General features: G+C 41.1%; 2 protein-coding genes across 4 annotated transcripts; both read left to right on the top strand.

The window, feature by feature from the left end:
- The first annotated feature begins 8,550 nt into the window (after positions 1–8,550).
- On the top strand, positions 8,551–21,454 carry SLC25A30 (solute carrier family 25 member 30). 2 transcript variants are annotated; one of them, XM_082045837.1, is made up of 10 exons: positions 8,551–8,606; positions 11,566–11,641; positions 13,719–13,866; positions 14,636–14,730; positions 15,007–15,092; positions 16,342–16,441; positions 17,317–17,437; positions 17,937–18,075; positions 19,066–19,146; positions 19,908–21,454. In XM_082045837.1, the coding sequence occupies exons 2-10, from the start codon at positions 11,578–11,580 to the stop codon at positions 19,947–19,949; spliced, it is 876 nt and encodes a 291-aa protein (XP_081901963.1). In that variant the 5' UTR covers positions 8,551–8,606; positions 11,566–11,577; the 3' UTR covers positions 19,950–21,454. The 2 variants fall into 2 exon arrangements, with proteins under 2 accessions (XP_081901963.1, XP_081901962.1); XM_082045836.1 differs by lacking the exon at positions 19,908–21,454 and adding an exon at positions 19,757–19,877 and having other exon boundaries at positions 19,066–19,161.
- A 1,155-nt stretch (positions 21,455–22,609) lies between these two features.
- Positions 22,610–54,650, top strand: COG3 (component of oligomeric golgi complex 3). 2 transcript variants are annotated; one of them, XM_082076316.1, is made up of 23 exons: positions 22,610–22,881; positions 25,048–25,194; positions 25,738–25,799; positions 27,603–27,768; positions 28,533–28,607; positions 28,726–28,818; positions 29,127–29,252; positions 31,113–31,193; positions 31,402–31,445; positions 31,650–31,776; positions 32,264–32,355; positions 34,699–34,838; positions 36,129–36,289; positions 38,672–38,777; positions 40,769–40,893; positions 42,497–42,586; positions 44,470–44,590; positions 46,868–46,956; positions 47,056–47,190; positions 48,402–48,477; positions 50,133–50,260; positions 51,185–51,283; positions 52,511–54,650. In XM_082076316.1, exons 1-23 carry the CDS (start codon positions 22,720–22,722, stop codon positions 52,538–52,540), a joined length of 2,475 nt encoding a protein of 824 aa, XP_081932442.1. In that variant the 5' UTR covers positions 22,610–22,719; the 3' UTR covers positions 52,541–54,650. The 2 variants fall into 2 exon arrangements, 1 of the variants encoding a protein (XP_081932442.1); XR_014186686.1 differs by lacking the exons at positions 50,133–50,260; positions 51,185–51,283; positions 52,511–54,650 and having other exon boundaries at positions 47,030–47,190.
- The last annotated feature ends 16,175 nt before the right edge of the window (positions 54,651–70,825 follow it).

Genomic DNA, 70,825 nt, shown 5'->3' on the forward strand with positions numbered 1-70,825 from the left:
CTATGAATAAAACCAGCCAGTCTCTGTCATCAACATTTCAAAGTGACTGCTATTGCATCTTGCCACCTTTGACTCCTCACCCCAGCGGCCACAATCAACTAGAATCAACAGAGCAAAGCCTGTATGAGCTCAGAGCAATGTTTGAATATACATCTCTGTATTTGCAGTGCAATACTTAACAACATGTCTTTAGGCTTAACGTACACTAAAGAGGATCATCTGCTCTATAAATTCAGCTGCACCTTTTGCAACAGCACCTTAAGCACTAGTGAAATATTTTAACATCAGCATTTCCAGACTAATATTTGAAGATGTGAGGTTAGACCTTTGGTTTAGGATGAGCAGTTGTCAGCATCCTGACAAAAATCCAGGGGGCATATTTTGGTCGATTTTCATTCAAGACTTTTTTTTCCCTGTTTTTGCCTCCAAAACATATGCCCTGAGAACTTTGCAAAATAATAATCAGTCTTCCTACCACTGCTCTCCGATATAATCAAAGCTCTGTCTTTCCAAGCATTTTCACAGGACACTCCTCACAAGGCTAAGAGCAATCAGCTAAAACCTGGAGGCAAACCTAGGTCCATTTAATGAGCCTATCATTCATTAACATTTACATTTCCAGTTGTTCCCGTGCATTTGAAGTAAATGGAATGGGGAAAGTAAAGGAGAAGGGAGCAAATGTCAATGAGAAGCTCTAGGGCCTGATCCCATCGCCACTGGTCAGCAAATAGCAAATACTCCAAACCTGGCAAATGTACTCTGGGGTTGCTGAAACTGTTGGGAGTGAGAGCACTGGATGAGAGGAAGAATGTTGTGGCCTGTCTGGACAATTGCTTTCCAGAGAACTGATGTATTTTGTATTGGATTTAGAAGAACTAAGAAGAAAAAAAAAAAAAAATCTGTTCAGCTGAGCTTTCTGGGTAAGCTGATTTTGACTAAGAGTGTTACTTATGAAAATGCAAAAAAGCTCTCATTGTTTCTTATGTGAAATAGAAAAATAAAAATTCTGTGGCACAGAGAGAATAGCTATGATTGTAAGAGTCCAAGTTCTGGTTTCTTCTACTATAAGAAGTGCTGCACTTGTGATAACATGCCAGGTATTCCATTCCTAATGCTGTCTTCCTGCAACATGTAAAGGAAGTTTTGAAGGTCTCACTGCTGCTGCAGCTCTGTCTCCTATTGCCATTGGTCGGGGACCACAGCACAGCGCAGAGCTGCTGCAGAGGCTGTGTGGGCTGAAGTAAATTCTTGGAACCATTTCTGGGCAGGTATCCATAAGCCAGTGTCAGGCTAAGCTTAGAGGGCTTTTCAGACACAACTAATCTGATACTTGACATCCTTCAGTTTAGGGGTGTAACATTAATATCGAAAAGACTCACACACAGCTATGTGTTAGCATGGTCAGGTGAGAGGGCAGCTCACTTTGGGAGCTGTATCATTCTGTAGTGGTGATGCAGGCAGTGGTTAAACTAAGATTTTTTTTTGGCTGATTAGTGACTTGTTGAGCTAATTGTATGAGCTCTGTTCAGATAAACTAGATGGAGCTGCAGGCGTCTGCAGACCACTGTGGTTTTTCTCCCCCTAGTCTTTAACCACCATTTAAATGCCTGGACGATATGCCAGACAGTATGGAGAGAATAAGATCATCTATACTGTACACTTCATTGCTCACTCTTTGCACCTCTCCCACTCCTTTCTATTAATCAAAAGCCATCTTCTGGGGTTCCCATACTTCTGGAACTGCTTCTGCTCTCCAAGGTTTTAGAAATACAAAGCATCTTGTTTATAATCTCCAAAATTCAGTCTTACAATGGACTCTGCAGTGACAATCAACATCAGAAAAAGTGCTGTCCTTTCCATGTTGCTGAGAAGCATTTGAAAAAACGTTGTGTAGCCTCTATAGTTACCGTGTTTTCATACACATACAATTGCATCCGTCGTAGAAGCCTTTCAGTAGGGACTGTAGTTTAATATATAAAAATAATAAAAGTAGTGGATGTATGACTTTCGGAACTGTATAAAATGCAGGATGTGTCAGAACCACAAGAGCTGGGCTAGTTTCCATAAAATTTACAAATACTACTACCCCCCAATGTTTAACACCATCCAGGTGGAAGTATATAATCTATTGCTATGTCCCGCTCTCCAAGCAGCCTGAAGAATGGCTATGCTGGGTCTCCTGAGGTGTGACTGCATGGTGCTGTGGCCTTCCAAGGTCCCTCAAGACCACCTCCAGGAAATTCAGCTCAACCTCCAGCCACTTTCTTTGGATCATTTTGGCTCTCAGCCTGCTGAAGGTGTCAAGAGAAGTAACTTTCACCAGTAGCACTTTCCTCCAGAACAAACTACCTAAATGCCTTAATCCTCACGTCAGCTGTTACAGAACTGGCAGCTTATCTGTTTTCAAAAGACCCATTATTGTTTTCCCTTAGAAACCCCTTCTTCTTGTTTCAAACAGTCTAGCACCAGTAGAAGCTTCTTCACAATTTATACATGCCTGTTCTCCTCATGTCTCTTGTCTCAGCCTTCAGTTGCACTATCTTCTCTTGTTCATCTATGTCACTCTTAATTGCTTTTTTGTCTCTCTTTTCCCTGTCTTCTTGGTGTCTTTACATTTGAAAGGAAAAGCAATTAAATATGTAAGCTCGTTCTTTAATTCTGCAGGACTGGATTCCCCATGGTCTTAGAGCTGAAACAAAGCCAGCCCATGTCCTGCATGAATTACCTAGACTGCATTTTTAGCTGTACTTAGGAACCCATCTGAAGTCCTTAGATGAACTTTTACCTACGGTCCAGCTGGCAGCCTGCAGGCTGCAATATGGCTGTTCCTTGTTTGCAGTCTCTGCTCTCTGACCTTGAAGAAGGTCAGAAAAAGTTGTTAGCATGCTGTGTGATGTCTGGTGGTTAATGCCACCTCCTGCTCACACTGCAAGTCAGACAGGAGGTCAAAGGCATTAGGAGGTGGTGTCAAAGGCATTAGGAGGTGGCTTTAAAGGCAGGATGCATACTGCAACCCCTCAAACATTTTTGCTGTGCCAGGTACTTGTGGCTGAGTCCTGTGAGATGCTGAGCCATTCTAATAGTTTGATGCTTCCAAAAAGCTGAACCCGCTGCAAATCATGCACTCCTGACACTTCTGTTACATTGGCACTGGTGCCAACGTGAAACCGATTCAGTTCCATCAGCTGGCAAAAGACTACTTTTGGATGGTACTTTCTGTAAACTTAGTGAGTTGAACCTGCTAGTGTGTCAGACAAGCACTGTCAACAGCATGAGTGAAGGGCCAGAACTGTGTCTGGGAAGGGGAGGGGGAATGCAGGAAAGTAAAGGAGCATCCTCTTTGTTGGCAGTGAGCTGCTACATCAGTGCTGCCATGTTGCCAGCATCCACAGAACCCTGTGTAGGGGAGGACAGTTATGGAAAATAGAGGAAGGTGTATGAACATCCAGAAGCCCAACATGTCTATCACTGCAGCCTGTGCCAGTTCAGCCCCTGGAAGACTACCACTTTCCCACTCTATCAGGCTTTGTTACTGGAAGAAAGTAGACATGTGAGTTCCTACCTGTGGCTGCTGCTTTGCAGCATCGGCAAGGAATCCCACTGCATATTGAAGAACCTGAGTGATTTGCCCAGGTTGTGTTTTTTGTGACAGATGACTACTGTAAGGACAAAATCCTACAGCTATTTTCCCCTTTCTGTGCAGAGTAACCTGTCTTGCTCAAGGTTAACAGCAATCAACTCATCTTGGCCAAACATGGTGTTAATTCTGGGACCCTGATGTTGTTGTGCTGTGAAATCAGCAGGCCTGTGAAGCAAGAAATTACTTCTTCAGAAAGCATCCTGTCTTTTTAAAACCTTTTAATTAAAAAAAAAAAAATCTGATGTTACTTAAATGCTTAATTTTACAAATTTTTTAAAGTACATTTTTAAATTTAAAAAGAAGGAAATGGTATTCAAACACTGATAGGAAAAGCTGGATTACCCAAAACTAGACTGTGGTATACAGAATAAAAGCAGCATTACTTGGGTAATGATTTAATGCAAAGGCACTGTGGAAAAATAATCAAAACTTGGGAACTGGGAAAGAGAATAGTGAGGCTCCTTTAAAAAGTAACAACAATGAAACTTTGAAATTTTCCTACACAGGTATTTCTGTGTTTTGATCAAACTAAATCCTGTGCTGTGAAGGACACAGCTCGGGGTCACTGCCACCACATCTCGCTGTCCTTTGTCTTGTGTGAGTCACATTTCTGTTTCTGTAGAACTACTTCAACTGCAACTCTGCTTTCACAGGATAGTCAAGTTCAAATATTTATTTTCCCCAGCAGATGCTTTCTACTCTCCCTGGATATTGTGTACTGCCAAAGTAAGGGGTGTACTGAAAGTGGTAGAAGATGTACTGTATGTACCATGTTCTTTGGTGTCACACTGACCTCTCTGTCCTTCATTCAACACATTAAATCATGTCCTCTTGTGGAAAAGGTTAGGCCATATCTTACACCATGTGCTACCTGGTTTTCAGATGGGCATAGAGACATGTTTGCTTTTCTTTCTGTTGCATCTACTAGCATTCAAATTGGCATCATTTCTTCCAGCTGTTACTTGTTTAGCTGCAGTGCCATGTTGGACAAATGCCTCTGTGAAGCAATTGTGACTTATCTCTATTTGGCAAGTGGTCAGAGGACAACAGCCTGCTTCGCAGATTGCCTGTTGAGGTTGGAAAGTATTGTATAGTAGTGAAAAGCCCTCTATAGTGCCTTTCTATTTGAGAATCTTTAACAGCTTTTCATTTGCTCATTCAAATAACATCAAATCCAACACCGTGACACACATAGGAATTATTATCTCTGTAGGGAGTCTCAGAAATGAAGAAAAATCAATTTCCAGGACCTGTTGGAAGATTGCAACACTTTCAGAAAATTTTGACTGGATTACAGGTTTACATTTACTAGAATTGCCTTGCTGGGAACTCATGCTGTATGACTCTCTTGTCCACTCAAAGCCCGGAACTGCCCTGTATTCCTTTACCCTTTATGCCTTGAAACCAAATAACACAGTCTTTTTATATGCACAAAACTAGGATATGATAAAGACCTTTGGCTCTTGCCAATGCCAGAGCCCAAATCAGGTTATAAAAAAATGTTTATTAACAAAAAGGCTACAAAATAACATTTACTGTTATTTCTGCTTTCACTTTCCTTTCTCCTTGTACTCTGCACAGCAGAGTCTGTTGCTAAGTTGAAAACTGTAAGATGTGTTGTCATTGTATGCCTAGATGACATCTACTAGATGCTGGAGCAGGAAATGTCATGGAATACTTACCAAAAAAGGGTCTGGAAAGATCCTTGGGAGTCCATCCTGGTGCTTGGGCTGGGTCATCCAGACTGAAACTACTCCTGAGAAGCAGCTGCTTAACAGTTTTTAAAAGCTGGTGATGCCAAAGGCACTGCAAGCTTCTCAGTCAGTTTCATCTAGCGCTGTCCGTATCACTAGAAAGTCTGTTCTAATGGCTAATACAAGTGGTGGAGGAAAGATAATTCCTTTCCTCTGTACAGCCACTCTTCAGTCTTGAAGATTATGTTATCCTCAGTCTCTTCTTGAATAAACAAGTCTACTTCCCTCAATCTTTCCCTGCAGACTGTGTTTTGTATCCCTAGCCTTATTGTCCCAACTCCTCTCTACAGCCCTCTTGAAGTGCATCACACATACCTGGACATGGTGCTTCACCTGAGGCTTTGTCCCTGGCAAACACAATGGGACAACAATTTAATATGTTTTCTATTTTACACATACCAATAGCATGTTGAGTGTTTATTTTTTCCTACGGTCATCTGCTGTATGACTGAGGGTCAGATTAACTCCTCAGACAGAATGTGCAAACACTGAGGATGAGAGGTGGCTGTCCCAGGGCAGCTGACTTCATGTGCCAGCCTTGCTTTCACCATGCAGCCAATAGGACTTGAACAAAGCTAATTATGTGTCTAATAATTACAAAAGTTTCCAAGGAACAAAGGAAACTCTCCAGTGGTTATAACTAGTGACAAAACAAGAAGGCAGTTTGAATAATGCCCATAACCATCTGAGTCATTTCACTAATCATTCATCCAAGCAGTAGGACACTAAGCAAAACTGTCTTCACCACTGCAGAGAACAGAAGAGAAACTATTTTCCACAGTAAGTAGCAGTAGAAACGTCAAAATAAGAATCAATGCACAAAAAGCAGAGTTCTCTGGTAGAATTGTTTGAGAGTGGCCCTCTTTTGTTTAAAAAAGAAACATAAAAAATGTGTGAGGAAACTCAGGAGCAGTAAGGTTCGGGGTCTGGGAACTAATTAATTAAACCTCAGCCCTACATAGGCCAGCAGGAAAGAACTGGCTTTTAGACAAAACTGTTATAAGACTGTAACCGGTAGCATACCAATAGCACATGGATCATTCAGAGACATGTGAAAAGATGCTGAGCACCAAAGTCTACTGCTGATATGGTACTGATGTCAGGCTCAAGGCAGCTCGCCAAAAATAGTGTGCTGGCTGTTGATAAAAGCATTACTTATCTCATCATATGAGTCAGGTTGAAAATGCAAGAAAAGAGGTTATTCAGAGGAGCCATCCAAAAGTCACTACAAGTAACAAAAGTTAGCCTAAATTCCTCTTTATTCAGAAGTCCACTGTTAAGTACTAACAGGCACTTAAGAAATTAGGTCAGGTGCAAGCTGTAATGTGTGAGCAGGAACTGGTTTGCATCAGATAATAAAAACCGGCTGCCTGCAGGAGGAGCTGGCCAAACTCCAGGAATAACTCAAGGTTAAACTGGAACTAAAGTCCTCCTTGAAAGGAGACAAATTTGGAAAGTCAGAAAACAGAAGTGGGTGTCCTGCAAAATGACTCAGCATTTGAATAGGTCCAAATGATCTCTGTGCAAAAAGAAAGGAATGAGCCATTCAAAGTTTACCTCAAATAAGATCCTCCTTCTCACTGTAGATATAAAACCTGGAAAGTATTAGACAGTTACTAGGAGTTTCAGGAGGGAGTCTGAACATGAGTGCTAATTCTAAGGTGCGAGTTTGTACCTACCTTCCAAGAGACCCAAAGACAACTTTGCAACACTGTGAGTGAACATGAACTCTGTGGGCTGCCCGAGCCATAACAACTGAAATGTAAAATTTGTGGGAGGTCTGCAGTGGACTTGGATGGTTGTAGAGAACTGTTTTCATTGTATGAAGCATTTATAGCACACTGGGACCCAAATTTTGAATTAGTTATATTTTATTGACAGATTCATGTAAGGCCATAGCCAGCTTCTTAATGGGAACTGAATGGGCATTACCCCCTTCCCCCACTACCTGGTAAGCTTAAATGAAGTTTCTCAGCTGCCAGCCTTGCCCTGAGATTAGTGAAGCAGGCAGTGCCGCCGGACATTTTGACCTTTCAGGGGTAAGGCATGCTGTCCATTTGCAAGGCACTGGAGTGACAGCGGCAGCAGGGCTGTACCACAGGGGCAGATCCTACAAGCACATGGGGGCAGGTCCTAAAGGCACGTCTGGGGGCTCTTCACACAGAAAGTGCTGAGTTGTCAGAACAGGCTGCCTTTGGGCTAATTTCAGCGATTTTACAGGGTGTCCTGGGCACTGAACCAAGAGAACGGACTAGTTGTCATTCTTGTCTGGTCTTCGAGGGCTGGTCAGTACCACCTGTACAGTGGATACATGGATACAGAGGAACATGGAGAGTCCCAGTGTTTCTCCTCTGGCCAGGCAGCCTTGTGGTGGCCACAGCTGATGTCCTGTGCAGCACCCTGTGATCCTTCTGGAGGGGCTTGGGATACACATTTACAAAGCAATGTAAAGCTTACATACTGAGTGTATCATTTCAGCATTGCTAATGCAAATAAACACAGAATTGTGCAAAACTGTGTAATAATAATAATAATAAAAATAAATCACTTGTGGAACTATTCAGTCAAAAATATTCAGCGGGGTATTTTAAAGTGCAACATAGCTTTTTAAACCCACCCTGCCACTTTCTGTTCCCCCACAGAGCAGATATCTAAGGTTCCTGTACCGATTTAAGGAAGCTTAACCCAGATACTGCTGTTGCGTCTCTGGCAGGACGGGCTGTGTTCAGCTGTAAACCGAGGGAGCAAATCAATGTCTTTATAGTTAATGATGAGAAGAAACCCCGAGGGGTGAGTGACCTGTTCATTAACCGAGGAGCACTGAAATACCTGACATACCGGTTCCAGTCTCCTGGGGCAGGACTGCTAATGGAAAATACCGCCCAAGTCTCCCAAGGCCAGTGGGGAAGGGAGGCTTCTGACTGGAAGGACACGGCGGTTAATTTTTTTCCTTGTTTATTACAGGCCGGCTCGGCGACCCTCTCAAATCAAACCTCCCCTCACGGCCACGACTCCCCGAGGCCCTTTCAATCCCCACCCTCGCCACACACCGGCCTCCTCAGACGAGCCCGCCCGGCCAACGGGCGAAGCGAGGCGGGGCCCAACAACCAGCCCGAGGGAGGGGAGCGGGGCAGGGCTTTATAAGCGGCGGGGCGGAGGCGGGCTGCCCGCGGTCGGCACGGGAGGACGCGGGAACCGAAGAGGCTTCGGGGGTGAGTGGGGAGGTGGCAGGTGTTGGGTTCTCAGATTGCGGGAGATGTCATCACACACCCGGCCGGCGAGGGGGCGGAGGGGCCGGCGAGGCCCTTTGGGCCTCGCCGGCCCCTCCGCCCCCTCGCCGGCCGGGTGTTTTCCTGCTTTAATACCAAGTCTGAGCTGTTTGTCTTCAGTGCAATCCATGCAGTTAGAAATTACTGCTTAGACAGCTATCTTATGCATGCTTCTATCACAGGTAATAAGTTTTGAGGACTAATAACTCAGTTAACACAAGCGTTCTGTAACATTTAAGAGTCAAGTCCATTTTAACTAGTTAAGACTGCTGTGGCTAGAGTATACTGTGCACTTAGTATTCTAACAATATTGTTAACTCTTAAATAATTTGATGTGTGACTACTCAAGTCTGTTCTCTAACAGGGAAATATCTAAATATTTAAGTGATGCATTCTTTTATAGAACCTTTTAGTGTTTTTAATTTAATCACACTGCCAAATAAGCAATCAAACCTGCTTCTGAGTATTTTTGCTGAGAGTGTGTGGATGAATCGCTGTATTAATGTAACTCAGTGTCCTTTAGGAGGGACAGTATCACTTCTGTCATCTTACTGATGTTCAGGGAACAAAATGTGTACTTGAGAATTATTTCTTTCTAGTAAAATTACAGACCTCAGTTTATTCTCCAATGAAGAATAAACTGTTTTAAAGTAGTTTGACTGTTGAATACTTCTAAGGGGATGCTTACTAATAAAAATAGTAAGTGTAGGGAGGAGTTTTGGAGTAAAAAGCAAAACAAGAATTCAGAAAATGAGACAGCTGAGGGGAAAGGGCAAAGTTGCTTGCTGGTGTGGTTTTGTTTGTGTTTCTTTTTTATGTTTTGTTTTTTTAAGATAAGCTCTGGCATTCTACTTTAATTTCGTACTGTAAGTGTGGAAAGCTAGAAGGAAGAGATGCAATGTAGAAACATGTGGAAAGACTCAGATGGTTAGTTTGGCCTAAATAGCAAGGAAGGAGACTAGTTAGCCTTTCAGAGGTACAAACTTTGATAGCGCTATGTAAGGCCTTCACCTTGGGCTATGACAAAGGAACAGTGTGCTATAAAATTTCTGCTTTAGGGTGTTCTATACATGTATCAAAACTTCAGCTAATATTACTAAATCTGTGTACAAAGTGAAAACTTCATTTGGCTGAGCTTGCATACTTCTACGTTGTGTCAGTGCCCCAGAATTACATAGAAAAACTGAGTAGCTTTCATTGCCTCAGCAGAGTGAAATACAAACCAAACAAAAGTACAGATGTATTTTAGTTTTATTGTTGTTATAGTATTTCTGATAGATTAAAATTTGTTTTAATGTGTTGAGGGGGAGAAAGTTAACTGTATTTTCAATTTTGACAAGTTTCTCAAAATGAAGATCATGTGTTTGGCTGATAGTGGGGAAACTGAGCTTGGCTTTTTCTCTATTAATTGAAAGATAGACCATTAATCATGGCAGGACAGGAATATGGGGAACTTGGAGATGGAAGTGACCTTCCTCTGGCACAGCGCCATAACCATGTGGCTCTGCTGCTTTTATATTGAAAAGCTGCCATAGTCTGCCTGTGGCTCCTGGTATCTTCATGGCACATTTTTTGCAATATACTGGGTGGCCTTGCTTGCCTCTTCTTTATGTGTGTAGTGTGTGGTTGGTTTGGTTTTTTTTTTGGTGTTGGTTTTTTTTTGTTTTTGTTTTTTTTTCCTTACATCCGTGATGTTCTGTGCAGTGGCCTAAAGAGTAACATGGATTTCTGTGCACTTGGTTGTTGAGTATTTGAAATTATATGCTTTTTATTGTATTGAGTGTCAGGTAACCTAGGTAACTCTTCATGAAGTAAAGATGATAAAATGAAAACTAGGGCTGTGGTAACTATTCAGGCAAGCTCAGTGCCTGCAACTTCTGTTAACTTCATTTGGACACAGGATTATTGGCACTTCTAGAGGAAGTGACCAAAGAAGGCTCATCTTTACAAAAGGTGATGCTAAGTAAATGGTGTATTTGCGATATTTTTCCAGTGGGGCAGTACAGGTGAATAAACAAGGTAATGAGGGATGGAAGTGTGAAAGGAAATAGTTTCAAGTACAATTATTCTGCAAAGTTAATTGGCAAAAGATGTTTAGGAAGATACTATAGAAAATGGGAAATGTATTATAGTATGAAAGTGCATAATAATAATATATGATATTATATTATGGGGAAAGTATTTATATTATGAGGAAGGGGGAAAAAGCTGTGGAGGCAGCTACTTGGTTTCGAGAAGGGCAATCTTGTATCAGCTGGACTAGTCTGGTTTTGCAGTTCTTACAACTTGTCTAAAATAGGCAGGCATATGCCAATTATGATTTGCAGTCACTTTGTCAAGTTCACTTAACTGACCTCTAAGTATGCCTTATGCACCTGATTACACTAGTTTCATAAAACCTTCACAGGAATATTGTGGCCACTGGTGGTGGAAATAGGCCTTAATGGAAGCAAAATGTTGTATGCATCCCTGTTTTCTTTTCAAGTGTACCAGCTCATGTTAATGTTGATAGCAGGAGAAATGGGACAGAAGTTTAGTAATGATTGTCTTAAAGTTCTATTTGATTGCAGACTGTAATCAAGCTAATTCAGCTTGGTAAGAATCATTGGAAGTTATTCATTGCAGTGTTCCTAAAGATCATGCCTGGGAGACAAACTACTTTAACCTTTTATGGTGAGGATAGTGGTGGCCCAAATATACAGCAGAGACATTGATTTGAACCCCAATGCCTTTGTGAAGTATTACTGACTTCTCATTATCAAAGGCATGAAATGTTTTTACCCTTAGCGTATTTGGAAGGTCCATCTTAAATGGAAAAGGCACAAAGTTTTATTAAATGTTAGCCTATATACTTACATAATGGATGTTTACCGAAGCATTACATCATTATCTTATTTCACAGAAAGAAGCAATAATGTCAGCACTAAACTGGAAGCCCTTTATCTATGGAGGCTTAGCATCCATCACTGCAGAATGTGGTAAGCTTCTCCTTCACCGGTTTACATTATTTCCTCTACTCAGATAGTTCCTTTTAAAACAAGCTTGGTTACATGTTATCAGTGACACAGTAATACATGGTAGGTCTACAGCACAGGTGTTTTTTTTTTCTTAAATGCTAACTGAAGAGTTGCTCAGAACACTGTTACAATGTCAGAACACTTCTGTCTGTAAAGTTGTGTTCCCTGTGAGTCTTGTTTTTGTACAAACTTTACCTTTGCATTCTATTATTTGGTGTTTGATCTGTTCCTGGACAGCAGTCGTAAGTATACACAGCTTTTGTTTTGCTAAAGTAGCTGCCAGCCTAGTGCTAAGTGTCTAAATAGCCGAACAGTTGTTTGCTCACCTTACCTTCTCTTAAGGGAAGCAGAGGAAAGAGAAGGAAAGACTCACAGGTTGAAACAGATTTAATAAAATAATAGTAGAAGGAAAATTATACAAAGCAAATACTTAGCCACTAGAACACATGCTCCCAGCAATAAACACCAGAAGGTGGATGCTTTGAGCACAGCAAGGTCAGTAAAGGTGTGGAGAGCAAGAGCAGGGCACAGGGAAGATGCTGGAACCAGGCCCCAGGACTCCCTCAGGGATGGCAGCCATTTGAAAGAGGGAAAAAAAGCCATTCCCAGCAACTTCTCACTTAAATATGGAACATGATGATCATGGTATAGAATAGTTCTGTTGTCCAACTTAAGTCAGTGGTCCTAGATCTGCTCCTCCCCACATATACCTGCTCACTTGCAAAACATGAGAAACTAAGGGATGACCTTGGCTTCCTTACCAATAATTATCAACATCAGTGCATTCTTTCATGCTAAGTCCCAGACACTGGAGGGTTACTGGAGGAAAACATTAATTCTGTCCCAAGGTGCTATCTTGATGTTCTCAAACTACATACAAAACAAAGGACTATGCTAACTATCAACAAGAAAGTTAACTAACCTCATGGAGAATTAGCTTGGCTCAGCCAAACCAGCACAAGTTAAGCTATTAACTTGGAAAATTTTTCTCATAGCTTTTCTGAGTACCCATGTTGCAGTTTACATTCCCTTTTCTTGAATGTGAGTGGCTGGTTAGATTTGAACACTTAAATTTGGTTAGTGTGCAACAGAATAACTGCTATAGTGAGGCAGTGCATCTTATATTTTAGTGTCAACTCTAAGGACAAACCTACAACATTAACATCCTTTTAAAGTCTTATCTGAAATGCATGTATGTGAAAATAAACAAAATGCAGCTTTTCATAGTAGCAGAATGAAGTCTGACATATGGTGGGCTTGCACGTGAAGTCTAATTAAGGAGCTGTAATATAAAATTATAGTTAAACTACTATTTTATTTTCCTTTTCTATCTTCTCTTATGAATCTTGTTCAAACTTGAGTTTGAAACCTCTCTTAGTTGACTTGACTGTGGCAAATAATGCCAAAAGCTTCATGAGTAAGACAAGCAGTTCATAAAAGCCTTGCTTGTCTGGTAAACTTTGTTAGAATAGATATAGTTAATTCCAACTCCTTTTAGTGTTTAGGTGCATATTGAATGCTGGGGGATCCTTTTCCTAAAGACAATCTCTGGAGGAATGTGTTTTCTAAATCCTTTCATAAAGGGAGTGTGGAGAATATGCACTTGACATAGCAGTAGGCCACAGGAAGGCAATAACAGAAATAGGTGCTGCTGCAATTGCTTTTTTGGATTCTAGGCTAGAATCTCTATAGCTTTTTGTGTGGAATTAATTTCTTTGCCTTTGGTGAAATGATCTTCCAAGATCTTGGTAGAATAAGAATGCAAACTCTGCTTGGTAGTGACAGCAAAGTGTGGCTGTTTACAACCAGGCAATACCATGTTGCCTGAAAACATAGTGAATGCAATACATAGACATAGGAAGTACGCAGGGCCTCTGACAAGCTTTTAAAAGCAACAAGGTGACATAAAATGAACTGCTTGTTTAAAATAAAGTCTTGGTAAAAGAGACTTTTTCTCGCTGCTTTGTCATACCTGTGCTTTGTTGTCTTTGGTTAGTAACTACTTGATTAATTTTCTCTCTCATTTTTTTTCTTTAAGGTACTTTCCCCATTGATCTTACCAAAACACGTCTGCAGGTTCAAGGTCAAGTTAATGATGCCAAATATAAAGAGATTCGTTACCGTGGAATGGTGCATGCACTAGTCAGAATATGCAGAGAAGAAGGATTGAAAGCCTTATACTCTGGGTAAAATTAACTGACTTATAGTAATGGTTTATGAACAGTATAGTATTGGTTTATGAAAGTGTAAGGCTGTAGTGTGCAAGTTCTTGGGTTTCAGACTTATTTGGTTAGCCTCAATTCATCTGGAATTTGAAAGCTTAACCTTAGATTGCTTCAGTCTTTGCTCTCTGCAATAGTACTTCAAACAAACCTACTTAAAAAAAAAAAGCAAAGCATGAAGTTATTCTATGCAATGCTGCTATGGTTGTTGCATCTCTCAGAAGAAAAATTTAATTAACCTCTGTATATAAATGGGCATGCTTTTCTTCAAAACATGCAAGATGGTGGGGAAAAGATGTAATCTGCAGCTTGAATTTCAGACAAACTTGCCAGCTATTTTATAGATCACAAGTTGAGGCATGCTCTGATAGTAGCCCTCCAACAGTTCATTCATGTTCTTTCAGGCTTTATTTGGGGGGTGGGGGAAGGAGAGACAAACAACACCTCCCCCGCAAAAAAACCCACAAACAAACACAACAAAAATACCCAACCAACAAACAAAATACCCCACAACATCACAAGCAACAAAAAAAAAACAACCCCAAAGCCCCAACAAACCCAAGCAAACAAAAAACCCAATAACTTTTCTATAGCAATTTTAACTTGTTGATTTGAATGAACAAACCTTTCTCTGGTAGATGTCTTGTGTTCAGTCTTTCCTGCTCTTAAAAGTATTTGCTATTCAGTCTTTTTCAATTTTGAGCATGAATATCATCACTGCATGTTTTTACAGGATTGCACCTGCAATGCTACGCCAAGCTTCATATGGAACTATAAAAATAGGCACTTACCAGAGCTTAAAAAGAATGTTTGTTGAGCATCCAGAAGGTGAGTGGTTTTTTTTTTTTCAATTTAATTGACGACTATTTTGCTTGAAGCTGGTTGTTTCCCTTTGGTATCTTACTGTAGTGGTTTGAACAAGTCTACTAAGACATTCCTTGTGCCAATTGCAATGAAGTGAGTCAGCAAGGAGAACTTGTCAGAGCAGTTTAAGCCTTCTGTAACTGGCATTCTCTCTGGTTAAAGGAGGGGTGGCATCACCCTGCCCTGATGCATCTTAAGATTTGTAAATCTGCAGCTAAACTCTTTTTGTTTATGGAATAGATGAAACCCTGATGATAAATGTTCTCTGTGGCATTCTGTCTGGAGTAATTTCATCATCTATTGCCAACCCTACAGATGTCTTAAAGGTAATTATGTGTTCTGTAGAGTTTGTCCTTAGTGTTTGTCCTCTCTTTGAGGAAATGCAGAATCTCCTGATGAATATGGTAATTTCTTGTTTTGTAATCCTATTTATTCTCATCTCTTAACCTTAAAAAAAAAAAATAAAAAATCAGTAACATCCTGAATTCTTGAAACCACCTTCTGGTCCATAACAATTATTTGGACATATGGAGTGGGGAACTGATGGCTGGGGAGGTAATTGGATCCATGTAACTTTTTCTCAGGGTAAGGAGAGAATAATTTAAGAAATATTTTTGCTACAGTGTTTGTGTGGAAGGCACACTGTATTTCATCTAGACCTCTTGGTAACAGCATTACACTAGGATGTTTCTAGAGCTCAGAATAGATGAAGATCAATTGAGAGGCAGGAGTTGAGCAAGTGCTACTTGTACTGATTCTTTAATCCTGTAGAAAGGCTTTGTAATCCAGTGTTCCATGGAAATAATATTCTAGGACCAGTCATTTAAAGTGAACTGGTGAAGCCATCACGTCTTTAAGAATCTGTTAGCTTAATTATAGCCAATGATCTCTCTTCCAGTTACTTAAAAGAGTTGATGTTATTTAACTTACAAAACTGTAGCATGTGACTTACATGGCTGCCTCTAATGAAAAAATAAAAAAATACTCTTTTTCTTCTTAAACTACTAAAAACTTAATCCTTTGTAGGGCTAGTGTGGTTGTATAGAGGCATTTCAAATAGCTTCTATTTCAAGTGTGGCTTCAGTTAGTTGTTTTCCAAAATTATGTTCATGTACCAACTTGCTTGTCAGCAGACTTAGATTTGGTAGTTATCAGGGCAGGTTCCCAAGGATAGTCTCGGAAATCCATGAAGACATTAAGGTTTCAGCTAGCGAGAACCAATCTTTTTAACCTTTCATTTTAACATGTTCCTGTGAGAACTCAAAGGACATCCTGCAGAACCCATCTGTCAGTCTAATCTAAATGGAGTAGTGTACAAGTACAGAAATAGAAGTGACTTAATGCAGTTAAAAACTATACCACATACTTGTTCAAAATTAGCAGCTGCATTTGGAGAGTTAAGGCACTTCCATCATGGTTATGATAATGTCAGCTGTTAATTTATATTCAAAGAGAAATTGACTTTACTATTTAAAATATTGTAATCTAAAATGTTATTAAAACAATATTAAAGTTTTATCTATTGTATGTTTGAAAAGTATGTATTTTCTAATTTTGTCTTCAACTGAACCTCAGATCAGAATGCAAGCCCAAGGTAGTGTGATTCAAGGAGGAATGATGGGCAACTTCATACAGATCTACCAAAAGGAAGGCACTAAAGGATTATGGAAGGCAAGTTTTTTGAACTATATCCTACACTTGAAGTATGCTTTCTTGATTAACTGAATTTAATGTACTTGTAGAGCATTCTCAGCCAAAATATGGAGAAATCAGTAGCTAATATGTATGTAGTTTGTCATGACTACTTCACTGCTGCTGTCTTGGGACATTTTGACAAAGGGTTACTGCTGGTATTGTTCAAGAATTAGCCACATATTTAAAAAGGGAAGACAGATGGAGGCTTAAATTAGGATGGCTGGCTCTAGGACTAACTCAACAACCCTTGGCAAGAGACCTCTGTCTGTATGCTCTGTTCTTTTTAGAACATATGCTAATGAACATTTGTAAGTAAATGTACTAATGAACATCTCCTCTAGCTCAGGAATTCTTGTACTCAGTCTTGCTGGTTGTCGTTTGTGCCAATTGGTGACTGGATGACAACCAAGAATGGACAGTTGCTTTAAAACAGTTGTAAAATATAATGTTTTTCTGTTAGTGTGCTTTTCTCTGCAAAGCTTATTCATTCTCTATTTTTCTGTTCATCTTCTTTACTTAGTCAGTTTTTCAGCTAGCAGCAAGGGGAGCCAGTATCACATTGTTGAGGGTTTAGCTGACTGTTGATGTAAGGATTCTTAGCTTAAGCAGAGGTGGAGTAGCATAAAGGAACTGGAATTGCTGTTTAATGTAGAAAAGTGGTTTATCTGTTAACTTGAATATGCATTTTTGGAGCACATACATTCAAAACTTGTATTGATTAGTAGCCTCATTTGAATTAACAATGTTCTTAACGCATTTATGGTGTATTCGTTTGTATTATAAAAGTGAGGATTTTCTAATGGTGCACAAAAGTTAATTTTAAACTTCAACTATATCCATTCTTTTTCCAGGGAGTATCACTGACAGCACAGAGAGCTGCTATTGTTGTTGGTGTGGAGCTGCCAGTGTATGATCTTACCAAGAAGCATCTAATTATGTCTGGGTTTATGGGAGACACAGTATATACTCACTTTCTGTAAGTTTGTATAACTGCTTGCATAGCTCATCATTGGTTAGTTCTTGTTATGGGGGATGAATATATTTTTTTTTCCTGTCATCAGTCTATATGTAAATATACTTCTGATGTGTTTATACGTTTTAATGCAATCGCATCCAAAATGGTAGCATGTAGCATGGGAGCTAATTTTATTTAGGATTTGGGTTCAGTTTTCTTTTGAATATGGAATTTTGGTTTGTGTATTATCTGAATCATTCAGCTTTGCAAACTGAGAGGAGAGCTCCAAACAAACATTTGCTCTTCTCAGAGGCACAAATATCTGTATGTAAGGGCTGTATATCAAATATTGAAAATAATGCTTTAAAGTAAATGAAAACTATTGTTTAACATCTATTAACTGATGTAATTTTAACTAAAAGAATTGAGTACTCATTACTGCATGTTTTCTGGGAAGGGGAAATTCTTGTGCATCTTGAAATGTGGTAGGTCAGTTTTCATTAAACCTTTATTTTATCAGCTCAAGTTTTACTTGTGGGTTAGTTGGAGCCCTTGCATCCAACCCAATTGATGTTGTGAGAACACGCATGATGAATCAAAGAGGCCAACATCGTGGGGGACACTCAAACTACAAGGGTACTTTGGATTGCTTGTTACAAGTAAGTAGTTAATGTGTCAACATTAGTAGAAACTGGTGCCATCCAGCAACAATTTTGGTGTAGAACTCAAAATTTTTCTATATTTCCCCAGAAATTAATTCGAGTAACTTCAATGTGCTTTTTGACCTCATGCTTAAGAGGACTATACTACCAATAATGCACCTGATGTTAAAAGTGTCTGCTATTTTGACAGAAAGGCAGGCAGGAAGTTAGTATGCACTGCAGGCACCTAGTTCCTTTTGGTGCTTGGATGAGGAGATGAAGTCTCTTGGCATCTGTGTCTTTCTTAACTTTATATGATGTTAGATATTGATAGGAAATGATCGTTTCATAGGCCAGTACTTGAAGAACAACATCTTCAGTGGCAGATGGTTTTCTCTGTTGCTTACTGTGTGATAGAAAGCCTAGTACAGCCAAAGGCAGTGTCAGTCTTTGATTTTGATTATTTTGACCTGGTTTCTTAAATCCTTAAATTGGGTTATGAGGTACGAGCATAATGGCATTTACAGAGTGGACAGGAAACTACCGATGTCCAAACTGTTGACTGAACAGTCCGGTTTGTGTAACAGTCAAAGTTACACTGTCCAGTGCAATTTTGAAGTCCATAAAGCAAACTGAAAAATTCCAAGGTGGTGCTTAATGTGAGCTGCAGGTTTACATGCAGCACTCTGCAAGGTTTTTTTGGGGAAAAAAAAAAGTCCAGGAATGCAATTTGGATGAAACTGAGATGGGTACTGAATGACTGCATCTTTACCTGCCAGGTAATGCTGCAGTCATTACTAATCTTGGCGTTGTCTAGTGAAATGTTTCCTTGTCCCATCATAAATCATGTTTAAGTCAAGGTTACAGCACTAAGCCATCCCCTTGTCTGGTACAGAGTCCTGTTAGATTAGATGCTGTCTAGATTTTTCCGTAATAAATGCCCCCTGCCACACACACCACACAGCAAGAACACAGATATTTAATTTTGTTTGTTTGTTTTTTCTACAGACATGGAAGAATGAAGGCTTTTTTGCTCTATATAAAGGGTTTTGGCCAAACTGGTTAAGACTTGGTCCTTGGAATATCATTGTATCCTTTTCAAAGGTGTGCAGATCTGCTAAGGTAGCCATACAATGGCAAGTATTTTCAGTTTCACAGAATGCTCAGTGTGGAAAGTGGCATGTCAGCACAAATATTCCCATTTTATGAATAGAAAATTATGCAGTTGACCATTTTCTTAGTCAATCACTGCTGGTCAGATTGAATTATTGATTCACACAGAGTGAATATTAGAATGTGATCTTGCAAAATATTTTTCAGTTCCTCCAACTTCATACCTATGCATTTCTGTAGTTTGGAGCCTTGTTTTAAATAAATTTGACCAGATGGGTTAGGATTGGGAGCTATTTCCAGAACTGGGGAAACTATAGGCAGTTAGCCATGAAATCTTTATCTTAGTCTCACATGATTTTGGTTTTGTTTCAAGAGATGGCTGATCAGAGCCCGGGGAAGTAGGTTGGTAGTGTTTTTTACCGTGAGCAAATGCTACTTTAGCCCATCAAAGCTAAGTGAGTAAAGGTGCTAAGGGATTTCACAGTATTCTCCTGTCTCCTCAGTCTTGTGTTTAAGATTCTGAGGAATAGCAATGGGAATGTAATTGGCATAACCAGCTTAAAGCAAGTTTAATTGTTCTGCCTAGTACTGCACAACAAAAATGGCCAACCAGCAGCATGACACAGGAGGGAACAAACAGTGGAACAAAGTTTCACACAGATACAGCTGTACTTCAGTTGTGAGGTGAGAATTTTGCATGTGAACAGGAAACAGTTTTCCTTAATCAGCTGCTCCAGTTCTTTCTGACATATGAACAGCTGAAGAAATTAGACTTATGACATGCTGAATTGTGTACTGAACTCTGTTAACATACTGTTTGAGTTTAGAGCAACTTGTAAGTTGTCTTGAGTATTTGCTCTTTATTGTCTGAGATGCTGGCCAAAGGAAGAGGTCACTACAAGACTGTGAATGAGAACAACCTGGAAGTGACTTCATGGCAAACTGGCTCCTGTAACAATGGCTCGCTTGTGTCATTCAGTGGATGATGTGCAACGTTTTCTAGACTGAACCAAACATAGTGGAATACCTCTGTTAACTCGTTAGGTGTTCTTAAGATCTGTAATGCAGCTTAATGCTGTTCATGCTCAGATGCACAGTGTTTGATAAGAGGCAAAGGACAGTCTTTCTGTAAAGGAAGACAGGTAGTACTGAGGAGATGGGCTTTCCCTGTTTTCAGAAGTGTATCCAATTCGACTGCAATAGTTTATAGCTTCTCATTAACTGGGAAGTGTCACAAGACATCTTTGCAGCAGCTGTTTTGCTGAACTGAAAGCCTGCAATACAAAATCTGCTGGTTTTAGAGCTTTCCTGTGTTCTAATTCCATGGATGTCTGTATAATCTGCTGGAAATAATCCAGCTTCATTTGAAAGTGTGGTTGCTACAGTTGTCAGTTTTGCATAGCCTTTTTTAAAATATTTTTTTCCCCTCAATGTATCATTCTTGATTTTTTTTTTCAGCATAAATGATTCAAACAAGTCCATGCTCCTCTGCCTGTTGTGCAGAGAAGCTTTTCATGCTTCCACTGTTGAAAAGAACTCCTGGTAATGGTTACTGGCTGTTTTGTATCATCTGAAAGATGCAAGTTTTACACTTTACAGTTCAAGGTGTGTCATGTAGGTGCCTTTGTGAAAAGAACCAAAGCCCTCCAAAGGTAACTGCGTGCCTTGTTTAAAAAGATACCCAAACCCAGAACTACTGAGCACTTTCATGTAGCGAACAGGCACAAGTCGCTCTTACATGCGAGTAAACATTTTATGTAGAAATGAACCACAATTTCCTTTAAAGCATTACCCTTGGACTTAAATGTGTATCAAAACTTCATGGCCATTAACTGTTATGTCAAGGTTCTTCTTACAAATGTTGCTGTTGAGTTCCCAGACAGGAAACATGTGAGATGCAGGTCACACAGTGGTCCTGCTGTGTCCACAGATGGGCAAAGCTGGATGCAGAGCTTTGGATTTTTGTGGCATTGTGTTAATCTCTCAAATGGTTTTCCTCAATCATACATTCCACTTGAAGAAATTTCATTGCGATTTCAAAATTACTATAATCACTTAAAATTACTAATTTTGAATTCACAAATGGATTTTTAAATGCACAAGGCACTTTCATTCCCTAAGGCACAATGTTTTCCTTTGTATATGGGTGTGCATATGTGCACTGTTTGTTTGTTTCTATGCTTTAACAGAAATATTTGTAAAGATTTTTGTACACTATGTAAAATATAAATGTGTTTTACACTTCTAAGCTTATTAAAAGTTTTTAAATCATGTCTGAAACAGATCAATCAGCTTAGTTTTGTGTAACAGCAAAAATGTGTTTATTACACTTGTAAGCAAAGTGGATTTCTGGAGTTCATGTGTAGTAACACAAGTCTGATGAACACAGCTCTGAGGGGATGAGGAACCTGCCCCTTTGGAGTAACACTGCACCAGCTACTCTGTGGGGAAGCTGGAGAGGGACAGATAGACAGGATGGCCTGAAATCACCTATTAAGCACCAGTCATCAAAACCAGCAGCATGGGAGTTCAGGACCTCAGCTGAGGTGACTGCAGCAGTGACTACCTCACACTATTTCCAAGCTCTTTAATTCAGACATGCCATAGTTAGGATTTAGTTTAATATGTAAGGATAAAAGATTTAAGATAACAAAAGCTATAAGAGTATTCTCAAAGTAAAGAGTGAATTCTGCAGCAGGTTCTGAGGCATGATGGAAAAAGCAGCTCTGCAGAAAAAATTAAAACCAGTTTGCAAATGAAGAAGCTGGGTGATGACATAGAAAAGGAACAGTCGCTCCCTGCCCTGCTTCAGGGTCAGCCAAGCGCCAGAGCTCACACAGCAGGGAGGAGCAGAGACAAGGGGGGACCAGGGTCCCCTCCAACGGGCTCACGGTGCTTTGTCACCAGGGTCATGGCAGATGTGATGGCAACAGGTGCTCCTGGACTTCACTTACCCGTGTCAGGAGGACGTCAGGTGTCACGTCGGGTTAAACTAGATCAAAAACACTGCTGCAAAAGTGCGGTTATTTTGTTACTGACACAAATGTTTTGCTGTGGTAGAGTTTGGGACAGAGCTGCAGCCCAGAAGGAGCAGGGCTGGCTGCGGGGCGGGAGGTGGCCCGGCGCCATCACCACGGTTGTCTTTGCAGTCCCTGCCTCCGCCGCCTCCAGAGGAGGCTTCGGGGAATGGAGGGGGCGAGCCCGCTGCCAGCCCCGCCTTTTCTCCAGGCTGCCCGGCGGCGTCCCCGGGCGCGGAGCGGGGAGGCGGCGGGGCCGGCTCTGTCCGGGGCATCCGCACAGTGGCCATGCCGCAGCCGCCTGCGCTCCTCCCCGCCGCATGGGGGCGCTATCCCAACCAGCCCCTGCTCTCCCCGCTTCCGCTCCTCGCTGACGCACTTCTCCTCCCCACCAATGACGCTGCTGCCACGCGACGCGGGGCGGCTCGCGCTGTGCCTCCCCCGGAAGCGCCGCCGTGCTCTCCAGCGTTCCGTTCCGCCCCGCTCCCCCCGGCCCGGCCCGGCCCGCCCGCCCGCCCGCCGCTGCCCCAGCATGGCGGAGCCGCCGCCCGCCGAGCCGGCGGGCAGGGAGCTGCGGGACCGCCTCAGCCTGTGGGACCGCCGCCCGCAGCCCGCCGCGCCGCTCAGCGACCGCCAGACCGACTCCGTGCTGGAGCTGAAAGCGGCGGCCGAGAACCTGCCGGTGCCGCCCGAGGTGAGGCGGCGGCGCTGCCCGGGCCGCAGGGAGGGCGGGCGGGCGAGAGAGAGGCGCCGCGGTGCCACGTCGCCGGGGGTGGCGGCCCGGCCCGGCCCGGCCGGCTGTGGCCTGCGGGGCCGCCGCCCTCCCGGTGCTCACAGGGTTTGCGCTCCAGAGGGGGCTCGGCCGGCTGCGCTCACAGCCGCCTGCCCAGCCCGGCGCCCCGTTTCGCCTCCTCCGGGAGGCCTCGCTTGTCCCCCAGCCTTCCCGAGGGGGCTCAGGCCGTGGTACCGCCCGTCCCGGCTGGCGGGGGTTTGTGGGCAGCCGAGGCTGCTGCACTCTTAAAATCTGCTGGGCTTTCACCGCCTGTCCCTGCTACTTCTCTCAGTTCGTCGGAGTTTGTTCTATTAAGATTGAGAGTTGTAGTCGTGGAGCTACACGGTTTAGGTCCTCTTAATTCGATCCTGGTCAGCTCATAGCTGCTGGCACCAATGTTATTTCCTGGTACAACTCATAGATCATTCAACGAGGTGTATGAAGCCAGAAATAGTGGTAAAAAGCTTAAGAAATTGTCATTACCATGGAAGATGTGGTCTCCCATCCAGTTATAAGATATCAAACTCTTGACAAGATGATTATTTATGAATGCTTCCTTGTCTGCAAAAGGAAGGGGAACAAAAAGTTTGCATTCCATAACTGTGCTTTTCATGAGAGGTTTTGTATTTGAACAGAATGGTAGCGTGAGATATAGTGTCCTTCCTCTCAGCAAACATCTGAAAGGTCAAAATAACAAAGGGGAGGGGATGAAGCAACTCCTTTCTGAAATGCACCTGTTGCATTTCATGCTTCCTGGTTTCTTTTTTTGTGTGTGTGTAAGCTGTATGCCACTGTATTAAAGTAAATACTGGCAGGCATCCAAAATTATTGTAGAAGGAAGTGCTGCTATCAGAGGATCTTCCCATGGATCTAAACCAGCTTTGCAACAAGGCAGGTACCGTATTTGCCAGTCAGGACAATGGGGTTGCCGAGACATTGAGGACTTCAGCTGGTCATGGCTCCTGCTGCCGTGGATTGGGACGATGACGTCTCAGCTCTTCTGAAAAAGGAGGCTCTGATCGACTCATCTTTTCCTCAGTAGTCATGAGAGGAAACCCTGATTCCCCAGCAAGGGCCCTGCCTGTTTTGGAAAGATATGTGGAAGTTGGAACAAAAAAGGTCAATCTGTGCTTTCTCAGATATCTGAGAGAACAGATACCAACAGTTCATTCTTTGCCAGACTAATATTACAAGGCAATGAATATTGTACTGAGTGAGTAATTTTCTAGAGGGACACCAGTTTATTTTTAAGTAGTATTTTCTGTTTTTATGGTACTGATATTCTTATCAATAGAAAATATACTGTGCTTATCAAGTGAATTTAAAAGGGTATTATGGTAATGAAGAGTATATAGTAATATTTGGTTTCTTGAATTAATTTTTGTATAAGCTAATTAATATTCTCCAGTCATACTTGAATACAACTTCTCTCAAGTTACTTTTTTCTGTATTTTTGTTGCTTAAAAAAAATGTGGCCAGTAATTCCCATCCTTTTCTTCTAAAAAAGCCTTCCTTTTTAGTTTGACTTCTTCATTGAAAAGCATTCGAGAGAGTATGAAACACTATTTCCTGAATAAATTCTGGCAGTGTTAAGGCTTGAGTTTTCTCTAAATATCTGGCAAAAAAATCTGACAATTTCTGTGCAGTGGTGCTGCCATGTAGTGTAGACAGTACTGGTATTTATTTCTGCTTCTGCATTTGTTCTGAATTCTTATGTTCTCAGATAACTTTTCTAGTGCATTTCTCTGAGTACAGAACCAATTAAATTGGAAATTAAATTATAGCTCATCAGTATGTCAGGTACATGTACATTCAGTTTCCATTCTTACACAAATGTGTACTTATATAAAAAGTTGTATAATATTTTCTGATTCTAATAAAAAATAGGTGTTCCTTAATATATAGATGCGGTAGTTGTTGGTGTGTTATCATATTGATGGATAAAATGTCCATTGTATTTGTGTCTTCAAAAGTAGACGCCTGTAATTTTCTCAGGTTGATGCTTTGGATTGTGTTATTGTAGTTCACTTGAATATACTAATTGTTACTAAGTTGTCTAACTAAAGTTTTGTGGGTTTTTTTGAGCAGCTGCCAATTGAAGATCTGTGCAGCCTAACATCCCAGTCACTAAGTGTTATGCTGACAGCTGCGGTGCCAGAATCCACAGAGGATGTCCTCCTGAAAGGATTTGCCACCCTGGGGATGGAGGATGAAAGAATTGAAACAGCCCAGCAGGTAAGTGGCGCTGAGTAAACTCCAAGTTGCAGTAATATTCTTCAGAGAATTCTGTGAGTTTCTGTGTCTTTTGCCTGGCTTTTGGTGAGTGCGTTAAAATTTTTGGGGCATTTTCCAGATGCGTGAAGAAACTTGGGGGAAAAAAAAATCATTGAAGTCTTAGCTCTTAAGTGACGGATCCTTTTCTCATTTCGGGTGGAGTCTTATGTGAGAGTAAGGCACCCCTTCAGTAAGGTGGCGTTGCTTATAATATAGAAGAATGTCATGCCTCCTCTCCTCCTTTTTAATGTGACAGCCTTGTTCTTGTGCAAATAAAAACAGATGAAATTCAGTCTTTCCCATTTTAATTTAGTGGAGGAATGGAATATTTCACTTGGAAGGCACCTACAATGAGCAGCTATAGTTTGTTTCCTCGATTAATAATTTAGTTCTGAAACATCTCTTTTTAATAAAAGCTCATCTTAATTTCATAACCTGATTTCTTTTTTTTTCTATTGATTGCATGTGATATCTGTGTTTTTCACACTATAAAATCTCTTGTAGTTCTTCTCCTGGTTTGCTCAGGTACAAACACAGATGGATCAAGATGAAGGTGCCAAGTACAGGTACGTGTTCTCCCTTGGTTCCTTTCACTGTAAGCATGCTAAACCTTGAAGGACTTCATCTTGTCCCTGTAATGTTATTGTGCATTTGGATTCAGCTGTTGGGGAATGGGAGGATGTGTCAGAACAGCTGCAGCTTTCTGGGGCAGTGTGCCCCTCTCCCATCCCAAAGGCTATTGCATGTGTCGCAGGGCAGTTAAAAGGGACACAGATTTCATTCTGAACTGCACAGTATAGTAAGAAAGATTGAATTAATTTTTGGCTTATAGACAGGGGTGTAGACAAAGGCAGTCTGAGAGTTTTTATATGCCTTTTCAACTGCTGCTGCTATTGAAATGGCATCCTCTGAGGGTGAGACTGTGCAAGCAGGTGTGGCTGCTGGTCATTTCTGCTGTCACCATTTGGCTCACCAGCGACTGCAGCTGTGACTTTGTATCCGCATTCCCTGCATTTGGGACACTTTGCTCAGCTCCAGTTTTGAGACTTGGCATTCTCATCTATTTTTGTCTGACTTCTCCATCATGTCCAGGAGAACCCCTTCCCACTGCCTTTCCCAGTTACCCCTCAAGAGTCTGAAGTACGGCTGAGTGGCTTAGCCAAATCTGCTGATGGCTTTTATGGAAACTGGCTGTGTCTTGAGGCTTTACAAACTTGCCCTTGGCCACAGAGAGATGCTGCTGTATTCCCCTCTACTGTTTTTCTCTGCTTTTCTTTGGTCTGCCTCTTCCCCTCTTGCTCTCACATTTGTGGATGTGACAATTCTTAAAAGGAGAGATTTAGGCATATACTAAGACCATGCTCCGATCATTAAGAACCTAAGGAGAGCAGCATCTTGGCACTTTGTCAGCTGACATGTTCATAATAGCGCACACAGGTACTTAAGTGTGCCATGGATGCAGGGTGGTTTGTAGGGTGGCCAATGTGGAATTGATTGCAGGAGGCCAGAGGAGAAGGAGGAAAACGAGTAAGTTCTTTGCCTGTTGTACACAACTGCAGAGAATTATGATTTTACTTGCTGCTTTTTATGTGGTAAAGCAGAGCTCAGAAGTTTTAGCTGACATCCAAGAGTAATTGATTTTAAGTGATGTTTTAGTCAAGCTGAATGCTTGACATATGTTTAGTGATCATTTTTGAGCCTTAGAGAAACTGAATCTGTTGCATTTAAGCCTCTTAAAATACTCACAGTAAGTTTTGAATCCTCTGGATAATTTCAACTATTTTAAGAGAGTAAAAGTAATTTCTAAATGAAAGCTGAAAATTGTATGGAAGTGACCCAAATTAGCACCTCTGTTGGAATAAAGGCAGGTAGAATTTGGCTGCTAGCAGTAGCCTGCAGTAGTTGCCATGTTTGTGTTGTGCATTTAGACAGTATTAGCGTGCTCTAGACCATGGGTGTCAAACTCGTTTTCACCGCTGGCCACGTCAGCCTCACAGTTGCCTTCAAAGGGCCGAATGTAATTTTAGGACTGTATAAATGTTGGAGTAGTTAGGAGTTAGTAGTTAGGAGTAGCCCCTGGTGAAAATGAGTTTGACACCCCAGCTCTGTGGTGCATGCTGCTGCTTTTTGGGTAGGCTTGCGATGAGGAATGTCAGGGAAGTGGAGTTACTGCAGTCACCATTCCAAACCCTTTAGCTGTTATTTCTGCGGGTCACGAAACATCTGTTTATCGTGCACTCCTACTTGGTGCGAGTGGTCTTTTATTCCTGGAGAGGGAAAGGTGGTGGCAGTGTCCATGCAGGTAGCCGAATTTGCAAATATGGAAAGTGAAATTTTACTTCTGTTATCTGTTGATTCTCTTTTTCTAGACAGATGAGGGATTACTTGTCTGGGTTTCAGGAGCAATGTGATGCTATCTTGAATGATGTGAATAGTGCCCTTCAACACCTGGAGTCACTGCAAAACCAGTATCTTTTTGTGTCCACGAAGACAGGAACGCTGCATGAGGCCTGTGAACAACTTTTGAAAGAGCAGGTAATCTTTAATAGGAGGATTACTGGAAATTCCTAAGGTACCATAAATGAAAGTTTATTTTTGTTAGGCTGGTAAAACCTGTGAGCTGTGGTGATGATCCCACCATTTACTTTGGGACCTCATTTTTGGTGTGTTCACTTGCAGTTAGGGTGTCAGGCTCTGCACAGTAAAATGTTTATTTTGTGTTGATGTGCACTTTCATCAGGATAGCTAGCTGAGCGGATCTTTTGAACGCTTGCCTGACAAGTGCAACCTGTATTGAAATTAATAAGTTATATCACTTATGGAAGTATTTTGAGCTGGTTATTGTAAAAAGAAAGATTTTTTGTTTTTTTTTAAGTTATGAGATTATTTCCCAGATACTTTCTTTCTCCTCATGAGCTGTTCCAACAGTGGTATAATGAACATGACTTTTTAGGATGACTGTATAAGGGAGAACTGTTAAAGGCTTCAACCCCCAAATACAGTATTTCTACAGTTCTCTGTAATACTGATGGCAGCACTGCTATTTGTGTGCAATAGTATCTGTGGAATGCTGACAAATCTGTAGAATATATGTTTCTAAGTAGACTGTTGAGAGTAATGTGTCTTTTGCACATTTGTTGTACTTAGTTGCAAGTTATCTAGAGCTAGTTAACACTGGTGTGTGCTGAGAGCTGAAAGGGAGGCTGAATGATTTTGTGTGTGTGTATGTGTGTATAAAAATATATATTTAAACTACTTGCTAGGTTGCTGATTTTCTTTTATTTATTGATTTTTAACAGTCAGAACTTGTTGACCTGGCTGAAAACATCCAGCAGAAACTTTCTTATTTTAACGAGCTGGAAAACATCAATACAGTAAGTATTATTTCAAGAATAGTCTTAGAAAATGGAAGTGTACTGATCTTTTGAACTCTGTTGCCAATGCTAAGTTACTCAGGTTCCTTACAATGATGCTTTGTCTTGTTTTCCAAAGAAATTGAATTCCCCAACACTATCTGTGAACAGTGAAGGATTCATTCCCATGCTGGCTAAGCTTGATGATTGTATTGCATATATTTCATCTCATGTAAGTAATTCTGTGTTGTTTTTAGTGAAATCTTTATAGTTTCAAAACTATGTATTCATACTGGTTTTGTGGTGTGTTTTTTTTTCTATGAAATGTTCTCTGCCAAATACAGTAAGAAAGCAAAGATGAGAGTTTATAAACTTAAGAAACTCTCACTGAATATACTTAATATTCTGCTTAATTTTTATAGAATGCTTTTAGTTTGTACTAACTAGCATTTCTAGCTAGTAAAAGAGTATTTTAAGTTTTGATAAATTTTCAACTCTCTTATTGTCCATATTTAAAATGGATTTTTTTATTTCTTTCAGCCAAATTTTAAAGACTATCCTGTATATTTGATTAAGTTTAAACAATGCCTTTCCAAAGCTATGCACCTTATCAAGACATACACTGTGAATACACTACAGAACCTCACAAGCCAGTTAATGAAAAGGGTAAGGTGAATCAGTGGTAACTTGAGCTGTACTGAAATGTCTGTTATAACAGTATGCAGTTTTCTTCTCTTTTTTGAAGGTGGGAGGTGTCAGGAGTTTTGTGTGAAAATAGGTCAGTCCTGTACTGTGGTGTTTGTGTAGATTGTCCAAGTTTCAATTGAATCTGACAGAGTAGGGAATACTTGAAGAATGAATACGGGAGCTTTGTGTCGTAGGGAGAAAACTGTTAAAGCACAACAACTCTGAGTTCATGATGTGACTCTTTCAGTATTATATTCTAGGGAGTAGTTTTGAGTGTTCTTGCTCATCTAAATATTTCTTTTTGATAAATCTGCACTGCTTGGTGTAGCTGCAGAGAATAACTGTGGCAGGTTCCTACTGGTTTTGGCAGTATCTATTGGTTAGTTTCAAAGTGTTGTCAGCGACGTTTGAGAGTCACAGGGAAGAGTTAGGTCTTCTACTCCTTCTCACTCTGGTGGGATTTAGGTATAAAGGTGAGTAGGGAGTTTTTCTGATCTCATTAAAATGTTAATAATCTTGTGCTGCAATATTTGGGCAGAGGAGAGGGGAATGTCTCTTTCTACCCATTTTCTTTCTCCAGTTAATTGTTGTATGCCTTGTGTTCAGTCTGCTTACAGTCACACTTGGTGTCATGAGAGATAACCAGTGAAATTGTCAGTTCTCAATTCTAGCATCTTTCAGATATAAAGAAATCTTGGTTAAGGATCATTGAACATTTTTTGTATTTGGTACAATAGTACTTTTTATTTTGAAAAAGTATTGTATCTTGGTTTGATGTCAATGGACTGCCATGACCGAGCTGAATTCAGACAGAATTGACCATCTCTGATGATAAACATGTCTACAGAAAGAAGTGAAACCTCATTTCTGGACTTGAATTGCAGCTTAGCAGTTTTAAGTCAGGTAGGGGACCTCTTTTCGGAGTCAGCTGGCGTCCTTCTTTCCAGCTACATGGGGGGGTTTATGGATGTTTTGCATATTTTTCTGAAACATAAAATGTCTGCTTCTGCTAGAAGTGCAGTACTGGGCCAGTGGTCTTGTGATCGAGTGTTGAGATGTCCTATTGGAAGACAACAAGAGGTCTTGTCAGGACTGGAAAGGGGCTCATGAGATCTGGATGTTCTTTGTTACTCCTCATGTGTGAGTGAGTGGGGATTTTGATCTGTGTTTGTAGGATGACCAGGTTGCTCACCGGGATGAAAGTAGAAGGTGTGGAAGGTGGAAGAGTTTTCCCATCCCCACCATGTTTCAAGGGAGGGCCATCTGCTTCTCTCTGTCATCACTAGGGATAAGGGGCAGGAAGCCTGATGGCTAAATTGTGTCTCCACTCTGCTTTGTTAGTGCTATAATTTGTCTAAATTCAAGCTGTCTGCCTGGCTAAGCTGGGGAGCTGTGGGGGGGACCACCTCAAAACTTGACATTCCACTTGAAGTTTGAATGAGAGCTGAAACTTGGCTTCTCCACCCTGGGACTGGCAGGTAAAAGAGAAATTTTGTTCCATATTAGTAATACAGATTAAGGAGCAGCAATCAGTACTACTCTGGTGGATCCAGAGAAAATTGTTGTCTCTGCTGGAGAATGCCGCGGTTATTGAAAATGTTACTGTAGAGAATGTTGGTTGAAACTTTTCTTTTGGGTTTCATTCTTCTGTCTGGCTTGTATCCAAGATCTGAAACAAGTGTGCCTTTCTGGATGGAAAGTGGCAAAGAGCTGTTCCACTGGCAGTGTAAACATACAGAATCAATGCCCAATTTTAGAGCCTAATTATCTCAGCCATTTAATACTAGAAGCCAAATATAGTATTTTCCTTTGTACCTAATTACTCTTCTCTTCTTTCAGGATCCTTCAGCTGTGCCAAATTCTGACAACGCCTTCACACTTTTTTATGTAAAATTCAGAGCAGCTGCTCCCAAAGTCAGAGTAAGTAGACTGATAACTAACTGTTAAAAAGGAAGCTATAAAATGGGGTTTGAATTTATTAGTAGTGTGAGTGCAAGGGTTGCATTTTGTGCGAGTGTGAATGTCCAAAGATTGCACATTGTGTCCATGGAAAAATACTGCAAACTGTTTTCCAGTTATCAGAAAAAAAATCACTTCTGATAATACTTTTTTTCTTTTTATTTGGTAGACTCTTATTGAACAAGTAGAGCAAAGATCTGAAAAAATGCCAGAGTGAGTACTTCTGCATAATTTATTTTCAACAATTTAAGGTTTTGATAAACTTTACTTTTGTTTAGATACTGTTTAACACATTAGTCATTTAAAATGTTTTAAAAATTGAAATTATGTATACTTGAAGAGGGTATTAGAATGAATTTTATGCTTACAAGAAAATGAGCTTCAGGGGGCATTTACTGTTTTTAATTTCTTGGCTAGGTATCAACAAGTTCTCAACGAAATCCATCAATGTTACCTCGACCAGAGGGAGCTTTTGCTTGGTCCAAGTATCGCTAGCACTGTTACAGAATTAACCAGTCAGAACAACAGGGATCATTGTGCTTTGGTATGTAACGGAGTCATGTGTTGTGGGGTTTTTGTTATATTTTGATCCTTCTTTCCCCAAGTAAAATGTGCTTATTTAATTCAGTTGTTTACATGCAGAGCTGTCACTTTTGTTTGTGGTTTTGAATCATTAAGATTTTACTAATATTTTTAAGTAATGCATATTTTGTGGAAAATTATTCTGTACAAACACTGGGTATTTGCAAAAGCATAAAACGTGGTTACTTAAATTTCACCAGAAACAAAAAGGGACGGAAGTTGCACAATGAGCTTTTATTTGCTAGTAATGTCTTTTCAGTCCTTAGTTTTATAGTTGATCTCAATAATAGTGAATTGCACAAAGCTTCAATTTAATTACAGCTATAGTAGTAATGATAACAGCAACAACAATAATAATAATACAGTATATGATATAATGATATCTGTAATACCTCCTGTGGTACTGATGCAAGGGAAATAATCTAGTGTTTGTATTTCTGTGAATACAGGTACGAAGTGGCTGTGCCTTCATGGTCCATGTATGCCAGGATGAACACCAGCTTTACAATGAGTTCTTCACAAAACCAACACCAAAACTGGAGTAGGTGGTACATGCTAGTTTTGCTTTACTGCACGTTGTATTTTCCATACTGTGATATAGCAGACATTGTTACATGGCAAATAATATTGAAGTGGTTGGTAAGAACCAGCAAGAAAAAAACCCTTAATCACTTTGTGCCTCAGAGTTGGTTGTTTTGTTTTCTTCAAGCAAAGCTGATAGCTTACAGTCTCCATGAATAATCTGAGTAATAAGTGCTCTGTACATGGTCTGAAAGAGATAAAGACACAGAGTTGCTTTGGCAGTAGCTGTAGAGGTTTACACTGCTACAGCTCTCGGCTGTTTTTGTACTGCCTCTACGCCAACAGTTTGCACAGTCAGTTGTAGAAGTGCTTTTCATTTACTTAAGTGTAAAATTAAGCTGATATACTCCAACCATTTTTCATCATGGATTTAGTGAGCTGCCCCATGTGCGAGTATGTGGGCTGAATGGAAGGCGGTGACAGTGACCATATCTAGAAGAGGGACAGGTTGTTGTCTTCACATGGTAATTGCATTTTAAAGTATTGTGAGTTTTTTACAACAGACCTGCAATATTAGAGCAGTTGAGTAGATTATTCTCCAAGTTGCTGGTATAATGATATTTAATTTTGAAATTTGGGCAGGTCATGTTACCTTGCTATGAAGTTCATAAATAAAGTGTATTCCAATAAATATAACTGAGATGCTAGTTTTCAGTGTTGTATTGTCTTAAAATCAAGTGCAGCTTGAGTTGAGTAAGTGTAACCTAGTAAAAATACTGCCCACTACCCTCCTGTCCTCTAAAGCTGAAGGGAAATAAGCACATAAAGCCTTGCTAGAAATAAGCCATAGTGCCAGAATAGTAGCAGTCTTCCACTTCTCTCAGAAATTGAGGTCTCATGTGGGACATGCTCAGGATTTGAGGTGACCTAGCTAAATTGGTTTAAGAACCAATTTAGCTATCTTAGTGCAAATCCTGAAGTAAACATCCTGATGGAAATCAATGTAAAATGTTGTTCAGACAGAAATATTGTCACTATTGCTCTTTACACCAAGAATGAGAATAGACTTCTGATTATTTTTGAATCTTGATGGAAACTAGTTACCTCCTTTTTTAAGAACTTGTTCCCATTTTTTGCCTACATCTAAATAAAATATTTTGAGGAAACCGTTTCAGATAGTAACTACTTTATTAGGTACATAATGAAATAGCCTCATTTTTTTCTGAAGTGCTGGGGTGCCCTGAGGATATGAGGTAGGTGTCTATGTACAGATAAGAGTTTACCACAAATCTAGCAACGAGTAGAAATCTGAGGCTGAGTGTTGTATTTAATAGTAAGGCTGTTGAAACTTTTTCCTTTGTTTCTGCTTCTGACATTGAGAGTTACTGTTTTATCAAGTTGTTGCACAGTTGTAGAGTACAACAGAAGAGAGACATTGAAAATGTTTTTGTGAGCTTTTTTTGTCCATACTCTTAAAGGAGCTGAAGTGCTCTTGTCAGCCATTCTTCTTGAATTAGAAAAAAAATACACAGTGCAAGAAACTCAACAATCCTACCACACTGTAAATACTTAAATATTTTTAGTGTTTATTTTTCCAAGTCTGACTGGGGAATTACTTTATTTTTCTGCTGCTGGCACAGCGTTAGTATCTAATCTGTGGTTAGTGAAGGGGGCATTAAGAATGGCAAAAATGTCTGGCATTAATGCTACTGGTGTCTTAACCAAGATATGCATCACTTTGAACAGGATGGAAAAAATAAATCAAAGGAGCATTTCTGATTTTGCGTATTGCATTGATATTTTAACTTCAGTTAGATGGGAAGGTGTGCCCTGCAACATTGGAAGTTGTTACAGAAAAGGTTGCCAAGCTTCTCCTCCTGTGTGCCTCTTTGTGTACTCCTGGTTCTAATTAACTATTGAGTATTTGGAATCAGATGAGTCTTTTCCCAAGGGGAAATTGAGGGTGTGATTCTGAGCTCAGCAGGAGCATTTCTTTACACAGAAGCCAGGTAAATGAGTTTGCAGTACTTTCCCTTTGTGACAGGCTGAGTTGTTGGCTGCTTTTTTTTGTTGTTGTTGTTTGATTGGTTGGGTTTTTTTGTACTTAAAAAAATTTAATTCAAAACTGTACCACCATTCAAGCAGTTGGTATCCTACTTCTCTTAAAAGACTCTGTTGGAAATTAGGGGTTCATGTTTTAAACAGTTGTTTCTCAAGTCTTCTGTGATGCCATGTTGCATTATTTTCTCATTCTGTTTCTAAAAATCTTTGCCGTAAAATAATCTGTGTTTGTGATGAAAGTGTATTTTGGCATTTCAGGATCCTGAAAGTGTTTTGCTTTGCTTTATTTTTTTCTTCATAGTGAACTCTTGGAGAAGCTGTGTCTTTCATTGTATGATGTCCTGAGGCCAATGATCATCCATGTCATTCACTTAGAGACCCTTTCTGAACTCTGCGGGATTCTCAAAAATGAGATGCTTGAAGATCACGTACAGAACAATGGTAACTCGTGGATGGAATGTGATAGTTTTTAACTGTCTTCTTAACTGGTAAAGTTATTAAATTGCGTAGACAAAATTCCTAGTGTTTTTTTTTTTTTTCTTCTAATGGGTCTTAAACATGTCAAAGATGAGGTAAAGTTATTTTAAATAAATAATATTTTTTCACTTATAATAGAAAGGTCTGTATTTATGGGTCTGTGTATATCTTCATTTAAATTAATATACTGATGTTATATAGTCCTTTTTTCTCTAGAATGTACAAATGCAAGCAGGCATCCACACAGTGTGTATGCATGCGCTAGAATTGATTTAAATGAACTTTTAGAATGATTGAATTGCTTCATTTGGCACTCCTAGTGCATCATCCATGTACAGCTTTCTGCGTACATGATGATAAAACAAAGGAATGCAAACATCATTTTTTTCGTTCTCCTCGATATAGTGTTTCCCAGACTAGAAATTATAATTTCAGTAGAGGAGTTATGTAGCTGGTAGAGATTTTTGAGTTTTGGAATTGTTCAGAGCTCATCGTGTCATAGTAGTGAGCTGTCCCTCAGGAAGAAAATGCGGTATCTCACTTCTTTAGTATGACCAATGTGTAATGGAATAATTTCATAGTCTTAACTTTGCACCATGTGATAAACAGAAGTCATACTAGGTAGCTGGTGTATAACACAGCATAATTCTTTGCCTCTGAAACTGGGCCAACATCATGAAGTATTACTCATTTTCCTGGAAGTAGAATTCTGACACTGTTGGAAATGAGGAAAAAAAAATGGTGACAACATTTTTTGGCTAATCTTAAGTGACTTTCTAATACTGAAACTCAGGCTGATACAAGAGTTCTTAAGTTGGATGTGAACTGCTCTGGATCATCTCTTGTGGTAGGCAGGTAGATGAGTGAGCTTGTCAGATCCTGACAGTTTTACTGCGGGCATTGGCTGTGATAGAACCAAAGCACATTGGTTTGGTGTCCAGGCAGAAACGCCACTCGACCTATCCAGGTCTCAAATGATCAGAGTGCTTAATTCTAATGTAGCGTTTGATGTTAGCGGTGTAAGATCTCATTTTCACAATCTAATGAGAATTTAGGGAGCTGAAGTAACTGCAATACACAGTTCAGTAATTCTTTGTTTGTCACAAATTTGCCTGCCCCTGTTCCAAAATGTGGTTTGACTTCATCTGCAGCAAGCCAGTTTTATGGTGGTTCTATATGTGATCCTTCAAACTTTTGTGCTATAAGCTTGTTTTATAATTAAATCTGTGCTTTTTTTTTAAAAATCTTTGTCAGCTGAACAACTGGGCGCATTTGCAGCTGGTGTCAAGCAGATGTTAGAAGATGTACAAGAACGTCTTGTCTATAGGACGCATATTTACATTCAGACTGATATCACAGGCTACAAGCCTGCTCCGGGTGATCTTGCGTATCCTGACAAGTTGGAAATGATGGAGGTATAGTGTCAGCTTTTTTATTGTCCTTGATTGCTTTTCTTTTTAAATGCAGCTTATACGATTGTGCAGTATAGTGCTTGGCAGATGGGGTTTTCCAGTTCTTAGGTGCATTTAGTGTGACTGGCGCTATCAAATTGGTATCTGCTGATCAAATTATGACCCTAAACTAGATGTCAGAGAACACTTTATGTCAAACTTCGTAAAACTGGCAATAGTTGTCACAGTTAAAAGTTTTCTCAACTTGAAGCTTCTAAATTTTCTCTCCTAACAATAGATTTTTATTTACTTTCATAAGTAGTAGGTATTACCTAGTGTATTTTCTAGTTGAGCTGGAGTTGAAGAGAAGCTTTAGCCAGGCACACTTAGCTGCAAGTTTGTTTTCAGAATTACCCATCAACTAGTGTTTGGTACCCATATGTGTGCCATGCTCAGACAGTGTGAGGGGAGTCTTGCTTGTACTTTAGGATAATTTAATGTGTTGGCAATGTTTTCCAGTAGCCTTTTTCAAGTTCTTATCAGTATTAGCTGTTTTTGTAGTCATTCCAAGCCTTTTCAGTCAATGTTCCTGTTGAAAGGAATCAAACTAGTTCTACTTACTTTAAAGGTTAATACTATATTGATGAAAGATTTCAGAATGAAAATATTCACAGGAATAAAAAAATGCCCCGTTAAAGACTTTAAATTATTTTTTTCCTAGAGCAAACTGCATTTGATATGCAACTGAAAGGTGGCATTGCATGGAAGGGATTAAGCATAATAAAGACACCCCCCCCAAAATAACTGTTGCCATTCACTTTATGATGAGAGGCTGAAGCAGTCAAAGGATTGAATTGACTAAGAACTGAAATTCCAACATGGACTGGCAAGATCCAGATTTTATTGTTCTATTTTGCTTTCTGTCTATCTACTGGAATAGCTGGTGTTGCTTAGAAAATTGTAGGACTTATTTGCAGCCGACCAGTTGGTGGAGAAGCTGTTGTTTGACTTCAGAATTAGAGCATTTCTTATATAAAATGCAGATGCTTTATAGCTATATAAATATATACATATGTTGCTGTGGGCTGGAAGAAGTTAACATTGTATAACTGTACCTTATTGTGTTCAGTTCTTGCCTGTAAACAGACAAAACACTGAGGAGAAACTTCTTAGTACTGAACTCACATTGCTATAATCTTTTCTTTATACATGTCTAAAGTTTTTATTGTGTTACAGTTTATACTTTGGTGATTACAAGGGACATTCACAGGCGTTTAGGAAAGCATTTACAAATCCTGAAGCTAGTGACTTTGTAGAATACTTGTCCTTCATACTGAAAGTTTAAGGACTAATAAGTTTTTGAAGGAAAAGCAAAAATAGTAATTGAGAAGCTCACCACACAACGTGTAGCTAAATGGGATCCCTCCATTCAGAGCAACTAGTGATCAGAAGTTTTACCAGTATAACTGTTAGGAGTTTGAGGTTTTTTTTTTTTTGCTAAAATTGTGTGGATAGAACTGGATAAAAAATTGATTGTAAGAACTTTTTAATGTTAGCTATAACTTCTATAGGCAAGCAATGCAGATACTTAGTCTGTACAAGGCTTTTTTTTTTGACTATGGCCATTCAGTTAGGAAGAAGGAGAGAGTTTTACAGCTCATTCTAAATCAAGAAATTATGCTGCTCTTCATATGTCTTTGTAAGACTCTAGTTTTTGCCTGGTTTGGGATTCATTTTGCTACTCTATTGCTTTTAAAGCTCAAAACCTTGCTAGTTAGAGAGACATTCAGTCTGAGTAAATGAATTATTAAAATGTTAAAAGCACAGAACAGAAATATTTCTGGTGCTGTTCTGCTCAAATATTAATGCAGTTCTTTGCCCGTTCTTGCTGCCTCTTGTTGCTTTGAAGCTGACCGAGTAGTGAAAAAGGTTGAAATGTTGAGTAATGTTAGGGGAAAGCTTTTTGTTGAATGTCTGCAGGGAATAAACTAGAGAGGACTTTGGGGCCCTCTTCAAATATCATTTATAGGCATAAAACCACCACAAAAATTATCTGTATGAAATCCAAGTGAGTATTGAATTCGGTTCCCCTATTCTGAACTTATCTTTCTAGGTGGCTTCACTGGTTGTTGTTCAGAGATCAGTAAAAACAGGCAAAATGGAAAGAGTAGTGCTTTACACAGTTCTGGGTAACACTTGTGCATCATAATTTGATACTGAAATGTTTCTGCTACTGGTTTGGAAACATCTGTCTTTATTTCTTTTAATATCTTTGAAACACTGGACAACTGAGTGTAGCTGTGTCCTTTTGCAATGCTTTTCTCTATTGTAATCAAAACAATATAATGCTGCTCAGATTAAGGAAAACAAACAAACAAAAAATTTGTGGTATATCTTCCTCTGCAGCAAATTGCACAGAGTTTAAAAGAGGAACAGAAGAAGCTGCCGTCTGAAGCTTCATTTTCAGATGTCCGGCTAGAAGATCCTGAGTCCTGCAACTTAGTTAAATCTGGTATGAAATATATCTCATGTTGTCCAATTGATGCATAAGGTTCATGGAAAATGAGCATTAACTTGAACCATCGGTGAGAAACTTTCATGTATCTTAAAGGATTATTTTTCTAGAGAAATGATTATTTTTCTAGAGAATGATTTTGAGAGGTGAGCTTTGTCTCAGAGTTCTTAATAACTTTATTTTTTTAGAATGAGAAACACATAGATTTTGTTCTTTTTGTGGCGTTTCTTTGTGCTTTCAGTGCAATCCATTCTGCGAAGCAACTATTTTTGTAGCTGACAGCATCTATTGTACTTTGTGTAAAATGGAGCTTGTGTATTCTCTACTGCAAAGTAGCCCTACCATTGAGATATGTACTTGTGTTTGTTAACTGTGCTAAGATGAGAAGCGTGGTTTGGTGTGTCAGGCACATCTCTTAAATGAATACTCTGAGCTCCTAGGAGTGTCTTTGTGCTTACCTTTACCTAAGAAAGCAACTTCTTCCTTTGAATGTGTTTCCACTTACTGAAACCAGTTAGTAATTTAAAGCTGTTTACAGTAATTCAGAATATAGTCCTTGACTTTTTAAATATGTGACCCATGTGCCTGTAAATTGCAGTGCACTGGAAGCAAATTCTATGAAATGTAACTCTTTTGATGATAGTCATTTGCCCTTCAAATTTTTGTCTAAGGTCCATGAAAAATTTCTCCTTTTATTTTATCATTGTTCATAATGGCACAGTGTTATTTTTCCCAGCGACACCTTTCCCAGCTCTTTGTTAGTTATTTCTTACATTCTTTCTCGCTACCTGGTACTTTTGTGTTTTTGACTTGCAAGGCCTGCAAAGGTCTCTCTGGCTGTTTCTAGCTGGACTCCACAAATCCCATTGAGAGTGGAGTTCGTCTTGCCTCAAGCCAGGTGTGTGGCATTCACAAGTCCTGTAAATCCCACTTGCATTCAGGAGATGGAATGAATCCATATGGTGTAATTTGAAGATAAATGCCTGAGATAATTGGGATTATTGGCCCTTCCTAGGTGCCTCTCTCCCATTTCAGTGCCCCAGGAGTAGCTGAAGTGACTAACAAGTAGCCCAGGAACCTCAAACTGACAACTGAGATCTTACAGACCTTCTAATTACTGTGACAATAAATTTACTGTTGCAAAAGGTAGAAAGATATTGCTGAATTATTTTCAACGATTCCTACACTGATGACATAAGCATTTCACAAGTGCTTATTCCATCATTAGGTACAAATTTTAAAATTTCACTCTTTTGAATGGTCGCTAATTGGAATTAGAGTTCTGATGCTATTAAATCAGCTGTTTCCCAGGATTTAAGCACAAAATGTAAACAATATAGGACTTCTGTCTGCCAGGTGTTGTGAAAATATATTTTGAGCATACAAAGGTTATTACAAAGGTTATCCAGGAGGACAGCTTTATGTTTACAACCCCCTCATGACAAAATTGGTTTTGCCATTATTTTTGTCGTTATTAACATGATATTTAAACCCTACACATTCTGCAACTGTTTAACCCATGTAGGATTATGTCCTGCAGGAAGGAAAGCCTGAAGAGGTAAAATTGATGGGGTAGAGGTTTTCTGGGGGGTTTTTTTGAGCTTCTCCTGTAGTTCCATGATCACTAACCTTTTTTCCAGTAATTGTTTGATCATTTCGGCTGTTGAGCGTACTGTGTGTGGGGCTGTCACTGGAGACATGCCTTTAAAAAGAACTCATTAAAAAAGGTCGAGCTGGGCCATCACTGAAAGTGAATTCATGTCTTTCACAGCCATGTGCTCTATACACATCAGAAATCTAATACTGACCTGCTTAGAAGGAAAACCCAAAACCCCAAACCAGCAAAACCCTAACCTGTTTGGGTGCAATAAAATACGTCTTATTACTGTGGAGTCACTGTAAAGTGCAGTTGATATTGCAGTGTCCTTCTCCTCCGTTGAAAGGACAGATGGCCACGTTTGTTATGAGCGTATTTTACTTTTAAACAGGTTCGGCAGAATCGCTTAATCCCAGGCACCAGACCACGATTTCACCAGCAGACCTGCACGGAATGTGGTATCCGACGGTCAGAAGGACTCTAGTGTGTCTCTCCAAACTCTACAGATGTATAGACGTATGCAAAAATTTCTTTATCTAATTTTTTTAAAGTGAAGTTATGAAGTATGTAGCACAATGTCAAAATATTTAATGTAAATTAGGAATGGACAATTACTGGCCTCTGTTATCTCTTAGTCTTTGTGCTGCTATCGTTATGTAAAACAAGTGAACTGACAAATTTAGGTCATCTTTTCCAAGACAATTTTGTATTTGTAGAATTAGAAAAAAAGCACTGGTTTGTACATTTATTGCTTCTGCTATTGTCTGAAGCTCAAGATACTTATTGCACCAAAGTTGAGGAGTGAATAGGATAAGAAAGAATAGGAAGTCCTGGGTTGGTTATATAGAATGATCTCACTGTTGAAATTACTGGGTGAATGTGTTTCTTGCTATGTGCTTTGCTTACATTAGACAAGGTGATGTTTCTGCTCTCAAAAATGGTGACTCTACTACTTCTACATTTTGGAAATGTTCTCAAAATCTTTTTTGTGGCACATCTTTTCACTTTCCAAAATGGAGGAGACATTTCCAAAGTTGAATGCAAGTAGGAATCTTCATGTTTAACAGAAACAAAAGCGGTGCTTACTGCACAACTATTGTGAGACTTACCCTTTAGAATCTGATTTTTGGCAGTCACCTAGTAGCACAGAAGGCTAATAAGTCTCTGAGAAACGTAATGCAAGTGTGTTTGCTTTTTCTGTACATGTTGTATCTTTATTAGATACATTTAATGCATTTCAATATATGTTTGATAGGTGTTATGTGAAACTGCTACCAAGATGCTATTTGCTTAAAAATAAGCTGGAAAATATTAATACTTTATTGCTTAATATATCAATCTCGTTAAAGATAAATGAATATTTGCCCTTGTTTTCAGCTAGACCTTTGGAGAAGAGGTCATTTTTGCGTTGTTTGCAAGGCTCATTTGTAGTGTTATCTGCCCAGTGATTTATTTATTTTTTCACCGAGGTATTCTAGCAGAACTGGTATGCTGTGCCTGCACCCTGTAGATAAAATAAATGAATGAGGTGGTACAGGCAAGTCTTGGAGCCGTCAGCGCTGTCAGGTACTATGTTGGAGCGCTGGTGGAGGTGAGCTGTGTTCTTACAGCCAGCTCAGAGCTAGTTGCTGCGGCTTGGTGAGTTGCTCCGTGTCACCTGGGCCATGGCAGCTGTCACAGTTGTTAACTAACCTGGCACAAATGTAAGGTAATTTGAGTTTGCTTGAGGTTAAGCTCACTCGAATGATCTCACATCTATTGCAAGTAAGACTTGCACACAGGAATGGTTTCCCTGACACATGGAGTGTCTGGGCAGGTTACCCAGTCAGCATCATCTGTGCCATTAACTGTGGGTGCATCTGGTGTCACTGACCGTGTCACTACCTGGCTGCAGATTCAGAGCTGGGGATGGATGGTGTGTGCTTGAGTGTAGATCTGTATCTAGTCTAACTTATACGAAGGCTCCATCCTGTCTGATTGCACTTAGGCAACCTGTTTGTAGCTAATTAATCTACAGTTTTATATGCCAGTAAGCACATCCTCACAATCTGCAACTCTGAAATTCTGCTTTAGCTTTGCTGACACCTCTTTTTTTTGTCTGATTTCCTCATCCTTGCAGAGGGCCGTGTTTCAGGGACTGTCACAAGAGGCTTTATCTGCCTGCATCCACTCGCTGCTGGGAGCTGCTGATTCTATCAGCAAAAACAAGGTCAGAATCTGTGCTTTGGGTATGATTTCTTTTTTTCCTTCCCCTATTGTGTATATCTAAAGCCATGAAGCAGTTGTTCAGAAATCTATTGGACTCTCAGTGAAAGCATGTTGCTCTGCCCCCAGAGACCTGATGGATTTGCTAGTTTTAGTTACCGTTAATGTGTTATAAAGCAAAGATAGTGATTCACATACTAGTCTATCTGAAAAGGTGGAACACAAATCGTATCAATTGTGTTTACAGGCTGCTCTAACTCGTGTGAATTCAATAAAGTGATACCTAAAGGAAAATTCTGCTAGAAGCCTGTGCTCCCTGTATTTTTCATTTCTTGTTACTTTCTCCTTTTCTCTGCCTCCACTGTTTGAGTTTTCAGAAATCTTTTTGAGTATTAAATTCACTGGGAAGATTTGTTAAGTATTCTCTGCTCAGAACTGTCTATAACCAAAAGGTTTGATCTGATGTGATGCTCAAAATTTGATGCAGTTTCATCACTGTTTTAACCTTAAGTGTTACTTTAAGTAGTTGGAAGAGACATTTTTTTTCCTGTCACAGTTCCGTGAATACGAATTCTGTAATAATTTGCTAATTCCTAACAGCCAGGAAGTGAATTAAAAAACAAAATAGAAGGAAAGCCTTAGCAGGCTAAAATTGTTGGATTTATATAAGCAGTAGATAGTAATGAAAAGAGTTTTAGTTGCTATGGGAAATGAAGAACTGTTTTGAAGTATTTATTTTGAGCGTCCTTTGAAAAATATCTGTTAAATGTGCTATCTTTAAAAAGAAATTCAAACTGATTTTCCTTCAAGCTTGAGCTTGAAGTATTGCAGAGAACAAAAGTGATCCTGCAGCGAGCCTTAGATAGGTTAGGCCTGGACTAGGATCTGTATCACTTTGTTCTTGATTCGTGTTAATTTAACACTATCTGGTGAAATCATGCATAGAAGTCTGAAAAAAAAAAAAAACAACCACACAACAAAAAAAACAAAAAGAAACAAACTCAAAGAAACTCTTCCACCACTTATCTTGGGCAAACATTTCTGTATGTTAAAACTGCAGATTTAAGTCTAATCTTTTCTTTACTGTTTTATGTAACATTATATCAAGGCAAGTTCCAGCTTGCAAAAGCAAATTTGAATTCTTGAGTCCTCCTCCATTTACCTCAATGAGCCATGAACTTCTAAGAGTAAAAGCAGCATGTGGTATAAAGCACACAGCTAAAATAAGCAGCAGTTCAAAACTCATGGTCTCAGTAGTGTGAACTTGGCCTTGTTTTATTCTTTGTATCTGTACTGTACTGTTTAGAAATTAACTAAACTTTTCGTTTAATGACATGAGCAAAATGCCTCGTAAGACCTTTGCACAATAGCACAGCGAATGTTTCTGTAATAACCTTAATTATCTGTCTGTTTGACTTCTTTTTAATCATCATCATGATTAAAAAACCCTTTAGAACATCATGTTTTTCAACTTTAAAATATATGAATTATGTTAAATGATTCCTGGCTCTTATGAAGAATGCATTTGTATCTTTCAAATAATGGATACCTGTACCTAATGTGGACATTTAGTAATATAGCTGTGCAATCTAATTCGTCTAAGAAATGTGAATAAGGTCTACTTCTGTAGTGCAATATGTTGGGAACAGTATAGATGTGGGATTTGTTGATCCCAGAGTGTAGTTAATGGCAGTACAGACTAACGGAAAAAAAAGCTTGTTAGTAATATTATTATTTTAGTATTATAGTATTATTATAGTATATAGTATTAATTATAGTATTAATTTTGTTAAAGGAAGTAACTAGTAGAAGTGGAGGTATTGAAACTTTGCTCTTCCATTAATTGTTTTTTTACATGTAATGCATGTTCTCTCTCTTGTGCTGTAGACCCAGGTTGATGGACAGCTTTTCTTAATAAAACACCTTTTGATTCTTCGTGAACAAATTGCTCCTTTCCACACTGATTTCACCATTAAGGAAATTTCCCTGGACCTTAAGAAAACTAGAGGTACTAAACAGTTGCTGGCTACAGAATGGGAGGAGATTGTCCTCCCTTAATGTGCCAGCAAAAGTTCTGGGTTTATTTTATGTTCATTTGCAATGATCTGTACGCTTGTCCTAATCTTTCGCTTTGCTCTTATCTTCTCTGAAAAAACCCCAAACCGTTCTCTTATTAAGCACGATTCAAGATGTATCTTAACACATTCTTTATTTCTGTATGAAATGCATTTGACTGCTTTTTGCTGCTGACCTTACTTATTTATCCAGTCCTTTTTTAAGAACAGCTACGTAATCTACATTTCTGATGCACGGAGATCTTTCCCCTTTTCTGACCCTTTAAAGGAATATCTTCTGTTACTGCTGTTTAGCAGGTGAATTTGAAAATACATAGTTGACTTGCCTAGAACAAATTAAGATTTTCCAGACCTTTCTGTGAGATTTTATTTAGGAAAGGATTTTTTATGTTGCAAGTTCAATAGCAGTATCGTTGAGTAGTTTTATGTGGCAGGCATGTCTGTTGTAAGAAGGGAAAATAGAGAGTAGTGGCCATGGTCATGGTTTTTAAAATTGTACTATGGTACCTTTGTAAAAATGCAGAAAACCCCCTCTCAATACAAAAGTGAACAGTCATACACTTGTCAAGTTTATAAAGTTAACGGGAAAAAAGAATTTGAAGCATGTCAAGTTTCTCTTCTTCCCTTCCAGAAGAGAAAGCTGAAGAAATAACTTTTCTTTCCTGCCATCTAATAAGTTGCTGTTTTAACTCTGAAGCAAGCAGTTCTTACACTAACCATTTCACCTCTTGCATTTGAACATCAAGGAAACCTCCTACCTGTTGAGTAGTTTCTAGTTGACTGGAGGTTAAAGGGCAAATACATCCTTTTGGTGTCTTGTCCTGGCTGACACACAACTTTGTTCTCCATCTTCATTTAATGGAATAAATTTTTGTGCCAGCCAGTGCTTTGCAGGTGGTAGTGGTAAGTAACGCAAAACACTTTCTTTATATTGGGTGGTGGTGGTTGTGTTGAAAAGGTGGACATTCTGCTTAATTCTTAACATAGTGTAGCACAGGTCAGTGGGGCTTTTCTATTTGGGATGAGTTGCAGAAGAGAAATATCAGGGTTAATATGAGTTTTACTGTGTTCTAGACAATCACACATATATTTAAGATTTGATTTGGGATTTATAGACAAAAGGACACTACTTAATGTTAAAGTCATGCTTCTGCTCATTTTTTTTTTAAAGTAGTATAGTACTAAGTAACTGAAGTATACAGTGGGAAGAAGTGACTTTCACACTGACTAGCTCATAGGCTTCTCATCAAGAGCTTGGGCTCTTTTTGGAATCAGTGAAGTTTCTGGGAAATAATTCAGAGAACAAAATGAAACTTTCTCTGCAGTCTCCTCTAACTTCAACAGAGTGCAGATTCTTAGTTCAGTGCGAAGCTTACATGCCCACGAACCTGGTATTTCATCTTTGTTTAATGCCTTTGACAGCGCTTCTGTAACTCCTACGTCTTGTTTCCCTTCCATTGTTTTATACAGCAAGAGGGGTGCAGAATTAGTTTTGAAATGAAAAAAAGCAGATGGGTGTGTGGGATGATAAGTGAATGACATTGGGGCAACAAGCCGTACTGAAACTGTGGTGATGATTTTATTTTTCCCTAATCTGACTAGATTTCGGGTTGACAACATTTCCTTAATGCTATAGGAATAATTTAAGTATTGTGTGTTAATTGCAGGCATCATTACAACTTCTTGGGACTTCTACAGAGACCATAAACATGAGCTTATCTCAACCTTCGTGTTTTGTTGTTTAATCCTAACTGAAATAATTAAGCACAGAGGAAAAGAGTGACAGTTCTAAGTTATTTCATTCAAATGTACTTGATTTTCCCAGGCAACATGGTTCTTTAGCTGCTTAATTAAATAGCCTATGTAGAAGTCTCTCATTTGTAGTTACAGTTACGAAAGGAACAGAGCTCACACAATTTGTGTGCTGATAGCACTGCAGCTGGGATCACTCATTTGGTGGGTTGATGTAATGTATTTATCTATTTAGACTGTGCAGCTCTCAGGTTTACCAACTGAAAAATGGTGTATCAAGCCTTGCGTGTTTCTGTGCTTGTGCACTTGTGCATCTACACCCAACAGCAGTGGAATCATTAGTGTTATATTCCTAATCATGCTAGGCCATTTTTTATGGCTAAATTGGTGATTAATGTTCTTAATTCATGGAGCTGAATCCTATTGACTTACAGCATGAGTGACTTTCTGATTCGCAGATGCAGCATTTAAGATCCTGAACCCTAAGACAGTTTCAAGATTTTTTAGACTAAACAGCAACAACGCCTTGATACAGTTCTTACTGGAGGTAATATGGGCTCTTACTTCATAAAGAAAAATTTGGTCATTTCAGTGGGTGGTGATCTCTGGCAAATAAAAAGGAGAGATTTCCTGTCTTCTGTTCAAGGGTACTCCAGAAATCAGAGAACATTATATCGACTCTAAGAAAGATGTAGATCGTCATCTGAAGTCGGCTTGTGAGCAGTTTATTCAGCAGCAAACCAAACAGTTCATAGAACAGCTGGAGGAGTTCACAACAAAGGTACAAACATGTTGTATGTTTGTTAACGTAACAAATACTGGTAAAACAAGGGAATTAGTATTTAAATTGGGTACAAGAGCAGTTGCTCGTTCTGTCTGATTAGCTGAAGATGATGACATTTCCCATTATAAGGTTGTGCTACCCTTTAAGTTCCAGCAACAATTTTCCAGGCATTTTTGAGATTAATGGATTAAACGAACATGGCATAGTTTATTTTTACAAGCAACCCTTATGGTCTTCTATGAAGAAGCTTTGATGTTTCATTGAGTCAAAACAGGTTGTGAAAGTTGGCAGGATCTTTTCTGTTTGTGGGAAAACTCCTACCATGGCTGAATTTATAAGCCTTCGAAAACGATCTTGGGTCATGTGTGTTCTTGAGGGGATGTCTTAGACTGTAGTTTTGAAGTTCTGTCCTCAGCACATTTTACACTGGTGAGGTGCTGGCTGAGCAGAACTTTATTCCCATGTCCCGTTTGTGACAAGTTCCTCATAAAAGTTGCTCAGCAAGATGAGGCATCACAGGGGATGGGAACCAGAAGATGTCTTGTTACAATGCACTTTTTTCTGGAACCTGCTCTAGAGCTCAGGATTTCTAGGCATCTTGAGAAAACCACTCAACAGGATCTATTACTTCTGGAAAATGAAGAGTGTGGTGTGGATCCTTGTGTATTGAGAATAGGTGGTTTTACAGCATGACATCTCAGAAACTGAGGCTATGGCATTGCATGGACATCACAAATATCCCAGCTGCTGCCTCTTGAGAATTTAGGAGATTACAGTGTTACATTTACTGATGGCTGTCATGTTGAGGTGAGGTGCCAGTGGCAAGTCTGAAATATAGGTAGGTAACCACTGAGATTGATAGATTATCCAAGTGATCCCAGTGATTAATTGGGAATCTGGGGAGTTTAACTGACCTGCTTAAGTATAAATCTCTTTTGAGGTTTCTTTGCATCCTTAGGTGTCTAAGCATATTTGTAAATTTAATCTCATTTTGAATTTTACTTTTCAGAAGTGATCACAATTGTAATTTTGAACTGCATATCTGTCAAGCTGCTTCCCCTGTGTGTCACTAAGTCAATGCATAGAAGAGAGAGCAGGGGAGATTGCGTACACTGCAGTATCTAGAAGACTTGTGCAATTGTTACTTGGTCACTTTGTTGTCAGTTCAACTGAAAGAAATATAATTTTGTTGATTGTACTTGTTTTAGGTGGCTGCTTTAAAAACAATGGCCACTCAAGGAGGTCCCAAATACAGCCTTTCACAGCAGCCTTGGGCACAACCAGGTATTTGCTTTGTCTTGTATTCATGTTACTTTTGAGATGCTTGTGGGCCATAATAATGTATCACTTTGCGACTTCTTCTGGAAACTTCGTATCAAATGGAGAAAAAGACCCTTTTCCTTCATCATTTTTGGTAAAGCAAAATGAGCTGCGTCATATGGGGCTCGAGTATTTTGGAATGTCATTTGTCTATGTGCCTGACTTATAAAACATAGGAATCTGAAATGCTGGCCAGATAATTTTGGATGGTGGACTGTGATTGACTTGGAAAAATTCTAAGTACTTAAGAACTGTCCACCTTTTTCTTGAAAATTCTGGCTGCCTTTTTCACCTGTGTGCTAATTTAAATGTCTTAAGATACTTCTAAATCAAAACCTGACAAACTTGAGAATATGCATTTAATTGGTGCAGTAGATGAATGACTCGAGCACTTCTCAAGCTGTGACCGCTCTTGCATGAAAACAGCGTTTCCGCAACTGCATACAGAATGTGCTCAAGGAATTATTTGATTACATTAAGATAAAGCTTTTGCTTTTGTAGGGAAAAATAAATCTGCATTGAAGTTTTTATTTTCTGTACATTTGGTACTTACTTCCTTTTTGGTTTTCCTGTCACTATGCAAAAATGAAATCCATCTTTGTTTCCATCTTCTTAAAAATTCAAATGTGAATGCTTCCTAGGAACATTTGGAGTAGTTTAGATGTTCCCCGTGTTGTTTCGCTCTTCACATTACAAAGTTGTGCTTCTGGGCAACACCAAGAAATCTGATTATTCCGGTTCATACATTGGAACCTTCTGTTGCATCATGTTCTTAAAATGCAAACCCAGCCACGTCCATTCATAATTCAGTGCTGCTCCATGGGTCAGACATTCTCAAGGGCTAACATGAGCTTCTACTTAAAATCTGCTGCCTCTTCAGGAGTATTTTTAATGTTTGTTTGGAGATTATTATGTGTGTAGAGGCAGATCAAAGCATAGCTTCTGTTGTTTCTTGGAGTCATTTGTTTGCAAAGCAGGAATAGGTAGAAAATTTAGATACAGTAGAAATTGACGAAAAAAATTTAACATAGTATTTTAACTTCTGTAATTTAAAGCTATGAATGGATTTTTCCCCTGCCCTTTAAGCAAAGATCTTGTAAAACCATTAAAATACTTACCAATAAAGAAAGGTGGTCTTGTCTGAGAGAGGATTCCTATCTGGTTGATTCAAAACCCAGGTGGCTGCATCCTGTCTTCTTACAGACATGGCTTGTGGTCACTAAAGAGGATTTGTGCTACACTGTTCTCTTTACTACAACTGTTTATTCCCCAGCAGTTTCTTTCCAGGCTAGTTTTCTAGCGTATATAGAACTTTATTGCTGTTGGAAGGCTGCAACTTCAGGAACCTCAGGCAGGCGTCGCTCGTGGAAATGGGTTGGACGCATTTTCTTCAGGGAAAGAGGGGCTGCTTTCTCGAGTGGGTCCCAAAAGAAAAGCCTTGTCTGGCGTGTTGTGATGATGGGTGGATGCCGCACAGCCCGATCACCCCCTCTTTCCCTTTTACACAGCCCTGTGGGTATGACCAGACCCAGTAAAGTCGAGGGGATAATCCTGGAGCGTGGATTTCATCCAGCAGAATGCCGTTTTAGCCTAGTAAGCATGTTTTGTTTTACTTTCAGCAAAGATCAACGATCTGGTCTCTTCCACTTATAAGACGATAAAAACAAAGCTGCCATCAACGTTACGAAGCATGTCGTTATACTTGTCCAATAAAGATACAGAATTAATTTTGTTTAAGCCGGTCAGGGTGAGTATCACTAGATGTACTTCTACATGTTTTCCTGTATGTGTTTGGCCTTCATTTAGTTAATGACTTTAAACACATTTTGTGGGACCACTCACCTTGTATTTCTGTGTGTGTATGGATATAGGTATAATATATCTATATAAATGTATGTATGCATATATTTTTAAGTGTGTATATACAGACATACATACATTTATCTGTATATCTGTAGAATTATTCTAGGCTACCAGTCCAGCCAGTAAACATGTGACAAATATCACGCACATGTAACAATGAACAGACTGTTACAATCACTGTGGTGTCTCTGATCTGACAAACTTATTGGAAAGACCCATGAAATAAAAATAATTTAAAAAGCAAACGAATAATATGTTTTATAATGATATGTTTAACTTAACAAAAACCCAGGCAACCCCAAAAGAAACCAAAAAACCAAAACTGTCCTGCTCTCCATTGTACTCAGCCTACATAACACACACATATTACGGGGAACGGACTGGTTCTGTTCATTCTGAACATCTTCCACTTGGCACTTCATGAGCTACTGAAAAGAAAATTAGCTCTGTCTCAGCCAAAACCAGTACAGCTTGGTTGGTTACACATGAACAGAAGCACTGGAGGCAGAGAGGATGATACAGTTTTGACGGGAGACCCCCTGTAAACCCACCAGAGAGAACCAAGCTTGAGTTTTAAACTTCCAGTTTAAGTCTGTGGGACTCAGTGTTTCAGCTTAGCACATCTCAGCAGATTTTTTCAGCTCACAGCTGGATTCCTTGTGGCTGTTTTGGGGCTTGTTTTAGAAGAAAAGCTCTTAAAGCTCAACTGCTTCTCCCTCCTTGGTCACATCAGTAGCTACTCTGGTTCATGTTTGAGATGAGTGTTGTCTTGTTTAATATTGAGTTTTTCCTTCTTTTCCTTTAAAAGAATAACATTCAGCAAATGTTCCAGAAACTCCATACTTTGTTAAAGGAAGAATTTAGTGATGAGGATCTCCAGATCATTGCTTGTCCTTCAATGGAACAGGTATATGTTGAAGCTCCCTGTTTTATCAGTTGCTCTTTTGTGTGACTGGCTCTTTTAAACATTAATTTTTCATTTTTAGTAGTTTCAGTTTTCAGAATCTGTATTTATTTATTACCTCCCTTAATCCTGGATGATTAAACTCAGGGCTTTATCTGAACTCTAGCTTTCAGATGAAACATGTTTGCTGGTTTTTGTTTTTTAATGAATATCCAATGGAGTTTTTAAACTGAAGGTGGTGATTGATGTTGCTGGGGATTGAGTTGTACAACATCATGGCAGAGCTTTGCCATTTCTGGGCATTGTCTTTTCAGAGAGATATCAAAGCTAGCGAATATGCTTTTTAAAAGCCTGTGCGTGTGAAGGCAGTCCTGCTTTTGACAAATACGAAAAGAAGCGACTTTTACATTTAGGAAGCATGAAAAAAGAATTACAAGGGTTCATTTGAAGGCAATTGCATTGGTAAAATGTGCAGATGTTTATGGAAATGTAACCCTACATAATAAGGTCTTTAGTCTCAGAGATGATTTGGGTTAAGAGTTCTCTGTATTAGGATGCTGTGACAGAAACCAAGCAGGTTTTTAAAAATCTGGCTTTGACATTAGTGGCCCAGGGAATGTGGATAGAATCATGATTATCCCAGGATGCCAATATATGAACAGATAATCTAGTTTGCGGATTAGAGGACATTTCCTGCAGTGAATGTGGTCACAGGGATGTGTGATAACCATCCTGGAGCACAGAGTGGGAGTTTTGCCATGAAAGGAGGTGGGGTTATCCTGGAGGAGATGGCTTCCTCTAGTTGTTTGTCCTTAGGATCACTTCTACAAACTGAAGTGTATGGGGATCCATATTGTAATCTGTGGGAAATAAGTATTGCAAAGGGTCCCAAATGTCTTTAATATATGTAAGATGAATGTTAACGTTTTTTGCCAGTGAGCTTATCTTTTTTTAAGTCCTTGACAATGCATGAAGTAATTTTAAAAACTTGGACGCAGTAGGTTGTGACGGTTGAAGTGACTAGCCTGCATGGTCAAAAATCATGTTTTAAGAAGCCTGTGAATAGGCATTTGACTGGAAATTTTGGCCAGTTGTTTTGTAGCTGTCTTCTCCTAACTCATCTAAGACTTTATGTGGTTCCTAGGAATCCTGTTTAAAGGTTTAAATATAAGACATCAGTTCTGAAACTTAGCTGTTCTGTCTAATGTAGGCTTTCCTTTTGTCTCTCAGGTCAACTTACTTTTGTCGATGTCCAAATAGCCCAACAGCGAGGCTGCTTGAAATAAGCTTCAGCTGAATGCCAGGCTGTGAAGGGAATGTGAAGACATTTGTTTGAAGTAAACGAGGGATCCCACTGTGCAGTCCAGTCTGCAGCAAAACTCTCTAGACTGCTTAACCCTCTTCTAGGAAAAAAAAAAAACAAACAATCAAACAAAAAAAAGCAATTTTTATGGATTTGTTAAAGGTCTTTCTACTCATCAGTTTGAGAAGTGGAGGGAAAGAAAACAGAACAAAATACCCTTTTGTGATCACTCTTATGGAAGCTCGGTTACTGCCTTCTCCAGATGTTTGCAGAGTTGTTTTTTTTTTTTTTTTAATGTGAAAACCTTTCTTGTTTTCCTTCAGTAAGCTGATGTATGCAGAGAAAAGCCACACTGTCAAAGTCATGCTGGAAATAAAGCACAGGGAATCAAATGGGAGCAGTAATAGGTATTTGCAATGCTTGGAGATAAGCACATTGGTGTGACAATTTGATGTTGGTATGACAATGCTCCAGTTTTTCCTTAACTCCCCTGAAAATCCTGGTATTCCATCACAGATACTCTTAGTTGGGAAAACTTTGTTTCCCTCATGTGAAGCATTTTTTGAAACACTGGATTTGCTGGTTTTCTTACACTGTTCTGACTGGGAGCTGTAAGATCTGACCTGAAGTTTCATGCTTTAACCTTCCTTCATGTAAAAAAAATCTCATTTTTTTGAGATTTGCCATGGAAAGCTGTGCAATATAATTTCTCTTCTTTCCGAGGGAACTGCATATTTTCAGATGCTTTACTGCAAAACTTAGCATTGAGATTCTCAGGTACTTACTTTTAGGTTAGAGTTGGTTTTTGGCCTTACCCAAGATCAAACTGTTTAAAGTGAGGACTGGGACTTGCACAGCACTTGTGCTCTGGTGGTAAGTGCTAATAAGGGTGCAGGGGGATGCCAGAAATTGAATGTGCCAGCCTGTCAGATCAGCATTGTAAACGGGATAGGTGCTTGGTAACTGGTCGACAATGCACGGGTGTTCAGGATACATTAATTGGTCATTATTTCGGACAGCTGAATGCTGAACACTTGGCCATTCATGGAATGAAACACTACAAGCAGCTTCAGGGTGTCTCAGTGCTGGAAGCCTTTATTGTGCAGCACTGCAAAAGGAGAGTATAGTGACTTATATAGCAGATTTTTAACTTATTTATAAATCCTGTTTTGTAGTTTGGGAAACGTAGAAATTTCCATGCATATCGGTGGTGTTCTGATCTCTTAACTTTCCCATTATAAATGACGTGGTTGGAGACTGAGATGGTAGGATTTAAAACTACCACAAGAAGTGTTGCAGCAGAGGTGCTGAGGTACGTAAGTGGTACTCATAGGACCTTACATGACTCCCTAAGAATTAACTAAAGGAACTAACAAAGAAGACAATTTGCCCTTTCTTTTTACTTATGTAGAAATACAGGCTGTAAAATAATGCCCAGTGCATTGTAATATATGTATATTTGTTTTTTATAAAGTTTTACAGGAGGGCTGCATGGTCGCTGTACAGAGTTATGACTGACTTAATGCAGACATTGTACAGAAAAGACGTGAAGGATGAACCGTTGCAATAGTCACTCTTGTGCTTGGGATCTTTTTCTCTCTTAGAGTTCCCAGACAGCTCTTGGACAGCTGGTTGAAAGACGAGAAGAGCAATCAGTTTATACAGCCTGTTTGCTAAACGAACATTTGTTTAAACATGTACAGTTTCAGATATTTACGTTTACAAATACTGTAAATACTTTCAAAAGATTAATTTAAGATGCTTTATATTATCTGACTAGAAACTCACTGTTTTTAATTTTTTTAAATAAAAATGTTGCCTCCTATTTTGGTCCAAGAGTAAAGCTTTATTCTGTATCCTGAGGCTTGTCTGTCAAGATAAATGTAATACAGAGACAATAAACATTCTGTAAGCACAGGCAGTATGTTGCTGAGAAGAAGTGTTCTTTTTTTAGCAGTAAGAGAGTTGACTTTATTTGGCACAGATGTATACCTGAGTGCTGAATGTACAGCTAATTGTTAAAATAATGCCTCTTTATGGTTACAATAAAAGTAAATTTGTATTTTCTTTACTGACAAACAGTCTCTTTGATCGGAATTTTATTAGAGGAAAGAAACCACAACTAATCAATCCAATAACATATTTTAACTAGGTGGCTTTTACTAGGAGAAAACTTGGGAGCTGGTGGCAGAAATCACAAATATTGTATTTGATAGCTGTTCTTGTTGCCTGGTTACTGACAGACTCATCTACCTGTAGTTTCTCATTAGCACATACTGTTCCTCTGGGCCTTAGTATTGCAGAAGCACATCAAGCAGAGGTTTGTGGTTTGTTCCCTGTAACAGCATGAAGCTTCCCTTCACCTCTGGTTTTGACAATGTCATTTGGATGAACTGACCTAAGGAAAAATGTTATTTCTTGTGGAATTCAGCTTCGATCTGACTGGTGTGGGGCAGCAATGTGTGACCACTACTTCCAAGGTGCTTGGAGCTGCCTAAAGAGGCTCGGCCCTTTGGATTATATCTCTCGAAAATGAAGCGAATGCTAAAGCAGCTGGTCCAGAACTCCCGCTTCTATTTGTACGACGACAATGCCAGCAGTATGGCTTATGCTGTGCTGGGTGTTTCCCAAGCAAAAACCATAGTCCCTTCCTAAAACTGCATGTTTGATGTTGACAAAGTGATGCAGGTAGGAAAAAGGGGAAAATGTTTGTACTGCTGAAGCAAGTCATGTGGTTACTGGAGGTAGATCCAGCCCTGTGTCTACATACCCTGTTTCCCTGAAAATAAGACAGGGTCTTGCATTAATTTTTGCTCCAAAACTTATTACTTTTTTACATGTATAGCTGCCTGGACACTATTTAAATTGACTTTTAAATGAACTGTAACTAGGGCTTGTTTTTGGAGTAGGGCTTGTATTTCAAGCACCCTCAAAAATCCTGAAAAATCGTGCTAGGGCTTGTTTCCAGGGTAGGTCTTATTTTTGGGGAAACAGGGTGTGCTGCTTTCTCTTACCCTCATGCATTTTTATCCTCACTGAACCCTAAAACCAAGCCAATGCTGTGGAACAAATCAGATCTTTGAAATAAAGGTGTCTGAATAGAACAAAAAAATACCACTTGGCCCCTTTCAGTGGTGGCCAACCATGCCACTAAGCCACGGGACTTACCATCCACCACCAACTGGAGCGCTGACACTCAAGAGATGCCTCATCTTCCCTCTCTCTTGTTTTGTCCGTGTATCCAAGTTGCTGTTCCTCAACACCTCTCCACCAGCACAGGTGTCTCTGGCTGAGGGCCAGAGTAGGCTCGTCGGTCATGCTTGCTTGGTATGACAAGCTCCCAAAGTCCAGTTCATCAGCTGCAGGAAGGAAACCATCTCCTCCTTCACAGTGCTGCACAGTGTATAACCCCGCTGATCGTATCATGATCCATCAAGTGCTTTTAAATGAGTCAGGCTTGGTGTTACAAGGACTCGATGTACAGGAAGATATGCATTGTGAGCTTGAACAAAGAAGCTTTATTTTCATCACAAAGTGACTCTTACCACCCTGATGAAGAGAACATTGATATGAAATGCTGATGTAACTGCTTGCTGTGAGTCTTAATATCTTCATTTCAGTAATTCGTGCAGATAGAAGATGATGAAACATGAGGAGTGATATCACTGAGAGAGGGGTTGCCAAATGTACTTCAACACTCTCTGTATTTTGGACAGCAGGTTCCTGAGTTGAAGTTTTTTAGACTGAAGGAAGAGCTCCTCTCTGCTTTCTGGCCACTTAAGTAGGTGACTTGTCTCTGGGTTTTTCAACTGCAAAGAGAGCCCGTGCAAAGCAAAGAGAATTAATGCTGAACCCCCATGAAGCGAGGTGGAGCAGGAGACCATCCCTTTTAACCCCACCTTTCATGCTTACCCATGCAGCGTGTCCAGGCTGCCTGTTCCGTCCAGGCCCATGGAGCACGCTAACCCTACAACTCCCCTTTGGAAGTAATCCTCTTCCAATGCATGTCCAAGGGGACTGAGGAGCTAAACTCATGGGTCAAGCTTCCCTGGCTGGGAATGGGCTGCCCCAAAGCAGTGGGTGAGGAAGATGATTTCCTTACCTAACGTAGTAATGGATCCTGAGAAGAAGTCTGAATTTTGGGGATGGAAGAGCAGGTGCTAGTGCTTTATGGTTCCACATACTGACTTGGAGCTGTTGCCACCTTTCTGAATAGGTTCCCCAGATGTCTGTTTCCATTAGCAATACATCTTTGGCCACATACAGACTATTGCTATGAGGGCTGTCAACATTTGGTTTGTGCTGGCACCAGAGAAGACAACTCAAATCCTTCACCCTGAGAGCACATCCCCCAACTAAGCATGAGCTCCTGGTGCCGTGTCACCTGCATTTCAGAGCTGACCAGTTGTGTTTGCATCCAGAGGAGGACGAGGATGCCCAAGAGTTGGCTGGGACAGTCACACCAGCACCAAACAGGACTGAGCCCTGGCCAGAACTACATTTCCACCTCCAAGAAAGAGTCAGAAGTGGAAAACCTGAGCAACAACAAATACCAAAGGATTTTAGTGCTACTCTCCACAGATGCTTGTTTTAAGTTAAGCGAAATGCTGTTTAGATAAAATCAGGAGCTTTGTGTTTGTATTGACATTTAATATAAATGCTTTGAAAAGAAATAGTGTTTCAAAATGAATTTGTGAGATGTGCTGTTCTTAACTTTCAGAGACAGCATTTCAATCTTATCTAAATGCTTTCCTGAAAGGGAATTTCATTAAGATTCACACAGCAGGAAATTTGCTTTTGAATGGAACGGTGATTTTTCCACATGAAAATTTGTGACTAGTCTCATGCAGCAACCCCAAACTTATCTCCACTGGGTGGTTTCCCTGCTGCTGCTCTCCCAGGAGCTGGTACGCAGGAACCAGCTGGGCAGGGCGACCACAGCAAGTGCTCACCTTGAACCAGGACCCCACGTTGAATCGAATGCAATTGCTTTGGTTGGCAAATGATAAGTCAATTTGATGCTGAGCCAGGATTCTGATGGTGATGTGGTCATTCAGTTTCATTGTGATGGACTGGAAAGGAGGGCTGTGAGTGTGGTGGCTGAAGTCATGCCACCTCCAGTGCTTCTGGCTGGTCCCTGTCTGGTCCAAGCAGATCCCAGTGCAGGGGCTCAGGGCGGCCCTGGGGACAAATGTGAAGCTGGGTGAATCCAGAGCAAATGACTTTCTGGTCCCAAATGCCATATTTTGTCTGCAGTTGGATCAAACTTCTTGGTTTTGCCATCCAAGAGTCACTGCTGGGACCTGATGCATCAGGTCAGGGACTGTTTCACAGAACCATAGGATCACAGAATAGTTTGGGTTGGAAGGGACCTTCAAAGGTCATCTAGTCCAACCCCCCTGCAATGAGCAGGGGCATCTTCAACTAGATCGGTTTGCTCAGAACACCGTCCAACCTGGCCTGGAATGTCAAGGATGAGGCACCCACCACCTCTCTGTGCAACCCGTGCCAGTATTTTACCACCCTGATTGTAAACAAATTCTCCTTGTGTCTAGCCTGTTTAGCCTGTTTTTTAGTAACAGCTTTTGTTCTACAGTAGAAACATGTCACAGAAGTTGCCTCACCCCTGGGAGAGCAAGGAGTCCCCTGAAGGGCAGAGAACGCCCTCAGGTGGATTGTGGGCTCTGTGTGTGTGTGTGAGTCCCGCTCTTCCTTTTGCACATCTATACCTCCCTGGACATGGTAACTTCTTTCAATTTGTCAGCCTTTATGCTAAAAACATATCCTCTGTGCGTGCATATATGATCATGCACGTGGCTGGGTTCTGGAAATGGCCTTGCAAAGCTATGAAGGAGAGAGAAATGCAGCATGTGGATGGAACCAGCCTGTATTTACGGTATACTGATACAAATCGGTACTGCCCATCCCCCGGCTGCTTGAGTAGGGGACACTGGGTACTGTAGCATCATCCCCCAGCTGTAGCATGTGGGTTGTTTCTGTCATTCATGGAGTATGTTACATTGAGTTTTTCCTGCCTAAGTGTGAAGAAGTTGATTCTCACTGGGCTGTGAGAGCAGCTCAGACTCCCTCAGCATTACCTTGTGCTGCAGCTCACAAAAAGCAGCAAAAAGAGCACAGGAAAAAACAATATGTAACTTTGCAGCTGTCATGTGCTACAGCGCTGGCCACAGACAAGCCTAAACCCATCCATATGCGGGACAGACAACCTACCCACAGCCTGTCAGTTTTCTGTTTTCCTCTCATCAAAGCTATTACATAATTTTTTACAAATATCAGAGTGGTCACTTAGCATTGCCCTCAATTTACAGCTGCAGGGGGAGGGTGCGTGGGTCATAGCAGCCCAGCCCAGCTTGGTGCTAAGCTGGGAGTCAGCGTGTGGCTGATGCCGATGGGGAGCGTGTGGTCCAGCGGGGCCAGGAGAGCCCCACAGTGGGGCTGGCAATGGTTTAGTGCTGCCGGGATCACTTTGGTGCCAGGCTCTAGCAACCTGGCTGCTGCGCGATGGATGAAAGACCAGTGTGTCTGCAGGCGAACGGTAGGACTGCAGGAGTCTGATGGAAGCATTATTGCAAAAGCTACTTAAAATGATTTGTAATAGCCAGTTAGATATTTAAGATGTCCATTAATTACTCTGAACACAGGGAGGACTTGTAAAATAGAGATGGGATTTACTGATTCCCACAGTTCCTAGTTTTCTGAAGGAAAACTTCGGAGGCTGGGGGGTGGGGTATCTGAAATTAGTATTTGATCACTTGAACACCAGAAGTTTTTACTGAAAGCCATCCATTACCTCTGTCCAGAATCTGTTTCCTGTAGGCGTGAAAATGTAGCAGGACTTACCTCAAAATTGTCCACAATTAAACAGATGTACTTGCAGGGGTTACACTGTAGAAACCATGTTTTGCGGTCAGAAAGAAGGTAAAGTATTTAAAGATGTCAAGAGATGGACCAGTTGGAGAAGGTCCAGTGGAGGCCACAAAAATGATCAGAGGGCTGGAACAGCTCTGCTGTGAGGACAGGCTGAGATAGTTGGGGTTGTTCAGCCTGGAGAAGAGAAGCCTCCAGGGAGACCTTATTGTGGCCTTTCAGTACTTAAAAGGGGCCTGTAAGAAAGATGGGGTCAGACTTTTTAGCAGGGCCTGTTGCGACAGGACAAGGGGTAACAGTTTTAAACTAGAAGAGGGGAGATTTGAGCTAGACATGAAGAAGAGATCTTTTACAATGAGGGTGGTAAAACACTGGCCCAGGTTGCCCAGACAGGTGGTAGGTGCCCCACCTCTGGTGACATTCAAGGCCAGGCTGGACAGGGCTTCGAGCAATCTGACCTAGATGAAGATGTCCCTGCTCATTGCGGGGTGGTTGGACAAGATGAGCTTTGAAAGTCCCTTCAGATCCAAACTATTATGTGAAATTGGTCACATGAGTCATTGTTTAGTGAGGTACACTCACTGGACAGGAGAAACAAATCAAAAGCAATGTTGACCTCAAGCTAACCAACTCCAGCTGTTGAAGTTTGCTCTTGTATGCAGATGATAAGCCCATGTTTCTCCAGTGAGGCCACCTGGGGCTCCATGAGAAGCAGGTAAAGATGATATGCCTTCATCCCTGTACTATAATGGGACCAAGCCGTCTCCATGGTTGTGTGGTTAACCTTCACCAAAATCAATCCTCATGCCAGGGTATCTGGACAGGTGTCACTGGCAAATGAGATGGTTTGATACCCAAGTGCCCTCTCTCCATACGTGCTGCCAGCACCTGATGCCTTGGTGTACAACATGAGAAGCCACCGCTCTGGTGGGCTGCAGCACAGCCCTCCATCCTTTTAATGCACTTTCACGTAGGAAAAATCAAACTGGACCAAAAACTGAAGATGCTTTTAGAGTGACTTTAAGCCCTGGAGTACCACTGGGGTGGGTTGGGGCTGAGCCAGGACATGGTGTCACCTCTGGGCTTGCACTTACCAGAGACGGCCATCAGGGTAGGAACAGACACCATGGCCGTGGCTTCCGAAGACAGCCCTGATCCTTGGGTATTTGCTGTCCTCCAGGATGTAATAGGTAAACAGGGCTTCCTCAGAGAACATGATGAGAATGGCCACGTTGCCTGATGGGTAGCTGAGAAACAGGTAAGGAAAGAAACAGAAAGCCCACAGAAAGCATGCTTTGAAAGAAAACAGTTGTGGTTAGGTTATGGTCGGATTCAATGATCTTGAGGGTCTCTTCCAACCGGAATGATTCTATGATTCTAAGGAACAGTGTCTGGAGGACATGACCCAAACCTCCACCACCCTTCACACAGCCAACCACCTCTGTAGAACTCATTTCTTTCTAAGAGTGGCCTGAGCTGCGTAGCTGACCCAAAAGGCTGAGGCAGGTTACCCCAAGAAGGAAGGTGACAGTGACCCACCTGGAGGTAGGGTGCTCCTGCGGCTGCCCCCCCCACCTGAGCACCATTGCTAGTGGATACTAAACCTGACCACTTCCATCTGGGAACAGGAGGAAAAACGTCTGTCCATCAGGATAACATCGTCTTGTGGGCTCCGAAGAACAGCAGTGCTGCAAGAGCAAGATCAAGGAGGTGAGAGGCAGACGGGGGGCTGGAGAAATACTGTGGGGATGCTTGTCCAGACACAGGAGATAGGGATGCTCTGCCACAGGTCTCCCTCTTCCCACATTGGTAAGAACCCCAGAGAACCGGCAAGCCACACCACCACATGCTTTCCCCCTGGAATTGTTTTCATTTGTTTGTTTGCTTACTTTTTTATTAAACCCCTTTTAAATAACTGAGGGAAACTCATTCTCAATTCTGTGTTTTTGCATTTCATGTACAAAGCTCAGCTCTTCTTATTTTATGTTATTAGCTGCTCTCTGATGATATAATTTGCTAAGAACCCTCTTTCCGTCACACACACAATTTATCCTGCCATGTACTGACATGCAAAACAGAAACATTTCTTTGCTATGGGCTTTGCTCCCAGCATTACAAGGGAGCTGGGTTTTATGCTTTCTAATAGGACTAAGCAGCATTACCACCTGCTTCTTGGGGAAGAACAGAGAGCAGCTGGGAGTGGGGAAAGAGAGGAGACCTTGCTGTTGCTTTTTAACATCATCATTAAAAGCAGCAGCTAATTCTCATGTGCAGAAAGGGGCTGTGCTTGAGTTTTGTCCAACAGGGACTAAAGGGACTTGTCTGCAGCAGCTCCCAGGTGGAGACATTTCATACACATGAAGTGGTTGACTGTAGCTGTAACTGGAGCACTAATTTCTAACCTGAAGATGCAGGTTTTGGCTCTGCAGAATAGCTAAGAATTACTTCCTGGCTGTGAGAGATGGAGGGGAACAAAAAAGCAACAAACCGATGATTCTGTTCCTGCTTCCATTTTTCAGGCTTTTTATGAGGCTAAAAAGACAGACGGTCCCAGGCAGGAGGATTTGCTACCCTTATATTTCAGAAGGGGAGAGCAGTATAATGTGCTTCTATGTCGAAAATAAAAAAGCCAACAAAATCACTGATTGTGTGATAAATCACAGGTAATTTTCTTGCACACCTGCAGAAACTGCAGTGCTGACTGGTTTGGGAAGAGAGAGGAGAGGCAGGGGAGGGAAGAGAGCAGCCATGCTGTGTGGGGCTGAGCTGGCAGGGACATCCCATCCAGTCCTTGGCTGATGAAGCAGACCCCCAGTGTCTGTCCTCCCAGGGTCACCAAGGCTGGGACAACAGGCCCTGGAGAGCTCATGACAGCTGGGTTGGGGGGGACACCCCATCCCTTGCTGGACACAGCGGTGACATCCCTACTGTTGAAGTCAAGGCTGCCTGGACCCTGTAAAGCTTTGGCCTGTGCTGTTAAATTGTTGGATTGGGGCTTGGCCTGGGTCCAGGAGCCCTGCTCCAGTGATTCCTAGCTGAGAAGCTTGGATCTGACCCTGCCAGGCAGTTTGGGTAGGGCAGTCTGGTCTGGAGGGTGAGATGAGTGGTATGGAAGTGAGTAGAGCAGGGTCTGAGGCTCCAGTATGGGTGGGGATCACTGACTTACTTGGGGACCACAGCCTTCAAGCTGCATAGGATGCTGCGTAAGTAAAACCCTTTGTACACTCCCCATTAAAACCCCAGGGACACCAGGCTCAGCTTTCCACCTCAGCCATGAACACCCAACTAAGTCCATTGTCAAACAGCCACAAGTCGGTGTGTCCCATCAGTTTAGTGCACCCACTGATAATAATTTTAACATTTTGCTGAATCAGGATCTTCTCTGCATCTCATAGGAGATATCAAAATGTGCTTGACTAGAATCGCGGGAGTCTTACAGACCCAACACTATACAGCTCTTTACAGTCCCTGCCTGAAAAGCAACAAGAAGAGATCCCACCAGCTACCCCCACCTTTAAGTGCTCCACAATAAAATCACTGTCCAGCTCCAGGAGGTCTTCTGGAGATGCTGATGTTGGTCGGTGCTCTTTGAAAGGGGCGGTTTCTGGTCTGACAGTCCCTTCCTCTTGTTTTGAGAGTCTGAATGAGATGCTGTTCCCTTAAAAATGTTTAGAAGGTTGTTGTTGAGGAAAAGACAATGCATCTCTGTTTCTCCAAGCCTCACATCATGGATTATTTGGAAAGGAGAGGGGATGGGAGGTATTGAGGAGTTTTCATGTCCTTTGCTTTGAGTACAAATAACTGGAAAGGGAAAATTTAACCAATCTAAGATGGGGTAGGCTCTGTGATGCTGCAGGATGGCTTTCCTAAGAGATGTAAGGGATCTCCTTGCTCAAAACAACGAAACATCACGCCAATGAATAGCTAAGAATTACTTATAGTAATGGATAGACTAGACATGAACTAGCAAGTCTCTTCCATACAATCTTCTGTGCCTTTCAATCACAGGACATACGGCTTGGAGATGACAGGCCTTGTAGGCAGGCAGCTATGCAGATCCGTGTTTTGAAAAATTATGAATGTCTCTGGCCAGTTGAAATAAGGATTATGGCACCTTTTAGTACACAAAATGCTGCTGCTCCTCTAGGTGCACTGAAGCTACCATGTGCTTCTGGCCCCAGATCAGGCCCAGCAATGACAACAACTCACCAGCGAAGGTACATACCAGTAACAAATTTCAGATACAGCCGAAGTATTTCCCTGTGGTTCTCAAAGCCTCCTTCATTCAAGCTAAGGTCAAAAAAAGGGAAGTTAGAAATAAAATCAAATTTTTGACTAATGACACTACCCATATAATCTAAGGGAAAACAAGTATCATGGGATGTTATATCAGGATTCGCCTGAAGCAACGCAGATGCCTGCGTATGAGATAGACACCACAGATGTCTTTTGTAGCTAAAGAAGAGATACAGGAGATCCATCTCATTGCAGATCTGACGAATTGTGCTGTAGAAATGCCTCTTTCCTTGCCCTTTGGTCAAGGGGAGCTGAAGGTGATGGGGGAGGCATGGGTGTGTGCTTGCACAGGTGCGGTGAGTTCCCAGCCTTTGGGATGTCCTACCCACATCACTCATCACACATGTGGCTGGGCACCTTGTCTTTCTCTACCTACATGTTGTGCACCTGACTGCCACTCTAGTCTCTCAGGGCAAAGTTCAGCTTGTGTGGCCGATAGGACCAAGCACTGCACCACATATGCTGCTGACACCTGCAGAGACAGAAGACAGACCCTACCCAAAATGCTCAGGCCATGTCCTACCTGAAGACCTGAGTGGCACTCAAACCTTGCACTGCTCCTCTGTACCCAAGGGAAATTTCAGTGTGGGCTGTTGCTCCCATGAAGATATGATGGCACTTACAAGTCACAATCCAAAGGACCAAAACGTTGCAAAAAAAAGGGGAAACAGAAAAAAAACATGGATAACTCAACTTATGCAATCTGGTCTCTGCCCACCTTTGCGGGGCTAGTGTGCCCCAGCCATTGCCACCTGTGGTGTGCCCTGGGAAAGATAGGTCCCCGGGGGTGTAAAAGAGGAGTTAGACACTGAACAGCCTGGGAGGAGGCTGGGAAGGCACATCCATGTCCACCAAGGCTGCTGGGTGTGGGGACTGAAGCAGCTGCGATGGGAAGGTGTGAATCATAGAATTATAGAAACATTTTGGTTGGAAGAGACCCTTAAGATCATCGGGTCTTACGATCATTGAGTGAAGGGGCTGTGCAGCAGGAGGGGGGCCCTGAATGGGGTCAGATGACCTCAGGGTCTTTTGGGAGAGAACAGTTACCCCAGATTTGACCAGGGAAAACCTTTTGCCATCTGAGAAAGCATGTGGCCCCAACCACATTGCTAGGGAGCTTCCTAATCTGCTAATGACAAACCTCCAATGCCAACATTGCAGAGATGGAGCAGCTGATGGCTGCTGAGACCTCAGTTCTAGGTGCTCCTCATCCAGCCTTTCAGTGCCTTCCTAAGGGCTCTATCATGAAGATGAGCTGCATGTGGACTCTCAGGCAAGTGTTGCCTTGGCAGCACCGGTCCAACATTTTTTCTGGCACCATTCAGCACTGTTGCCTGCTCAGCACATAGTACCTAGGGCAGGTGATAGATCTTTCGTCCCAATGATACCATGATAGGATTGACATGAAGTTGCCTCAGTGCTTGTTGGTGCACATGGGCAACAGTACAATGCCATAAGTAGGTTCCAACCAGTGAAATTCCCTGGGATCAGTGTGAAGGAACCTAGTGATGGGGCTTTTCTCCTCCCTCCAGGGCCTGGTTGCCCTCTGTCCCTTACTGTTGCAGCAGTTTCTCCTTGATGTTGCTCCTCAGCTCAGCTTGGGAAAAGTCAGCATATGGAGCGATGTCCAGCTGTTCCTCCACTTTGTCTTCATTCATCAGCTCTTTCTCCACTTCATCTTCATTCATCAGCTCTTTCTCCATTTCATCTTCATTCATCAGCTCTTTCTCCATTTCATCTTCGTTCATCAGCTCTTTCTCCATTTCATCTTTGTTCATCAGCTCTTTCTCCACTTCATCTTCCTTCATCAGCTCTTCAATGACAGTCTCAAATTCTTCCTTGTATCTCCTGCAGCAAAAGAGCTGTGGGGTGCAATGCCCATTAGGAGCAGTCGGGATGGCATGGGGCACCTCAGTAGACCATGGACCTCCTCACCCTCCAGCTCCCTCTGCCCACATGCCTCTCCCCTTCTTCTCTGCCTCTGCCGTGGGGTGGTCGCCCCCCCTTTTTTGCCAGGAAGAAACTTAAGTTACAGACATGCTTACATGATATGGGTAGACTCACATTTTTATGGGGTTGTTTCTTCAGATCCCCCAGTGTTGGGATTGGCTTTTCAGGAGCGTTGCAAAAGGTGCACTTTGGAGAGTCTTCCATACAGGTGGCCTCCTCAGAGGACAAAGGAAACACACCATCAGCATAATTAATTTTTTAAATGCTAAATTGGGCTAAAGTCTGTACTGTTCCCATAAAGGCAACCGAACCCACTGCATTTAGTGTAACACCAGAACTCCTTTTCAGTATGTGTATATATACAATGTCAGGAAATGTAGTTTATATTTAATTATCTGTGCTCTCAAATTAATGCAGTTGGCATGTTTACACGTCCTTCTTAAGAGCTCAATGGAAAGTTATGGATGTTTTTCATATGAAAACGTGAACAACATTTTGATCTGTCCTTCCTTTAACATACTGTGAAACACTGAGAAAGTGGAAAAAAACAGCAAAAAAAAGCTCCCGTTTCTTCTTTAGAAACAAACTTCTGAGAATCCCCTTTTAAAACCAAATGCACTCTGTTTTTAAGACAATCTTGATATGGAGAAATTTCAAGGAAATGAGGACTTTTGCATTTTGGAAAGCAAAAATCCCTGCAATTGTAAAGCATTTGTGATGGAAGCATTTGTGATTAGCTCTCCTTCCTGATGAAAGCTCAAAAGTGGCTTAAGTCTGGTTTAGCTTTAAATGCCTTTTCACTCTTTGTAGTTGTTATAATAGCCATCCTGATGCCTTCTACTGTGATCAGTCAAGTCACCTAAAGCCATCCTGTCTTGCACCAGGTTGCGTTACAGGTAGGTTTTCTTCTTCCATCAGCCATCTGTGATGCAGGGGTTGGGTGGGCTGGCCAGAAGCACAAACCCTGGTGCCACCAATCAATGGCACCCGTACATTTTGGTGGCTTTGTGTTTGAGGTGGCTGGAGCACTTTCCTCACTGAGATGAGGTGGGAGTTGATGGCTGCAATATCAGTGGATCTGCTAGTGGTCTTCTCTTGAATTCCTGTTTTGCTTTGTGGATCTGTGAAACCAGTGGATTTTGCTTCCACATGCAAGCATTTTTTTTTCTATCCAGGAGACACAAACTCAGGAGACACTTTGTAACGGGTGCCTGCTCTTTTCCTGTGTCATCAAGTGTTTTTCTGGTGTTCAAGCTTAAGTCTCTTCAAGAGGAGAGCCTCTGCCCTCTGGCCAAATTTTTGCTCCATTATCAGAGAAGAGACACTATCTTTCTTTCTCCTTTTGCAGCTGCAGGACCATCAAGCTGCCTCTGCAGAGCATTTTTCTGGAAGCCATGTGCCTTTTTTGGAAGGCATCTTGCCAGAGAGCTGGCAAATCCTGCACTGCCTTGCTCTAAATGAAGCAACAAAAAATTACTGGGATCACGGAGGAGAGGGAAACAAGTTCCATGTGACCCCGCAGCTCTGAGGTGCACCATAGACAAGGATAAGGAACCCTCCACCAAAGTTGTTAACTTTCTCACCTCTTTTTCCTTTATTCGAATTAATTTTGTGCTCACCTTCAGCTCTGGAACGTTGCTCAGCCTATAAATAGCAGTGGCAACTCTCCAGCCCCCACCCCCAAACAAGGGTGCCCCCCGCAGAAAGAAGTGTCGCTTGTTGTTGCTGCCCCCCACTGAACGCCAGCTGGCACTGCTGCAAGGTGCAATGAAAAAAACACCGCTGGAAAAGTTCTTATCAATGCTTATTTCTGGTTTCTCTTGCTAACTGACTGGCTGGGCCTCACCTCATCTGGGCACAGGTCAGTTGCCGTCTCATCATCCTCATGCTTTTCTCCCGTGGACAGTGGCTCCTTGTCTGACTCTGGCCTTGGACTCCCTTGGGAAAGCTCGACAGGCTCCCCTGTGGCTTTTTGCAAGGAAGAATTGTCAGTTAGCTCCTGTTCATTCAGAGTGACCTCTCACAATTTTGTGTGCAGACGTTTTCTCAGAGAAAGGCTTTGCCATCCATTGCTCCCCCTCTGCCCCAGTACTTCTGCACACAGCTTCAGCAGGAGAAAGGGCCACCACAGGGCCTCTCGCTGGCCCTGTCCAGTCTGGTGGAGAGGGCAGACACACATCCCAGCAAGCGGCATTACCCTTCCCCACCCCCCAATCTCTTTGTGCAAGGGGAGAGGGAGACGCGTTGGCTCAGCACAACGTCACCCATCTCCAGGAGCACCGACTGATGAGCTTGGGAAGCTATATTTATTCCCTCTCCTTGGGACCTGGCACTTCAAATTTGAGAGGGAAAGCTGCTAAATTAGCCTAAGCACAGTCCCATGCTTTTGAAATACCAATACATAATCTCAAAATATCAGTAAGCAGGAAGAGAAGTTTGCAGATGATACTCAGGGTGGTTGAGGCAAAGGGCTGACTGTGAAGAGTTGCAGAAAGACCCTTGTGGCACTGAATAAAAGGGTAATAAAATCACAGATGAAATCTGATATAGATAAATGTAAAGTGATGTGCATAGGAAAAGACAATCTTAGCTTTACATACAAAATAATGGGCTCTGAGCTGCCTATTTCCACTTGGCTGTGAAATGTTCAGGTTATAATAGATAGCTCTATGCAAATGTCAGCCCGACACTCAGTAGCAATCAAAAAAGCAAACAGAAAGCTAGGAATTATTAGGAAAGGAGGAGAGAGCAAAACAGAGGAACTCATTATGCTGCTGTATAAATCTGTGGGCTCCCATCTCTTGAATACTATTGTGCAGTCCTGATTCACCAATCTCAAAAACGATACAGAAGAAATAGAAAAGTTACAGAGGCAGGCAATTGAAGATGATCAAAAGCATAAAAAGGCCTCCATTCAGGGAGTGACTGAATAGATTAAGACTTTTTATCTCAGAAGAAAAAAATGATTGAAGAAGAAATATGACTGAGTTTTGTGATGGGATGAGTGGTGTGACTGGGGAACAGCTGTTCACATTATTCAGTGCTCTTCAAAGGAAGAGAGTGATCATCAAAGAAAACTATCAAGTGACAAGTTCAAAATAAACGAAAGAGATTTTTAGCTGTGGGCACCCCTTGCCATGGGGTACAGTGGATGTTTAAAGTTTGTGTTGGTTCAATAGGGTGTAATTGATAGAAGAAGAATCCATCAAGGGCTATTAAATGCAGAGGCGGTGTCTACAGCTCAGGAGGTTCCTGAGTCACAAAGCACTGTGGAGTGGAGGTGGAGAATATTCTGCGAAGAATAAACAAGTGTTTGCTCTATTTTTGTATTGCTTCCTGAGCATCTGCTGGCTCTCGTCCAGGGCAGGATGCTGCGCCAGATGTACTTTGAGGATTGACCCTTTGTGGTCATCTCTATGTCCTGCTTTTCACACCAGGTCATGTCTCCCACTAAGGCAAAGCAGCTTAAATGTAGCCTGTTACCGCTTCTGACAAAGCCCCCTGCATCACAGAGATACAGCAGCTTGGTGGCTTTTCAGCCTGCACACAGCAGGCACGATTTTCAGCTTAAAATCTCTTCCACCAAGACCAGCAGGCAGGTGTACCCCCTTTTAGTTTAGCTCCCAAAGCAAAAGTCTCTATAAGCCAACCACTTTCAGAGCATGGACCCCTTCTCATGGGATACCCCTGCTGTGGAAGACAAAACTGTGACTCCTGTGGCCGTTGGTGGGAGCCCTGAAGCAGATCTTAGTGACCAAGGGAAAGCACGAAGCCACCTGAGTGCTGATTGTCCCCAACAGGCACGCTGATATAAAGCAAAAAGGCACACGCTGCAAAAACCTGGCTCACACCATCTCCTCCCATCACCAGGTTGGGGACCTGAGGAAGCCTGTCCAGTCCATCTTCTCCTGCATGGATAAGTCTTCTCTACAAGTCCTCAGTTGGGGGCCAAGTCATTCTGAGATACAGCTGATAAGCAAAAGATGTGCCTCGTGCTCCATGCAGACCTCTGATGTGCAACTCACTGTGTGGTGGAAATGTGATCTGGAGGTGACTGTGTCTCATAACAAGGTTATTTTATGGCAGTCAGCTCACCTTCTCCCCAGCCTGGGCTGGATCATCTTGGGTTTTATCGTTCCAAGTCATCATTGAAAGAGAATGCCTGGCTGTGAATGATAGGAGTTTGAAAAAAAGAAAATGAGCGGCAGTGGCTCAGCCAGTCCAAATCTGAGTTGTTCACTCAAGCTTTCCCCCAGTAAATATAAAACAGACACTTGGATGCTCCAGTGCCACAAGATTTTAAGTGCCTCTTCTGGCTGACAACTCACTACCTTAATGACGGGGACATTTGTGTCCCTGTGCACTTTTCCAAGGTTGTATTAAAAGCCATGCCTTGGCTGTTTTCCAGCTGGTGGACGCAAAGTAGGAGCCTCGCTTTTCACTGCCTTTCCAGCCAGAAATGAGGATGAGGAATAGTGGCTATTACAAGGTAATCACACCCTGGGGGAAATTCCTGAGCTCAGGTATCTCTGTTCCCCAGATCAGGGTAATCTTCTCGCACTTGGCTAGCCCTTGGCAAAGCTTGTCAAGCCAGGCTGTCACTCTCAGGCTTAAGAGCCTGCCCTATTTCTGGAGGCCGCTGCCTCCCCTAAGCAGTGTTGTGTTGACATTACATGCTTGGCAATCTGCGGGTGAAACTTATTTTCTGAAAACCTACACTTTTCATCTATAAGGCCTAATTTAAAGGAAATGTAAGGCCAAATTCTACTTGTATTGACACCTGTGCCATTTTGTAGCAGCTCCAAAGGAGCAGTGATGCTCTAAGTTGAAACAGGAGGACAGTTAGAGGTCTGTCCAGTCGATTGATCTGCAGGAGAGGGAGTACAAAAAGCTCCATTACACACTCTGAAGAAAACAACTGGATAGTGACTGTTATGGGAAAAAATCCCCACCCACATTTCTTGCCCCTGTATGTCCATTAGGATCGAGTCCCTGCCGTGTTTGGCTCTGTAGGACAGCGAGGAAGATGAGAGTCTTCAATGTAGAACATGAACTGCAAGTGGGCAAGGGTGGGAAAACCCAGCTCTTGGCTGCAACCTGGGGAAACG

The sequence above is a fragment of the Streptopelia decaocto genome (genome assembly GCF_964273445.1).
Source record: "Streptopelia decaocto genome assembly, chromosome: 1".
Taxonomy (NCBI): domain Eukaryota; kingdom Metazoa; phylum Chordata; class Aves; order Columbiformes; family Columbidae; genus Streptopelia; species Streptopelia decaocto.

What these genes read in the sequence shown, in the direction of transcription:
- COG3 (XM_082076316.1), top strand. Translation starts at nt 22,720, where the DNA reads ATGGCGGAGCCGCCGCCCGCCGAGCCGGCGGGCAGGGAGCTGCGGGAC. An exon ending in ACCTGCCGGTGCCGCCCGAG is followed by an intron (nt 22,882 to 25,047) that starts GTGAGGCGGCGG and finishes TTTTTTGAGCAG; the next exon opens with CTGCCAATTGAAGATCTGTG. An exon ending in CAGCTGCTCCCAAAGTCAGA is followed by an intron (nt 31,194 to 31,401) that starts GTAAGTAGACTG and finishes TTTATTTGGTAG; the next exon opens with ACTCTTATTGAACAAGTAGA.
- SLC25A30 (XM_082045836.1), top strand. Translation starts at nt 11,578, where the DNA reads ATGTCAGCACTAAACTGGAAGCCCTTTATCTATGGAGGCTTAGCATCC. An exon ending in ATCCATCACTGCAGAATGTG is followed by an intron (nt 11,642 to 13,718) that starts GTAAGCTTCTCC and finishes TTTTTCTTTAAG; the next exon opens with GTACTTTCCCCATTGATCTT. An exon ending in TCATTGTATCCTTTTCAAAG is followed by an intron (nt 19,162 to 19,756) that starts GTGTGCAGATCT and finishes TGTTCTGCCTAG; the next exon opens with TACTGCACAACAAAAATGGC.